Genomic DNA, 72,089 nt, shown 5'->3' on the forward strand with positions numbered 1-72,089 from the left:
TTGAAGAGGAGCTGGCTTCTCCCTAGGTTCTTTCTTATTGGAGGAGCCAAAGACTCAGAGGAAACCTCTTAGTGTGGTGCTCTGCTAAACTGGAGAAGGGACAATGTAGTCGATGTGTGGCCATTTCTCTTACTCTTATTGTAGTCTGTCTTGGTCTCTGTGGTACAGGAGAGTGCTTCAGTCTTACCCCAGTGATCTAAGATTCTCTCATTTTTCTTAAAAAATCATTAGTTATTCTTCTTGTGAAGGGTCACAAAACAGGAACCACTTATGTGACATAACTCCTACTGTAAGTTTCAGCTTTGTGGTTACTATGATGATTTCATGTAACAACTTATGGTTGTAATAGTCTATTTTAAGTTGATAACAACTTATGTTTGAATGCATTTTAAAGTTCTCAATTTTTACTCTCCCTCCACATTTTATGCTTTTGATATCACATCTTAAATCTTGTGTATTCCATAACTAATTATTGCAGTTACAATTATTTGTACTACTTTTGTTTTTTAACCTTCATACTAGGTATATAAACAATCAATCCACTATATTTACCATATTTACCTTTACCAGTGTGATTCATACTTTCATGTGCTTTCTTGTTACTGATTTGTGTCTCATCTCTTCAGCTTAAGGAAATGTGTTTAATATTTTTTGCAAGTCTGGTATAATGGTGAAGAACATCTTTAGTTTTTACTTGTATGAAAAACTGTTTATCTCTCTTTCAATTCTGAATTATGACTTTGCCAGATAAAGTATTTTTGGTTGGGATTTTTTTTTCTCTCAGCATTTTGAATATACCATGCTATACTTTCTGATTTGAAAGATGTCTGCTGAAAAACTTGCTTACATTTTTATCATTTTTTGTATTGTAACAATTTGTTTTTCTTCTGTTGATTTTTTTAGTAAATTTTTGATTTTAAGATTTTTTCTTTATCTTTAATTTTAGACATTTTAAATTATGTGTCTTGGTATGAGTTCATGTTATATCTATTTCCCTCCTCAGGTTAAGGAAGTTTTTGGCCATACTTGAAATAAATTTTCTGTCTCTTTCTCTCTTCTCCTTCTAGGACCCCTACAATGTGAATGTTAGTTTGATGCTTTCCTATAAATTCCTTAAGCTATTCACATTTTTTTTCTTTTTTACTGCTCTGATTGGTTGACCTTCTTTCCTTGACTTTGAGTTCACTGATCCTTTCCTGTTTCAACTAGTCTGCTATTGATCCTCTCTAACCTATTTCTCAGTTCAATCAATATATCCCTTAGCTCTGGGACTTCTGTTTAGTAATTTTTTATACTTACTGTCTCCTTGTTGAAATTCTCACTGTGCTTATTTATTCTTCTCCTGACTTCAGTTAGCATCTTTTTAATTTTTTTAAAATTTAATTTTATTTCTTTATTGTGTTATGTTAGTCACCACAAAATACATTAGTTTTTGATGCAGTGTTCCAAGATTCATTGTTTGCATACAACACCCAGTGCTCTGTGAAATTTGTGCCCTCCTTAATACCCACCACTAGGCTCACCCATCCACCCCCACTCTTCTGTCCTTTAAACAACTCAGTTTGTTTGTTGAAGTCCACTGTCTCTCATGGTTAGTCTTCCCCTCTGATTTCCCCCATTCATTTTTCCTTTCCTTCTCCTAATGTCCTCCATGTTATTCCTTATGTTCCGCAAGTAAGTAAAACCATATCATAATTGACTTTCCCTCCTTGACTTATTTCACTCAGCATAATCTCCTCTAGTCTCATCCATGTTGATTCAAAAGTTGGGTATTCACCTTTCTGATGGCTGAGTAATATATCATTGTATATATGGACCGCATCTTCTTTATCCATTCATCTCTTGAAGGGCATCTTGGCTCTTTCCACAGTTTGGCAATTGTGGACATTGCTGTTTGAACAATAGGGTACCCATGGTCCTTCTTTTCACTATATCTTTATCTTTAGGGTAAATATCCAGCAGTGCAATTGCCAGGTCATAAGGTAACTCTAATTTTATTTTTTTGAGGACTCTCCACACTGTTTTCCAAAGTGGCTATACCAACTTGCATTCCAACCAAGAGTGTAAGAGGGTTCTCCTTTCTCCACATCCTCTCCAACATGTGTTGTTTACTGCCTTGTTAACTCTGCCATTCTAACTGCTGTAAGGTGATATCTCAATGTGGTTTTGATTTGAATTTCCCTGATGGCTAATGATGATGAACATTCTTTGTTGTGTTTGCTAGCCATTTGTATGTCTTAATTAGAGAAAGAAGTGTCTGTTCATGTCTTCTGCCCATTTTTTGACATGATTATCTGTTTTTTGGATGTTGAGTTTGAGAAGTTCTTTATAGATCTTGAATATCAGCCCTTTGTCTGTAGTGTCATTTACAAATACCTTCTCCCATTCTGTGGGTTGCCTCTGTTTTGTTGACAGTTTCTTTTGCTGTACAGAAGCTTTTTATCTTCATGAAGTCCCCAAAAGTTCATTTTCTCTTTTGTTTCCTTTACCTTTGGAGATGTGTCTTGAAAGATGTTGCTTGGACCAATGTTGAAGAGGTTACTGCATATGTTCTCTAGGATTTTGATGGACTCCTGTCTCACATGGAGGTTTTTCATCCATTTTGAGTTTGTCTTTGTGAATGGTATAAGAGAATGGTCAAGGTTCATTCTTCTATACATAGATGTCCAATTTTCCCAGCACCATTTATTGAAGAAACTGTCTTTTTTCGACTAGATATTATTTCCTGCTTTGTCGAAGATTATTTGACCATAGGGTTGAGGGTCCATATATGAGCTCTCTATTCTGACCCATCAGTCTATGTGCCTGTTTTTGTGCCTGTACCATGCTGTCTTGGTGAACACAGCTTTGTAATAAAGTTAAAATCAGGCAACGTGATGCACCCAGCTTTCTTTTTCTTTTTCGACATTTCCTTAGTGGTTTGGGGTCTTTTCTAGTTCCATACAATTTTAGGATTGTTTGTTCCAGCACTTCATGGCTGCTGCTCTTTTGATTGAGATGGCATTGAAAGTACAGATTCACTGGGAAGCATAGATATTTTAACAGTGTTTACTTTTCAGATCCATAAGCATGGAATGCTTTTCCATCATTTGTGTCTTCAATTTCTTTCATGAGTGTTCTATAGTTCCTCAAGAACAGATCATTTATCTCTTTGGTTAGGTTTATTCCAAAGTATCTTATGGTTTTTGGTGCTATCGTAAATGGAATCGATTCTCTAATTGCCTTTTCTACAGTTTAATTGTTAGTATATAAGAAAGCCACTTATTTTTGTGTATTGATTTTGTATGCTGCCACATTTGAATTGTTGTATGACTTCTAGATTTGTGGTGGAGTCTTTTGGGTTTTCCATATAAATTATCATGTCTTCTGTGGAGAGAGAGTTTGACTTCTTCTTTGCCTATTTGAATACATTTTATTTCTTTCTGTTGTCTGATTGCTGTTGCTAGGACTTCTGGTACTATGTTGAACAGTGGAGAGAGTATGTGTCTTTGTCGTGTTCTGGATCTCAATGGGAAGGCTGTCAGCTTTTCCCCATTAAGAATGATATATGCTGTGGGTTTCTCATAGATAGATTTTATGAAGTTGAAGAATGTTCCTTCTATCCCTATACTTTGAAGAGTTTAATCAGAGAAGGATGCTATATTTTGTCAAATGCTTTTTCTCTATCAATTTAGAGGACCATATGGTTCTTCTCTCTTCTTTTATTGATTTGTTCTATGACATTTTGGCTAAGATCAAGTGTAGTATGACATTTGGTTGGTTTGCAGATGTTGATCCACCCTTGCATCCCAGAGAAAACCCCACCTTGTCACAGTGGATGATCTTTTTAATGTACTCTTGGATCCTATTAGCTAGGATCTAGTTGAGAATCCTGGCATCTACATTCATCAAGGATATTGGTCTGAAATTCTCCTTTTCGATGGAATCTTTGGCTGGTTTTGGGATCAATGTAATGCTGGTTTCATAGAAAGAGTCTGGAAGTTTTCTTTCTCTTTCTATTTTTTGAAACAGTTTCAGGAGAATAGGTATTATTTTTTCTTGGAATGTTTGGCAGAATTCCTCAGAGAATCTGTCAGGTCCTGGCCTCTTGTTTTTTGGGAAGTTTTTGATTACTGCTTCAATCTCATTACTAGATATTGGTCTATTCAGGTTGTCAATTTCTTCCTGTTTCAATCTTGGAAGGTTATAGGTTTCCAGGAATGGATCCATTTCCTCTAGGCTGTTTGACTTATTGGCATATAACTGTTGACAATTTCTGATTATTGTTTCTATTTCCTTGGTGTTAGCAGTGATCTCTTCCCTTTCATTCATAATTTTATTAATTTGGGTCCTTTCTTTTCTTCTTAGGATTAGTTTGGTCAATGATTTATTGGTTTTATTAATTCTTTCAAAGAACCACTTTCTAATTCCTTTGATGGGTTCTATTGTACCTCTAGTTTCTAACTCATTGATCTCTGCTCTAATCTTAATTATTTTCCTTCTTGTGCATGGGGTTGGCTTAATTTGTTGTTGATTCACCAAGTTCTTTAAGTTGTAAAGAGAATTTGTATATTTGGGATTTTTCTTTTTCTTTCTTTTTTTTTTTTTTTTTGAGTGAAGCTTGGATGGCTATGTATTTCACCCTTAGGACGAACATTGCATTATCCCCTAGGTTTTGGACTGTTATGTCTTCATTCTCACTGGTTTCCATGAATTGTTTAAGTTGTTTTTTGACTTTCTGGTTGATCCAAATTTCTTGGGCCAGATGGTTTTTAGCTTCCAAGTGTTTGAATTCCTTCTAAACTTTTTCTTGTGTTTGAGTTCCAGTTTCAAAGCATTGTGGTCTGAGATTGTGCAAGCAATAATCTCGGTCTATTGTTATGGGTTGAGTCCTGATTTGTGACCCAGCATGTGGTTTATTCTGTAGAAAAAGTTCCATATGCACTCAAGAAGAATGAGTACTCTGTTGTTTTAGAGTGGAATGTTCTGTATATATCTATGAGATCCATTTGATCCAATGTATCATTCAAAACGCTTGTTTCTTGTTTGATTTTCTGCTTAGATGATCTGTCTATTACTGAGAGTGGCATGTTAAGATCCCCTGCAGTGAACATATTCTTATCAATATGATGCTTTATTTTTGATTAACCGTAGGCTTGTGTAGTTGGCTCCTCCCATGTTGGAAGCATAAATAGTTACACTTGTTAGAACCTCTTGGTGGGTAGACACTTTAAGAATGATGTAGTGCCCTTCTGTATCTCTGGCTACAGTCTTTAGCTTAAAATCTAATTTATCTCACATGAGAATCACTACCCTAGTTTTCTTTTGAGGTTCGTTGGTATGAAAGATGGTTCTCCATCCTTTCACTTTCACTCTGAATGTAGCTTTAGGTTCAAAATTAGTCTCTTGAAGACAGCATGTGGATGGGTCCTATTGTTTTATCCAGTCTGAAACCCTCTGCCATTTTATGGGAGCATTTAGGCCATTCACATTGAACATGATTATTGAAAGAGAAGTTTTTATTGTCATCATGTTGCCTGTGAAGTCCATGTTTCTGTAGATTGTCTCTGTAAATTTCTATTCTCTAGACTCTCGGGGTCTTTATTCTTTTGTAGAACCCCCCCCCCTTTAATAGTTCTTATAGTGCGGGCTTGGTGGTCATATAATGTTTTAGACTTTGTCTGTCTTGGAAGCTCTTATCTCTCTACCCATTCTGAATGTCAGCCTTGCCAGATAAAATATTCTTGGCTGCATATTCTTCTCATTTAATGTCTGAATATGTCTTACAGCCCTTTCTGGCTCTCCAGGTTTCTGTGGACAGGTCTGATGTTATTCTGATGGTCTTCCTTCTGTACATAAGGAAACTCTTCCCCCTAGCTGCCCTTAAGGCATCTTCTATAAATTTATGATTCACTAATTTAACAATTACATGTCTGATTGTCTTTCTACCCTTGTTGATATTGGGGGGTGTCCTCTGCCTCTAGGACACAAACACTTGTCCCATTCCCCAAATTAGGGAAATTCTCACCTAGTATGTGTTCAACTATATCTTCTAGCCCTCTTTCTCTCCACCCCTCTGGGATCCCCATAATCTGACACTGGAAACTTTCAGGGTGTCATTTATTTCTCTAAGTATGTTTTCATGGATCTATGTTTTCATTTTGTTCCAGGCCTCCTCCTGATCCTTCTTTTCTATCCGTTTGTCTTCTAGGTTGATCTTCTGCCTCATTTACACTAGCTGTTAGAGTATTTAGATTAGATTGGATCTCATTGATAGCACTTTTAAGTTCTGCCAGATCAGCTCTCACTTCTGTCCTTAGAGACTCTATGTTGCCACTAATGGTCTTCTCCAATCTAATCATTGTCTGGACAACTGTTACCCTGGATTATATTTCCAACATATTGTTTACATCCATATCCAATAGTTCTGTGGCAGATGTCACAGTCTTTGAACTTTTCCTCTGTTGGGTGTTCCTCCTTCTAGTCATTTTGGTGAGAGGTGGTTGAGGGGATGTATAGCTGAAAATATCAACCACAATCCAGGCAAGGTGCACCCTGGAGAGTTTCAGAGCAATTGGAAGTCACCTCCAAAAAGAAAAGAAAAAGGGAAAAGGAAAAGGAAAAAGGAAAGAAAAAAAAAGGAAAAAGAGAAAAAAGAAAAAGAAAAACCCCACAAAATAAGCCCCAGAAGTAATATTTATAAAGTACAAATACAAAAATGAACAAACAAAAAAACTGACAAAAGAAAAAGAAAAAGAGAGAGAGAGAGAAATCCAGCCAAAATGAACCCTCGGAATAAGATTCATAAAGTATAAGAGCAAAAATAAATACACAGGAACACCAAAAAAAGAATAAGATGGGAAAGTGTTTATAAACCTACAATGTAGGCAATGAAGTTTATTTCAGTTCTTCCTGAGTGTATCTTGTTATCTTTGTTAAAGGTCTCAACTTTGCAGAGATACAGGGAAATTAAAACTGTGTGTGTATATATATAATATTAAAAATTAAATTAAAATATATATTACTTTTATATTATATTTATAAATATATATTATTATTTATATATAAAATATATTATATTATATATTTATATATTTCTTTATATTCATAATATATATTGTATATAAAATATATTTTAATATATTATATTTATATATTATATATTATTTAATTTAATTAAAAATTAAATCAATATATATTATAAATTATATATATATAATATAAACTGGTATATATATATATATATAGTACTGAATAAGAGAAAATGACTACCTTGAAGCCTATATCTATCTATCTCTAAATATCTCTATCTATACATAGATATATATAAAGAAAAAGAAACAAAGGCATATGTATGACAAAAGTTCAAGTTAAACAGTTACTATGAAATACGTTGTATTAAACATCTAGTTGAAATGGTAAGTAGGTAAAAAAAATAAAAGAACAAGAATCATGGGAATGAATTAAAGAGAGAGAGAGAGAAAGAGAGAGAGAGAGAGAGAGAGAAGTTGTATCTGTGAAAATATACAGGTTTGGGGGAAATACCAGGAGCTTAGTATATTATTTTCCCCTGATGCTGGGGTTTTACAGTTTTGTGGGGAACCTGTGATTGTTGTCCTCTTGTTCTTTTGACTTGTATTCTTGGGGCAGGGCCTGAAAAGTTGTTTTTCAGTCAGTCTTCTTTGGCCAAGTTGCCCTGCCTCCTATCAAGGGACTGGTCTCTGTGGAAATCGGTTTTTCAGGCTTTTGTTCTCTGGAGGTTTTTGTTCTTTGGTGGTTTTTTGCACATTTTTGGAGGGTCAGAGCAAAGTAAACTGTGTGCTCCCAGACTTCCACCTATGAGAGAGGTCACAGTCCCTCTTAATGGTCCAGAACACACAGACTCCTCCTCTGCAATCTCTGCCAAATGCTGCAACCTCCCACAGGTGGTGTGCACTCTGAGCCACTGTCTCAGTGGTCACCCAAGGCCCCCACTTTTCTCTGCATCCCCGTGCCAACAAAACCACAAGCAATACTGGTCCAGGCCATCCCAGTACTGGCAGCTGCCATTTTCTGGACCGCTGTCTGGAGCCCACGCCCATGCTGGGTGCACTCAGCCCCTGTCGTGGTGGAGGCAGCAGATGGCCACAGATCCAGTGACCAACTACAACCTGCATCAGGCTCTCTCAGATACAGGCGGGTAGCTGGCTGTGGGCATCCTGGGACTGTGGCTTAGGTTCATGCCTGTGGACACCCAATCCCAGCAATTAATTGCCCCTTAAGTCCCCCCCCCTTTTTTTAGCTATGTTTTTGTTTTTTGTGTTTTTTGGGGGCTTTTTTGAGTGAGTGCTAACCATTCTCCAAACTAATGCCGGTCCCCAAGCACAGGGCACTGTATTAGGGTATTACTTTCCAGTGGGTCACTTCTGGTGGCTCCCTCTCCCTTCTGTTTATCCTCCAATATCAGTCTGTGCACTGTCAACTCCTTTGTACCTCTACACTGATGATCCTCTGCCCCTTTAGAGATCCAGAATGTATAATCTTACATTTCAGGCTGATTTCAGGGGTGTTCAGAGTGCTCTGGTAGATATTTAGCTCAATTCAGGAGACCAGTTGAAATAGGATCCCCTACTCCTCCACCATCTTGTCCCTTCTCAGTGAGCGTATTAAAAAAAAAAAAGATTTTATTTATTTATTTATTTGAGAAAGTGAGAGAGAAAGAGAGCAGGGGGAGGAAGAGAGGGAGAAAGAGAATATCAAGTGGTCTCTGAGTTGAGTATAAAGCCCAATATAGAGCTTGATTTCACAACTCTGAGATTATGACCTGAGCCAAAATCAAGAGTTGGATGCTTAAGCAACTGAGTCACCCAGACACCCTAGTGAGCTTCTTTACAAACGTTTCCTTGAACTTTTTTTTTAAGATTTTATTTATTTATCTGACGGAGAGAGCACAAGTAGGCAGAGCAGCAGGCAGAGGGAGAGGGAGAAGCAGGCTTTCTGCTGAGCTTGGAGCCTGATGCAGTCTCCATCCCAGGATCCTGGATCATGACCAAAGCTGAAGGCAGCTGCTTAACTGACTGAGCCACCCAGAAGCCATACTTTGAGCACTTTATCAAGTAAATTACTTATCTCTGTTGCATTGTTTTTTTTCCCTGAGGCTTTATCTTTTTCTTTCATTTGGAATATGCTCCACTCTTTTTTTTTTTCATTTTCCTTGACTCTATTTTGGTTTATGCATTGGATGAAACAGCTGGCACTCCCTGGCAATGAAGGGTTAGCCTTATATATGAAATGAACCTTATTGTTCAACTCTTCCCTAGCTCTTGGTTGTCTCTAAAAACTTTGTGATTGTCCAGGCAGCATATTTTATTTTTAATAGCTCCTAGTAGTTGAGGGTGTGCCAAGATACCAGTGTCTCAAAGGGGAGGATCTCAATCAGCATCTAGCTTCAGTCTGATTAGAAACCAGACCCTCAGGCAACAGCTTTTAAAGAATGCAAATATATACAGTCCTGTAAAATTGCAAGTGTGAGCCCCACAGGACACCAGAGCCAGGCCAGAGTTGTTCCCTTAGCAGCAGTCACAAAAACTGGGCCTGCACATAATTGTATAGGTTCTAATCTGGGAGATGCTAATGAGCTGTAGTGAGGTAGAAGGATAGCACAATGGTAATATTCCCCAGCCTATGTTTTCTAAGAGCAACTTTATAGCTCCTAGTTGTGTGCCAAACCTTAAACCTGCCCCTAAGACTGAAGTTTCAGGGCAAGAAATTAGGTTTCTTTCATAGAATAGCTGGGTGTGTATTTCAGTCTGCTGCCTGCCTATGCAGGGTCTTGGGGGTTGTAGCCTGCCAAGAATTATCATTCTGATGGTTATAGACCTGTGGGGCCCAGAAACAAGATTCCCTGGACACCAGAGCCAGGTATTCAAGGGTTATTCTCTGGTGGCAGCTGCAAAAACTATGGCACCATACATAAAACCTGGGGCACCAGAAACATATAAACACTCACCTTGAAGATGCTAGCACTCTGAAGTATGACAAAAGAAGAGTATGAAAATGTTGCCACTCTCTAAGTTCTCAAGAAAGTTTTACAGTCAGGCCTTAGATATATGCTTAATTAGAAACCTGATGTTAGCTTATGACAATAAGCTAATTAAACCTCTTTCACTGAAAGACTAAGGTCTCAGGTATGTTGTCCTTGCTGTACCCTCAGGGTAGTAGCTGTTAAAGAACATTTCCTCCATTGGGTACAGTTCTGTGAAACTAGAGAGTGTAAGCCCTGCTAACCACTAGAGCCAGGTAATGTAGAGGTGTCCTCTGGCAGCAGCCACAAAAATCATGGCACCATAAAAGGTATAAACTCCTTTATGTAAGATACCAATGAGCTGGAGCAAGGCAGGGGAGGGTAAAGATCAAACCCAAAGAGTCCTCTTTCTCAGAAAGACTAAGTGTGTATTTCAACCTGACAACCTGTGCAGTACCCTGGTAGTGGTAGTGTACCACAAACTGCCTCTCCAATTGTTACAGTCCCATGGGTCTCCAGAGTCAGGTGATCAAGAGTCATCCCTTAGGCAACAGCCACAAAAGTCAGCTCACCAAATGTAAAGACTTGGGCACAAGGTATGTGTGGAAGTTTTCTTCCAGAAGATATTAGTGCTTTGGAGTGTGACAGAGGGAGAATTAAAAAGTTGTTTCCACTGGCTGCAGTGAGGTAAAGTAATACAAAGGTAGAAACTTCTGTAAAAAGGGGGAAAAAAGGAAAAATGGAAACATAAAAATAAAAAGGAAAGAAAAATAAAGTAAGTATTAAAAAAGTAAGAATTTTAAAAAGTAAGAATTAAAAAAAAATGGTGCCTGCTAACTTTAGCAGTGAGGAAGAGCAGGAAGATGTTGTCTGCTTGCCTCTATCCTAAAGAGTATTAAAAGTATTTCAACAGATACCTGACCCTCACACCAATGTTCTAAAATATAAAAAAGCAATCTCTTTCACATAAAGTCTAAGCACTTTTCAAGGAGCTGCTTTGGACTGAGCCCTAAAATGGGTGACTGCAAAGGAGGGCTTTAAGAGCCGTTTCTCAGTTTGCCACAGCCCCATGGGTTTCATGGTGTTGTGGCTTGCTGGTCTTCAAAGCCAGATGTTTTTGAGGTTTGTCTCTCACATATCAGTCTTAAAAACTGGGCTGCCCAGTATGGGGTATAAACGCTTTGCTCCTCAAGTTGAAGTTCCAGATTTTGAATCTCCCTCTACCCCCCACCCACCAATTGTGGATCACTGAATCAGGGCAAGAGTTTATGGTGACATTGCATCTCAGCTTTCCTTACAGACTTTCATGTGGTTTCCCTTTCATTTTCAAATGTAAAGGGGTCACTCTGTTAGTGTTTAGTTTTTAATTTTTGTCTTTGTTTTCCCCATAGAAAAGTATTCTATATTTAGCTGATATGTCCTTGATCAGGAAACCTGCTAGTCTATAATAATAGCTACTGGAATTTTGCTATTTCCTTTCCCCATAATAGCCAATTTGAAGTTGAGTTTCTGTAAACCAGTTGTTCTCCTTCCACTTTATTAATTTCATACATTGAAAATTCTCAAAATATCTTAAATATTCATGTGTGGTAAATTTTGAACCCTGGGAGATCAATTAACTCTTTCAGAGCCTTAGAGGATAATAGCATACTTTTACTTGTAATTACATTTTGAATTTGTAATGCACCTAAAGCTTTAGTATTTGGTCTAAAGAGTTACTATGTCACCTAAAGTACTTACTATTTAAAAGCAGAATGTAGGGGTGCCTGGGTGGCTCAGTGGGTTAAGCCGCTGCCTTCGGCTCAAGTCATGATCTCAGGGTCATGGGATCCAGCCTCACTTCGGGCTCTCTGCTCAGCAGGGAGCCTGCTTCCCCCTCTTCCTCTGCCTGCCTCTCTGCCTACTTGTGATCTAACTCTCTGTCAAACAAATAAATAAAATCTTTTAAAAAAATAAAAGCAGAATGTAGTTTTAAGTTTGTATTATAAGCACTAGCTTTACTTTTAAGGTGGGTTATAGTCCTGTAAAATGTGCAAAATAATGTAAGGAAAACCAGATTTACTTACAGTAGCAATTTTATAGTAGGGAAGTTAAATTTTCAAATAAGAGTATTATGCTTAACATTTTTATAGAAATGACCACATGCTACATAAGAATAATTCATATAATATGAAAAGTGTTATATCTGTACTCTACACTAGTATATAAAGCCTTATAAAAGTGAACAGTATAACCAAACATGCATAAACTGCACTTAAGATCATATAGATTGTTGTACAAAGTTATTTTATCTCTCAAAACTTCTTTTTTCTTTTTATTAAAGCTATCAGGTTAAGGAGTCTTTTATCAGTATTATAAGATTCTGAATGATATCAAAGGGTATCTAAGTGGATTTTGACAAGTATCTTGCAGAGATATGGAGGTAAATATATAAGAAAGATTTTGGTGACTTCGAAAAGCTGATTCAAGGAGATACATTTTCCTGTCTTATTTGTCTTGCATCATGTCTCTGTAGGAAGCATACAGATAAGTATTAAAATTGTTGTCCATTGTAATAACTTAAAGCAATCTCAGCAATTTACTAAGGTGTTATCTCATAAGATCAAATATTGTCATCTTTCTGCCAGCATTGTATAAGACATCCCAACTTTAATAAAATTCAAGAACCAACCATTACTTGCTTCAATGTTATATTTTTCTCTCTCATTACAATAGCAATTCATATGTCAAAAAACCCAAAGATTCCACTTTAATTGTGGAAGGTACATATATTAATTGGCCCACTAATATACAAATCATGTGTTCAAACCACTATCTCCAGGCAGCAATTTCAAAGTAGGCATGAGTATTTAGAACCAAAATACCTTTCTCTGCAAACAGCAGGATGTATAATTCTAAATAGTTTTCTTTCAAAATTAAATTCTTTGAGTGAGACATCTAGACAGTCATCCTGATAATGCTTCCATTAACTCCAAACATATCTGGAAAACTTCTTTAAGCAGTGCTTTTAGATGCAGGTTAATAAAGCACAAGAAAACCAGTTTCATTAATTAATAATTACAGAATTCTTTTTCTCCCTAGAAAACTTGTACTTCTTTCTTTTAATTTCTCTGTTTTAGTTTTCCCTCCTTCCTTCTCCTCAGCCAGACTATTCGAGAAAACCACTTCCCTTCTCCTTCCTGCATGCAAAGTGTCCACGCTATTTAAATTTCAAACGTAAGTGTTGAAAGTGATGTATTGAGTTTCATAAATACCAAACTGAAAAGCTGAGGAGTGCCTATACTCAAATCCTCTATAATGGCTCTGAAATAATGAATATAACCCCTAGAAAAATGAAGATAAAGAGATTGCCAGAAGGACTCACGTTTTTCTCCCATTCATTTATGATGTGATAATGTTTTCTGTTTCTAATGAAATTCTGTGAGCTCTACTGACAGAACTTTCTTAATAAACACAAATTTGTCAATGTTCAAAAAGAAAGAATCTGGGCAAGCTGCAAAAAAATCCAAATTTCACAAAATGTTCATTTCTCCAATTTTTTTTGAAGCCCTCTCCATAGCAACATTAGATATGTCAACTAAGTCAGGAGAAACAACAACAACAAAAGTAAATTCTTTGAACTACATCAGAATAAAAGATTTTGCACAGTGAAGGAGAGAAACAATAAAACAAAAAAAGTAGCCTACTGAATGGGAGAAAGTATTTGCAATGAAATATCCAATAGAGGGTTAATATCCAAAATATATAAGGAACTTCTACATCTGTCAGCTTTATAGTATTCTTTCTTCATCTATTTATGGGTTCTGTATGACATTAAGCCCTAAAATATATTTGGTAAGACATCATGAACAATGTTGGTCTCCTATACCCCTAATCATTAAACTGTAGATTGGGAAAGTATTACAAAAACAAAACAAAACAAAAAAAACTATTTATCATTTGATAATTTGTAGCCAGAAGTTTGATCCGCCATTCCCATAACCCAGACTTTTCACATAATCTCGAGCAAATTGTGTAGAAATGGCCTAATCTGATGCAGCTTAGCTTTGGTCTGTGTCTTCACCATTTAACTCAAGTTTAAGTTGACTTAGTAAAAGTAACAACACAAATAAAGGGAACAATTTAAGCATATGCAGTGTGTGTATACAGAACTAATTTTACCTCACCACTGTTTATCCTCAGGCAAGTTACTTCCCTTTCTGAGGTTCTACTTACTCATTTGTATTGGAAATTTCCACAAGTTTATTAGAAGGGTCAGATGAGATGCTTGCTATATTGTGACAGTACCTAAGAAATTGATAACCAAGAATATAATAGGCATCCAATATATTTTCAGTGAATGGAAAAATTTCCATGCCCTTTATTCAGTATTAGGTTTATGGCCCTGAAATTTATGCATACACTACTTCAGTTGTCACTCCCCCTTACCTGTGCATTTATTTCTTAGAAAAACTGAAGAATTTTATTCTCATTCACAATTAAAAGTCTTCATATAAAAGAGATTAACAGTTTGGGAAAAGAATTATGTATTTATTGCATCTTATTAACAATATATTTACTAAAATGTTTAAGATAAAATGTCTAATTTTTGGTTGAAAACATCTGTAAAATTTGAGCGAGGTCTCTTAAGAAAGTATCTTGAATTTCAAAAAGGAAATTGGCAAATTCTATTTTCCCTACCTCTCCCACATTTCTTACACACTGTCATCCCCATTACATCCCTGTGACCACAACTATTACACAACAAGACTTCCATTGTTCCTAAATTTCCATTAAACAAATTGTCTGGTTATTCTGGCCTTTGGGAAAAGCTAGGAAACATAGTTAAATTCATAACTGAAGAGTTATTTTATGTTTAGCTAACCATTGATGAACCACTCTCTCTGCTCATAAGGCGGGAACGGATCACAGAGCTTCCATGGCGAGATAGCTGGTCACGGAACTCTGAGGCCATGAAATAATAGAGAATTGGATCCAAAAGACAGCAGAGACTGGCAAGGCACAGACAAAAAGGGTGGAAATAAAGTGTGCTTTGGACAATGGGACAACTACTAATGATGGTTTCCTTCACCATAGTGTAAAAAATAAAGTTAATATGGTAAGGAGTGAAGCAGATGAAAAAGACTGCAGCACACATAAAAACCATCCGCAGTGCTTTCTGCCGTTCACTGATTCCTTGGAAAGCCACTGGTGGCTGTCTCAGGGATATAATAGTTTTCCAAGTACACCATGCGATGATAACCACTGGGACAACAAATCCTGCCAGCTCAGCAACTGTAATCATTCCAACCAAAGCCACTGCATTCATTTTCTTATAACCAAGATCAGCAAAACAGGACTCAGTTTTGTTGCCTAAGTAGGTGCTTCTCAGAAGGGGAAATGGCAAGCAGGCAGTTCCCACGATGATCCAGATGGCAGCACTGATGCCCACATCATACCTACGTTTCCAATTTCTGGCCCTAAAGGGCTTGAGGAGAAAGAAACATCTCTGAAGGCTGATGCACGTCAGGAAACAAATGCTTGCATACATGTTGAGATACTTCAGGTAGAAGCACAGTAGGCAAAGGGCCTTCTGGAAGGGCCAGTGGTGGCTGATGTAATAGTAAATCCGGAGGGGTAAGGACAGTACATGAGCAAGATCAGCCACGGAGAGGTTGATCATGAAAATGATGGCTTTATTTTTTTTGCTGATGAAGCGGCACAGAACCCACAAAGCTGCACTGTTGGCCAGAAGACCAGGGATGAATATGAGGATGTAGGTGCCTGCATAGAGGGAGTTCTGAAATGTCACATTAGTAGCACTGCAGTCATTGCTGGTACTGTTGCTATCCATCTTGAATATTTCAGTATACTCATCAAGGTAAGCAGTGGAGTTATAATTCCTGCTTGATCAAAGAAAAAAAGAGTATAATGACTAAACAGTTCTATAGCCAAATCCAGATTCCTTTTTATACTTGAAGCGGCAGATTATTAGATTTAGAAAAGACCTGTGTTCAGATGAATTGGCAGATGCTTAAAGAATATCTACTGATCAAAAGTCACCTAATGAATCAGGAAACCATGGGGCTGTCTTCAAACTGCCCTCCCAAATTGTCTAAGTTGTGTCATATAGGCAAGGATGCCCTGAAATACTTAGTTTCTTTTTCTTATCACAACAAAAAGGGTATGGCACTTCAGTCTGTTCCTTTTGCACCCAAATTTTTCCTGCCCCAAACCCTGTTCATTAACACTTGCAATGATAGAAATCCAACCTTGCCTTTTACATCCCCTTTCTTCTCTTTTGTGTTTTGACTTCCTACCTTGGTACTACAGCACTTGAAAAATGACCCTGCATCTTTAGCCTACATTGCTAGTATGCTAGTTGAGTTTCAGGACTTGGGAACCCTATCTTCTTAACATTTTATCACAATAGCATAAGTGGATCTCATGCACATTGTCATTCTCTCTTGGCTTAGGTCTTATTCCAATTTACATGAAAAGGATCATTAATACACAAATTCAGAATCTGAACTAGGAATTCCCTTTAGTGATCTGAAAAGGAAGAGACTAATTTTCTTCCTAAGAATTCTGTACTGGTATGACATCATGGACATGGTAGATTATCCAATGGACACAGTAAACATTGATTAGGGAAACAGTAAAATAGGCCACAAAATCATTTTTGGAAACAATTTAAAGCTTAATACATTTTTTTCATTAAAATAGTCATCATAAGAAGAAAAAAATGTGAATGCCCTTAATCTTATTTTATGTTTTAGTGTGTTTTTTATTATGTAATAAATATAGGACATGGGGAATATAAAGTAATCTTTAGGGCTTCTCAAGTTCTGGTCATAGATTTGCGCAGGTTGCCTGCAAGTAAAAGAGAGCAACAACTTTATTATTTTAGTTTAACACTCTTGTAGACTTTTAGACCGGAAAGAACCTTTAAAAGATCATTTAATCCAGCCTTCATATAATACATAAAAGTAAGGCCAAAAGGGAGGCTTATTAAGGCCACAAAGCTACAAAACAGAAGATCTGGGACTTCAAATGGGAGTACAAGATACCTAATCCTTATAAACACCCTTCTCTTCTTTTGTTTTCCTCCCCAAAACAAATTTTTACAAACTTAGCTTCTGTTTATATTGCAAGCATGTTTACTGAATTTAGGGCTAGAAGTGGTATACAGTAGTGAAGTTGTTTCTTAGGTTAAATAACATTTTTGTTGTCTTAATTGTTTCTCTTCTGTTTTATTTTGTTTTAAGTACATTTACAAAACAAAGGAGTGTTTTGCTTTTAGATTCTCCTCATAAGTAACATAATGACTTCCTGTATCACGTTTTAAGTCCTATTCCAGGGAATAGAAATGTGGATTAAAAGCAGAACCCCAAATGATTAGTTCACATATAAAAATGTCAACATTGTGAACTACCATTATTCTAAAGGGTACTTTCACTTTCTCTCCCCTAATAGTTCATCCTTGCTACTTGAGTTGTGCTATATCCTAAAAAGTCATGCAGTCATCTTACTTATGTATATATAACTTTGAATAGAAGGTGAAGGGTTGTTCACAAGTGAAAATAATAAATAATTATCATGGTGTGATTATCAGCAATGTACCCCAGAATCTGCAAAGAAAGTTTTCACTTTCTAATTTGCATTATCTAATTTCATTTTATAGCCATCATCAGAAGCAGGTACTATTATTATTACTCTTATATTGCAGATGAGGTAACTGAGGTTCAGAGAGATGCAGTTAATTTTCTGGGGTAACAAACCTAGAAAATAGTAAAAATGAGATATATTATTATCCCTTATTTTCTCCAAAGTCTATGAGATTTCCACTACACCACTTTCTTCTCTCCGCTTAGGAGGGACTACTTAATAGAATGAGGCTCATGACCTCTGGGGGCACATTATAAAAGAACATTTCTAATCCCATAGTAGGAGCTTATAATCTTATAACACTAGAATTACTCTAGTTAGGTCATTATAATATAACTAAATACCTGTCCCCACGAATATCACCCATCGCTCCTCAACACCCACTTCATTATTGACATTTTTGACATTTTTCTACTATTATCTATTATCCATGCAAAAACTGTGAGAAACCAAGGAAAGATTCATCAAGTGCACTACAATTCCAAGACCTGAGAACATCTCACACACACCCAAATAACACTTCCACTTTTGTACTGTACAGACATGAGTATTTGTTCCTGCTTCACTGGTGTAGAAAGTTTCACTTACTAAAGAGAGATGTTCCATCCACACCCATGTGTTAAATAACAGAAACCAATTAAGCCAGAACAGCAAGCTAGAAATCAAGTTCAGACCTTTTGTGTGGGTGGGGGAGTGGGGAGGTTATGCCTCTGCAATTCACAGTTTATTGTGAGCTTAGAGATTTGCATGGTCCACTTTCCAAAATCTCTTCTCCAGACTGAAAGGAAGATAGGAAGGTTTTGCCAAATCTGGTGCCAAATTTTGTGACAATTAAATGTAAAATTCCCATGGTAGGGTGAAGCTCGGGGAATTTGGTTTGGGTAGGGCAGAAATATAAACTCTCATGGAGCCCTGGGTGTTATACACAAACAATCATGGGACACTACATCAAAAACTAATGATGTAGTCAATTATCATATGGTTTCACTCATTTGTGGAGCATAACCAATAGCATGGAGGACAAGGGGCGTTAGAGAGTAGTAGGGAATTTGGGTAAATTGGAAGGGGAGGTGAACCATGAGAGACTATGGACTCTGAAAAACAGTCTGAGGGGTTTGAAGTGGCGGGGGGGTGGGAGGTTGGGGTACCAGGTGGTGGGTATTATAGAGGGCACAGCTTGCATGGAGCACTGGGTGTGGTGAAAAAATAATGAATACTGTTTTTCTGAAAATAAATAAATTGGGGAAAAAAAAACTAATGATGTACTGTATGGTGATTAACATAACATAATAAAAAAAGAAATATAAGCTCTCTCAGGAAATATTTAGCTTGCTGTGGAAAATCTGTGACATTTCTGAAATTTAAGAAAGGAGAACAACCTAAGAAGCCACTAATAGAAAAATACTGAATAGAAGGGCTAAGGTTGGAGTACGTTCCTTCTCTGTCTTTGCGTCTGCCACTGTCTGTTTCTCTCTCTGTTGTTGACTATTTCTAGTTGGCTTGTGCCACCTATGTTGCCAATTTTTCTCCCCTTCAACCTAGATATATCTTTGGTTCCTGTCTCAAAAAATGTGTAAGATTGGTGACTCACTCCTGAGTCTGATCTCCCTTCTCAGTAAGTGTCATGACTCTCCTCCCAGACACTCAAGCTGAAAGTGGGGATTTAGCTAACCCCATCACTACATTTACTCCATATCCAGTCAGAAACCAGGTTGTTCTTCCTTTGAAATATCTCTCCAATCCAAATATATTTCTACTGCTACCATCCTAACATATGCCACTGTCACCTTTCTTCTTGACTACTGAAACAGATTGATTTACCATACTCCCCACACTCCAGTCATAACCCCTGCAGTCCATTCCCCATACTGTGTCTAGCACTAACATTAATTTTCACTACCATTTATTGAGGGCTACCATTTATTTACAGGCTAAGCACGCTTCATGTATTATCTCATTAATCCTCATAGCGGTGCTATGATTATCTCCATAACACTGGTGAGAAAACTGAGACAAAAAAATTAAATAAGTTGCAGCAAAGTCACAAAACTTGCTTTGTGTAGAGATAGTATGTTAGAATTGGAATCTATGCTTGTTTCCATACTTTCTTACTTTTGTTGTGGCACTTATTAACTCTTTCTAACACTTTCTATACTGTAGCCCAAATAAACTTTCTTTGAAAAGTTTATCATTCTCCTCCCTAAAATCCTTTGCTGGCCCTCTATTATATGAAGGCCAAACTTTTCACCATGTCTCCGGTGTCCTTCAACATCACATCATTCCATTCCATTTTCTTCCTCATTCTCTATGTTTCGACTACACTGAGATGTTTTCAGTTTCTAGACCAAGCTACTATTTTCTCCTGGTGAAGGTATCTGCACATTTTTTCTCTGTCTGGAGTTATCTCCCTCCAGGTCTTCACATGTCTGGTTCCTTTTAATCTCAGTTTGCAGGTCAGAAAGACCTTCACTACCAGTGCTATCTAGGTAAACCTGCACATCATTATATATTCTCATGCTCTGTCCCTTCCTTCATAGCATCAACACTTATAATTTAAGTGTTTGTTTACTTGTCTGTTGGATTTTTCACCCATTGTGCCATTAGATTCATTCGTGTCAAAACAAGATATGTTATGTTAATCACCATATAGCTAGGACAGCCTGCTACTTAAGAAGCACTCATGGAGAATTTGCGTGATGGATTGAACTGTAGACAGTAGTTTAAAGTCCCTGTTTGGAAGCATTAAACAAAAATGCAAACTTGGATGTGTTAACTAATACACTGCTTCTGCTTTCTATTTCCCTATGATGTTGTCTCCTTATTCGCATTATTATCATCAGTATTCCTTACACCTACCCTTTTCAACTTAGAGAATTCATACCTGTAGAGCTTGAGAAAAATGCAAAATAATTAATTTAGAAATAACAAGCAGTCAGATATATCCTATGGGTAGAAACCAGCACCATTCAAAGTCTCAGAGTATCATTAAGACTATTATCTGGACTTCATGAAGAAGCTAGTCCTTGTTGTCTACTTCTAAGAGCACTCAACCCTTTATTTTTCTTGGCTGCCATTCTGCAGAGGGTAAAACTGCTTCATCTCATCAGCAAATAACTTCTTACTTGCCCATGCATAGGAACTGAAAGGAGAGTGAAAATGTTCCATCTCTAGTCACCAAAGCTCTCCATACATTAAAAGTAAGCATAAAGGAAAAGATAACTCTATTTAGGTTTTTATTTCCCCTGGCTTTTTGAGGACTCTGGCTGCCTTAATCAACATATATTTAATAGATGCAATCTTATAAACTCTGTGCTAGGCTAGGCCCTGTAGCAAATACAGAACTATCTGCCATAATCTCTGTCCCTGAGAAGCTTCTGGTCTGGTGGGGGAAATATTTTTAAAATCTCCAACATCATAATCAGTGCATGACAAGGACCATGGTAAATGGCATAAGTGATAAGAAATCCTCATATTATCATAGCATCATCCTTCTAAGGTAAGTGAGACAATACCAGTAACTACCCCACCATAGTGTTTAATTGACAAACAGATGCATTCATGAACAATTAAATACCTTCTTCAAGGTCACCTAGGAATAACATGATTGAAATAAGACCAAGAGTCAGAATTGTGGGCCTCTTAATGCTCTTTTTGCAATGTCAGTCTGCTTCTATTAAATTCTGAAATATAGAGCACCTCAATCCAGAAGAAATGTCACTTGTTCCAAGTCATCTGCATTTTCTTATTGGTCCCTGTAGGGACAGGGTTGGAAAGAAAAAATAGAAATGGTGTCTGAGGAAGAGGTAAAGTTAACTTACTTTGCCTGAAGTATACGCTATTGAATTTAAATCCTAATAACCCTTTTTCTTTAAAGATTTTATTTATTTGACAGACAGAGATCTCAAGTAGGCATACAGGCAGGCGGAGGGAGAGAGGAGGAAGCAGGCTCCCTGCTGAGCAGAGAGCCTGATGTGGGGCTCGATCCCAGGACCCTGGGATCATGACCTGAGCTGAAGGCAGAGGCTTTAAGTTACTGAGCCACACAGGCGCCCCCCTAATAATCCTTTAAAGTTTTGGTTAAGTTTCTTCTTTTCAAGTAAACCTGCACTGAGTATCACCAATGCCATTCATCTGGGATTCAGTGGATTATGATTTCATACAGCAAATTAAAAGTATGCTACATGCACCTAGTATGTTGATTGCTAAGAATGTTGGAGTGAGGTGGGAAATTTCATAGAAGGATAATGCATGATTGTTGTCCTCAAAATGTTTATAGTTTTTTTAAGAGAGATAGACGTAAGAAAAATTACCCATAACAGATTTTTCAAACCTGCTATGAAAGAGATAATGAAGTTTCTATGGGAGTAGAAATGAATACTGCACAAAAGAGGAGGATTAGAAGTTCAACTTAAAGGTAAATCCATTTTCAACAAGCAGTTTGGGTGGGCAGGATACAAGAGAAGAAATAGTAGAAGAATGACAGCAATGAATAGACAGCATTCAAATATCCTGAGGTTAACAAATGATCTATAGAAAGCAACAGTAGGTGTTCTAGTATAGCTGGAAAACAGAGTGAGATGCTGGGGAAGATGGAATGAGAAGTAAGAATGGGAGAAGGTAGCAAAAGAAAAAAGAAACTTAAAAAGTAGATGCAGCCCAGTCATGGAGGGTTTTAGGGGGAATCATTGAAGGATTCCAGGAAGATATGTCATATTACCATACTGATGTTTTAAAACAATCACCCTGGAAGAAGTGTAGAAGATGAATTGGGTAGTGTAGAAGATGGGACACAAGAGATAGGAAGTCCATATCAGCTGGAAGTCTGTAGAGTGACTAACAGTTTCATTTGCCTAAGACTGGGGGTTTCCTGAGATATAGAATTTTTAGTGCTAAAACTATGAAAATCCAAGGAAATAGCACAGTTGGTTACCCTACTGGTGCAACAGTTGAGGTAACAACAAAAACAACAAACTTGGCAAGGCAGGAATAATAGAATTTCAAGTAAAAATCATGTTTGCAAATAGCCAGTTTGGAACACCATTTGACTGAGGAGTCAAAGATACATTCAGTTATAGAATGTGTGAAAATTTATAAAAAGATATCAGTTTTGCACTTTTTCAAAGCCCCTTCAGATTACCCTTAATACAGGATTTTTCAAATTTGTGCTCTTTGCCAAACCTCATCAATTCTTTTTTTTTTTTTTTTAATTTCTTTTCGGTGTAACAGTATTCATTGTTTTTGCACCACACTCAGTGCTCCATGCAATTCGTGCCCTCTCTAATACTCACCACCTGGTTTCCCCAACTTCCCACCCCCCGCCCCTTCAAAACCCTCAGATTGTTTTTCAGAGTCCATAGTCTCTCATGGTTCACCTCCCCTTCCAATTTCCCTCAACTCCCTTCTCCTCTCCATCTCCCTTTGTCCTCCACAAATAAGTGAAACCATTTGATAATTGACTCTCTCTGCTTGACTTATTTCACTCAGCATAATCTCTTCCAGTCCCGTCCATGTTGCTACAGAAGTTGGGTATTCATCCTTTCTGATGGAGGCATAATACTCCATAATGTATATGGACCACATCTTCCTTATCCATTCGTCCGTTGAAGGGCATCTTGGTTCTTTCCACAGTTTGGTGACCGTGGCCATTGCTGCTATAAACATTGGGGTACAGATGGCCCTTCTTTTCACGACATCTGTTTTTCATAGATGGCTTTGATGATATTGAGGTATGCGCCTTCTATCCCTACACTTTGAAGAGTTTTTTTTTCCAATTTATTTATTTTCAGAAAAACAGTATTCATTATTTTTTTCACCACACCCAGTGCTCCATGCAAGCCGTGCCCTCTATAATACCCACCACCTGGTACCCCAACCTCCCAACCCCCCGCCACTTCAAACCCCTCAGACTGTTTTTCAGAGTCCATAGTCTCTCATGGTTCACCTCCCCTTCCAATTTACCCAAATTCCCTACTACTCTCTAACGCCCCTTGTCCTCCATGCTATTGGTTATGCTCCACAAATAAGTGAAACCATATGATAACTGACTCTCTCTGCTTGACTTATTTCACTCAGCATAATCTTCCAGTCCCGTATATGTTGCTACAAAAGTTGGGTATTCATCCTTTCTGATGGAGGCCTAATACTCCATAGTGTATATGGACCACATCTTCCTTACCCATTCGTCTGTTGAAGGGCATCTTGGTTCTTTCCACAGTTTGGCAACCCTGGCCATTGCTGCTATAAACATAGGGGGCCAGATGGCCCTTCTTTTCACTACATCTGTATCTTTGGGGTAAATACCCAGTAGTGCAATTGCAGGGTCAAAGTAGAGCTTCCCTAAACCTCATCAATTCTTGACTCTCTAACATTATAATTAAGTTTCACCATACTAGCTTGCATCATACACTCCTAGAGACTTTGAGTATGTAAATCCCTCCAATTCTGATGGTCCAACTCAGCACCCACCCTTATCCTACTTCCTCCCTTACTCAGCCTATAGTAAATGGTTAAACCAACTACTCTCACACATGAAACCTCAACTTCCTTGTTCATCATTCTTCTGCTGTACCAGACTAGCAATGCCTTAATCCCAGATCAAGTCCACAATTCATTTTCTTTCTTACTATCCAAACTGCTGAATGATCCTATTAAAAATACTAGGCCTTATTTGGAATGACAACACTAGAAATTTATGATCTCCAGCCTATGATTTTTTTTTTTGCTCCATTATGTTTTTCCATTTTCATGGTGGCCATTCAGCACCTTTATAACTCACTGAAACTTTTTCTCTCCTACTCTGTCATCCCCCACCTTTCTTGGCAGAGAGTGTTTTATAAGTTTTTATTTAAATTTAGTTATTTAACATAAAATATAATATTAGTTTCAGGTGTAAAATATAGTAATCAGCACTTCCATATAACACACAGTGCTCATCACACAAAGTGCACTCCTTAATCCCCATTGTCTACTTTATTCATCTCCCCACCCACCTCCATTCTAGTAACCATCACTTTGTCTTCTATAGTTAAGAGTCTGTTTCTTGATTTGTCTCTCTTTTGTTGCCTTTGTTCATTTGTTTTCTTTCTTAAATTCGACATATGAGTGAAATCATACTGTATTTGTCTTTCTCGGACTAATTTATTTTGCTTAGCATTATACTCTCTAGCTCCATCCATGTCATTGAAATGGCAAGATTTCATTCTTTTTTATAGCTACTAATATCCCATAGTGTGTGTTGTATGTGTATGTGTGTGTATCACATCTTTATCCATCCATGAGTTGATGGATGTTTGCACTGTTTCCATAATTTGGCAATGGTAGATAATGCTGCTGTAAATATCTGGATGCATGTATCCTTTTGAATTAGTATTTTTGTATTCTTTGGGTAAATTCCCAGTAATGCAATCGCTGGGTCATACGGTAGTTCAATTTATAACTTTTTGAGAAACCTCCATACTGTTATCGAGAGTGGCTGCCCCAGTTTGCATTCCAACCAACTAACTCTTCAGCAGAAAGTCTTAACTTCTCAAATCACAGAGAAAATTTAGGTTATTGGGTGAGAAGCAACTCAATTTCATCTACTGTCTCCCCCCAACACAAATTATCTTAAGTATAGCTACATCTTTCTTACTTCTCAACACAACTACCTTTCCTGTTGCTCAAAATGAATTCCCATATCTTTTATTAATTGTTCCCTTTTCTCTAGGGATCCTCTTTTATTAATTGTTCCCTTTTCTCTAGATCATCATGCTCTTCTCCTTTCTCAGTTGGATCTTTTTCATTAAGTCTCACCAAACTCCAAAATAATTCTTCTCTTGTGCATTCATCTTATTCTATGTCTTTGCACTTTCTTCTGTTGTTTCTTCTTATTTTTTATTAATTTTCAATTTTATTTCCAATATAGTTAACATACAGTGTTATATTAGTTTCTGGTGTACAATATAGTGAATCAACAATTCTGTACATTATTCAAAATACTTGTTTACACTGAATGTTTCCTTTTCTTCACTCTCTATTCTTTATGCACTTCAAGGTGGTTTATATACCTTTACAACCTCACTGAAACTGTTAGCAAAAGTGACAAGTGGCCATCATGTTGCTAAATCATGCAGGGCTTCTTAGCTGCCCTGGACACAGTCTGACCACTTCCATCTTTTTGCAAAGTTCTCTTCCTTTGGCTTTCAAACAAGAATTTCTTAATTCACCTCTTAGCTATTTGTCCATTTATACTGAGTTTCTCTCATGATTTCTTTTATTTTTTTTCACATCCTTTAAATATTTGTTTTCCCTGGGTCTGCATCTTCTCTTCTTATTCATCATCTTCATGCTGAGTAACATCACCTACTTAATGGCTTATTCCTTGACATTTTACTTATCTGCCACTATCTATCAGACTTCATAGAATAATCTTAGACTCCTACTCTCTCATTCAATTAACCATGTTTTCTTTCCCTCCCTCACTGTCACACTCTCTCTTCCCTCTCTGAGTTATTGAAACACTCACTAACTGATCCATTTCCCTTGAAGACTGCCCTGTTAAAATCTATTATCTACTCTGCTGTCAAAATAATGTATTAAAAATGCAAGTTGGGGCTACCATGTCACGATAGGAATTCCTTTAACAATATACTCACTGCATTATATCGAATGTTTCTGTTTATATCCATGTTTCTGACTAAAATGTGAGCACTTTGAAGGCAAAAAACACATTTAACTCATTTTTAAATCACTAGAATCTAACAGAATGACTGGCACATAGTCATTCAGTAAATATCTTTAACTGAAAAAATACTCTGCTTTATGACAACTCATATTGTTTAATTATATATGGATCTCTCTACATTGGATTGTGAGGTCAGAGGTCATACTCTAAATTTCTTTATTTCTTTCTCTCTAACTCTAGAACAAGGCTAAACATACAACACTCTTAAAAGAATTAATTTTAACTGGCCCATGTAGGAATTAATTATAAGGACTTAATTTCATTGTTGTACGCTCAACTCAGCTAACCAAAACCATACTGACAATAATGTCCAGGAAAAATTATAACCTGTGAAAATACCACATCTTCAGCATATATTTTAGCCCTTAGCTCTGCAGATGTGAGCCACCTAGGTAGAGATAAGAACAGAATTTTTTTTTATTTAAATATTTTTTATTTATTTATTTGACAGAGAGAGATCACAAATAGGCAGAGAGGCAGGCAGAGAGAGAGAGGAGGAAGCAGGCTCCCTGCTGAGCAGGGAGCCCGATGCAGGACTCGATCCCAGGACCCTGAGATCATGACCTGAGCTGAAGGCAGCGGCTTAACCCACTGAGCCACCCAGGCGCCCCAAGAGCAGAATGTTATGTGCCTCTAACACCACCCTTATAGAAGTAAATGCCTCTTGGTCATTCCAGTCCAGGTTACCTATTGCTTACACCAAGGGCCAGGGCCATGGTAGGAGATGCCTCTTCTTTTACAAGAGGGACCTGATGACAGAAGCCAACCCCAAAAGGGAAGATTCTTCCTAGACCCTGTCTCAGAAGCCAATATTTTACTCTTCCTCAGGGTTCTCCCTCAACTTTCATCTTTTCCTTGCCCTGGGAAACTCTCTTATGACATCTCCTTCTTTGTAGACATATAGTACTTTTATATGGACTTATAGCCTCCATATAAAATGTAGTCTCTCTGACAGAGGACTTAGACTTTTATATTCCTCACTTTGCTTAGCAGAAGGTTAGGCATGCGATGTGGTTAGTGTTCAGTTCATTTACATTAATTTGCAAAGACAATAATATGGAGAATAAGCACATATTGGTTGGGCTTTAGGCAGCTTTACTTCTAATACCTTTACCATGAGCTACTCTCACAATCAACAGTCATAGTTTCCTCTGCTACTGAATATATGGTCAAGGCAAGGATAATAAGGCTGGAGTTTAATAAATCTGGATGCCTAAGAATTCCAAAGCATGCCACCCTAGATTTTTATTTAAAATCCAACAGGAACCTCAAAATCTTAAGTAGGAATATGGTCATTAATCTTTAACTTTATGGAAATAACTAAATTTTTTCACAGAAAATAAAAGTATGCCATGTATTTAAATCTAACTCAGTGGAGCTGAGTCCAAAAACTTGGGAGGTACCAATAACATCTAACCCAATGTAGATTTGCTTCCTAATGCCTAAATGCTGTGATTTTACAAAGGTACAACCAATGTGAAATTATATTATCATATCATTGGAATTTGTACCAGACTTCTAAGTTCCAGTGAAGTGTTAAATCCAAGAAGTTTCCACATGCATCCTGTTAGCCACTGTCCAAGTGTTATTCATATATTACTTTTAATCCTTGTAAGAGCTCTGAGGAAATTACTATTATACTATTTTTACAGATCAGAAAATGGAGGCTCAGCAGGATTAACTTTCTCAAAGTCAGCTATTATGATTTCCATTGTAATAAGGTTGTTTATGAGCAGAGAATGCTAAAACTCTTCTGATACAAACAACTTTTTGCACAAATAAAAATTTATTTTAAAGTGGCATTTCTATTGATAAGAGTGTTCATCAAAGATGAAGCTATTCTCAGTTCTAGTTCTAGCCATTTTATATCTTTGCATATATGGCAAATGACTGCCCACCAAGTGTCAGGGTAGTATTGCATCAAAACCAAGGATTTGGGGGGAGTTTTGCCTATGAACCCAAACCATAACAGATCTGTGAACAGAGTACTGGGACAATTTCTTTATAACAGTAGCGAGCTCAATATTTGCTGTAGGTTGGGGAAGACTTAAATGCAGTAGGATATACTGAAAATAGTACTGGATTTGGAGCTAAGACATTTAGATTGTAGTTAACTATTAGATTGTTCTTTGTGTTGTTCTGCTAAACTTCTTCCCTTGTGTGGTTTTCATTTGCCTCATTATTAAAATAAGAAAGTTTGAACTAGATGATTTTTAACTCCTTTCCAGCCCTAACTTGCTATGATTTTATGGTTATGGCCCCTTTCAAACACTGCCTCTAAATAATACTACCAGCACTGACACTGTCATCATTAATGCAGCAACCACCATTTCAACCCATCTACTGATTAATACTTTACAAACAACTACTACACATATAATTACTGTTAATCTTTAGTAAAGGTATGTATTATGAATAATCAGGCCATAGAATACCATCCCTGTCTCACAGATCAGAAAACTGAGGCTCAAAGTGTGACCTTATTTACCCAAAGACATAAGGTTAGCAAGTGGCAGAGTGAGGAGAGTGAAACCTAAGCTACTGGCATCAAGGTGATTGCTCTTTTCCTATACAACTCTACAAATCTTCACTCTCTCGGTCCTCCCCTTCTTTTCACCCCTCAGCATTAAGTCATTAATAACATGAAGTGAACATGTTTACCAAATTTGCTTCTCTTATTTTCTTTGATAATAGGGCAGTATGTGGGGTTGTCATCTTTGGAGGAGAGGAGAAAATCAATATGGAAAGTTTTCTGAGGGGTGCCCTCCCACTCTCCACGGGACAGCTTTTACAAGCCATTTGGAAACCTAACTTGATTTGTTTTACTTGAACTTTTTTTTCTTTAAGCCATGAAATTCTCACATGTATTACCTATGCCAGTCTCACCATGAACATGGTGTCCTTCATTCAATCACTCACAATCACAGCCAAAAAAGAACAACTGGAATTTGGAACTCTGTTATTTCCTGAATTGATTAGAATCAACTCTAAATCACTTACTTGATATTAGAAATGCTAAGATTTGGATATACTCTGTAAATCTAGACAATTTTTCTATAAATTAGAGGAAGTGAAAATTATTTTTCTCCCAAAAATGAGTTAAAGAAATTAGACTGTTCACAAACAAAATCTTAAATGCTTGAATTTAATTTCCATGCATGCATCTTTATTAGATTTTTAATCATTTAGGAAAGAGGCCTAATTAGATACCATTTTTGCAGTTGGGGCAGTATTTTGGAGGTGGAAAGAATCAGGTTCTTTAGGCAGGACTGGGGTCATATCTTAACTCATTTATCAGCTGACTAGCCTGAAGCAACTTTTTCATATCTCTGGGCTTCAGTTTCCTCATTTATAAAAGTAAGATCATAGTCTTTGCAACATAGATTGCTGTAAAGATTAAATGGAAAATGTACAAAATATGACCTATTTTCATGTCTGGTATACAGTGACATTAAATAAATGTTAGCTCATTTCCCCTTTACTTGTACAGAAAGTAATCACCATAGGTTTTTGGTTGGATCCTGTACTTTTCTGGGTTTAGAAAATCCCCCAAAATGTATAGTTGTGAAAGATGGCTAAAATAATTCTTAAAGTGGAAGCCTGGAAAGGATGTGTTATTTGAAAAAAAATATTATTTATTATAGTAAATATATTTGGGAATCAAAATCATTGTTCCTATAATACAAACTATTGAAAGTACAGATCTATAAAATCTTTGTAGTTGTTTCACACATAGTGCTCAGAAAATGTCAATGTAATGGGTAAGTTTTTCAAGGAATTCAGGGTCTGGTTCCTAGGGAAGCAAGTCCACAATAACCTTGTAGTGACATTTTTAGGTTTCTCAAAGGGAACTCTGGTTTTAAAAGATTGAGAAATAGTGATTGAGTGACAATGTCATTGTGGAAATCAGATTTCAGAGCTATTTCCCTTGTTTGTTGTTTGTGTTTTTCATTTTAAAAAAAAGGAAATTACTTACAAAAAAAACTTGTCTGTGATCTAAAAGTTAAGTCATCATGATAACATTATTCTGAAAGAAATATAATGGCCTCAACAAAGTTTACTGGGTTCCACTTATGATCTAGATTATATTTCCAGAAAGTCCCTCTGGTTATATTTTCATGTTATAGCCCTATTACTTACTGCTTAATGATACATAACTCTTCTCAGGTCCTAGGAGCCCACAGTCGAGTCATTGCTTTGTTACAAAGAAAAGTAAAGACTATTCTAACTGTCCCACTTACTACAGTTAAGAATATGGAGATCTACAAAAATAAAACAACTTACCAAAGGCTATACAGTGAGCCACTAGCCAAACTTGAACTAGGACAAAAAAATTTTGTTTCTGTGTTTATTGATCCATGTACTTCATTACTCTGCCTGTGATACATACAAACCAATACTAGGTGAAAAACTTCCTTGTAAAAGGAATCTGGATATAAGCAGATTTCTTGGCCAAAAGTTTTTTTTTTTCCTCAATTTATTTATTTTCAGAAAAACATTATTCATTATTTTTTCACCACACCCAGTGCTCCATGCAAGCCGTGCCCTCTATAATACCCACCACCTGGTACCCCAACCTCCCACCCCCCCCGCCACTTCAAACCCCTCAGATTGTTTTTCGGCCAAAAGTTTTATAATAAATCACACTCTTTACCAGTCATTGCCCTGACTATTGGAACTCTTAGAATGGTTTCACAACAGACAGCTCTGCTCTCTTTGCTTGAACTGTGCCTGAAGGGTAGAAACTGCCCTATTAGGATATCAGTTGACTTACCTTAAACACAACTGGCCATGAAAAGCCACCCCAAATCTCCCAGAAGTAGGCTTACTCATTTTTTAGCCTTGTGCTCCACCACTGCCAGGGGTTGAGCAATCTGTACAACATGAACTCAATGACTTTCCTGTTTAAGTTTCAATAGGAACTGATTTTAACTAAAAAGGACCTATGTTCAACCTTTGTATGCAAAGACAATTACCTGAATGCATTACTTGATTCTTGGTACAGTTCAGTCATTTCCTACCTCCGTATATCAACATACCACCTACTTCAGCAGTGAATAATTTTACTGTGTCACAACCAATAACAGATAAACTCCTTAATTAGTAGAAATCACAGTGGCATCCTGCATCCATTTAAGCAATCAAAATAAAAATTTCCCCACTGGTAGGATCTTTGGGAGCTTATTGTTTTATTCAGAATCATCTTGGTACCAATAGGCACAGCACAGCCCACCTTTAAGGATTCCCCAACAGAAGTTTCCTTTTGACTCGGTCGTCTTGACTCATAACCAGAGAGGTTGCTAGTACTCAGAGTAATAAGAAAAATAATCACTTGAAAGATAGGTGCCTCTCTAGGGCTTTGCTAACCAGTAGGGCTAAACTTGGGTCAACAAAGCAACTTATAAAAGATCAAGAAACACCTCTGAACACACTCTTAAATCACTTGTATTTACTTTCACATTTGTCTGAAATCAAGTGTCTTTACTTCGTTGACTCTCAATTTCCCCATCTGTATTGTGCTGGATTTGAATCTCTAAGAGCTCTTTCAACTCCAAAATCTGTGATCGGATTCCTTTTACCCTGAAAGAACTTACTATTTCTGTATATGTAAAAACTAAACTTACCAAACCAAGAAGCTTATACACAAACTTTTCCTTCATTATGAAACTAGATAAATTATAGAGAGAAAAAAATTCAAATACTCTTTTTCTGGCTGAATATGCCAAGTTGTCCCAATAAATCTCACAAAACTGTATTTGTTTATTATTAACATTTTTGCTCTCTTCCCGGGTTGATGGAGAAACAAAGAGCCCTCATCAAAAAGTGAGCTGCATGGCATACTCTATGCTCCTTGAGTAATTGCAGTGACTAATGGCATTAACTGACTTTGTTGTACTCTAGTTAGACTCAAGGGCAATCAGCATTGATCCTGCTGTAAGAAGTCTGAAAAGAGAAACCAGGGACCATTTTAAATTTGGTCAATGGTCTCACATCTTCCTCCATCCTGGATCTTCATGCCCCCACCAGTCTTCCCACATTGAACAATCAATTCCCAGATACTGGGCTATAACTTACCCTGGAGCCTTGTCAGGATTAGCACTCTTGTTTCTTTGCAGGGAGCTGAGGGTGAAAGAGCTTAACTCCGGGTGGCACAGATCCTGCTGATAACTGACAAATTTGTTGTTGAAAGAGGAAGTTGAGTTCATTTGGTGTCTCACCACAGAAACCTTATTTGCACAAACCAAAGGTAAGTCCCTTGAGCAGATGACAGTACTGAAGTTTTATTCCATTTTTATTTCATTTGTACAGAGAAATTCAAAGGGTATGGAGCCCAAGTTTGTGCAAAATCATATAATAACTGCATACTAGCCTTCTTCACTGTTCTTCACCTTATCTCCTTCCACCAAAACATCCCTGTCTATCAGGCACACTAGAATCTCTATGGAAAGATAGAATTTTGAGGCAAAATATGAAGAGAGTTTACTTTAGAACAAGAAAGTTGCAACTTCTTCAAGCCTAAGGTCACAGTGTGAGGAAACCTCAAAAATCTAAGACAGAATTAACAGCAGTAAAACCACCTTTGCTACATTCTTCCCTCACCATGAAGGTTCTTCCCTTAACCTCTAATCTCATAATTTAATGTGTATGTTAGTTATTTTTGTTGATGGTTTATCCCCTGTGTATACTACAAACTGATTGAGAGCAAAGATCATTTTTGACTCTTATCTGTATTCCCAATTAGTCTAACACAAAGACTTTTTGTGTTTATTGAATGAATAAGTGAAGTAATGAATGAACAAAACTAAACGCATGAATAAATAAATAAATAAATAAATAAATAAATATTGCTGATTACAGAGTCTTTCTCAGTGTACTAAGATTGTGGTCTTCATGTATAATGTTTATGGGGCTTTATAAGTATGCAAATAAAGAAAAAATATACACCTGTGGATTATAATATTCCGAGTCTGAAAGTAGTTATGAGAAAAACAAGACTTGCAAAGCATACAAACCTCTGTTTACATGTAAGGGAACCACATTCAGAACCCAGGGCCAAGAGTTGCAAAGAGCCTTCTGGGTAATAACCATAGCAAAGAGAAAACAAGAAAGTACAGTGGGTTAAGTCGAAAAGTAGTACTTTAATTTATAGATTAAAATAAATTTTAAAAAGTGGATGACAACATTTTTGTAGACTAGACATTTTGTCAAACTAGATCTTCAGCAAACTCTCCTTATAAAACCAGAACCATTAAAGAACTAGATGAAACCATGACTGACACTCAGAGATTTCTAATACAAATTTTAAGGTTATTAAAAGTTAGAAAAGATACACTTTCAGCACTAGAAACTAAGAATTTGAACTGCTTTATGAAAATACCATGACTTGTGAGGACTGTCAAAAGGAAAGGATACCCATCCTGGCTGAGGTATATCAAATGAAATATGCTTGACCTTGCAATTCCCTTGTTAATTCTGACTTCATATATTTACCCAGCTTGAATCTGTTGTTAATTTAGTTTTCTGACTTCTCCAACTAAAAGAATACACTGACAGTCCAACACACATTTCAGTCCACTTGGCAGTTCTGTTTCTCAGTATAAATTATTAAGTTGGCTTCCTCATAAAAAAAAAAAAATTCTTTGTGAATTTGAGCCCACAGTGTGAGCCAGTTTTCCTGAGGTCTGATTATTTTCTGGACAAAGAAAGTTCCAGACTTGTTGAGCTTTAAAGCCAAACCCTGAGACAGTAAGAGAAAAAGATCCCTTTCCTGATAATTAGCTATTGTCACCTCCCACCTTCATTTCACAGAAAAAAAACTTAACATTGCTGAGAAAACCAGCCAGCTTACCTCATTTCTCTTTTGCATGCAAGTATCTCTCTTTTCATTGGTCCTAAAAAGGGAACAGAAAGTTGCTCAGAAGTCAGTGACCCAGTTTAGGCAAAGACAAATACAACTCAGATAAAGCTTTGAGTATTAATTAAAAGGAGTAAATCTGAGGATAAACCAAAAAAGCTGATAATTGAATTATCTCCAATTAACTTTTAGAAGAAAGTTTTTGGTTATTTAATATCAATATCAACTCAAAGTAATAAATATTCAGACAAAAGAGTCTAAAAAATAGTACATATTTCATATTTTGCCATGGTTCTGAGCTCCCCTCTTCTTTGTATATATATCCCCTCAAAGTTTATGTTTAAGTGATACATAATATCTTCCCTAGGCTGGGGTAAATTTATGAGTTAGTGCTTTAAAGGCTTCGGGTATTATTTAATAATATGAGTAGATCAGGATTGATAGCTATCCTTAAGGATATTATTCATGAAAATATACTATGTTTTTTAGGAGGACACAAGACTACTGCCTGATTTTAATATTATGAAGAACTAAATATTTCCCAACCAATTGGTTTGATTTAATTTGATTCTTATGGATACTAATAATTGGGTCATATATGTCTTTTTTTAATATAGTCTGCTGAAAAACTGGAACTAATTTACAGTCTACTGGGAGCAAATTTGGAGATCTTTTTATGGTAATTTTTATTATCGTCTTTCATGGCTTTGTTTTAATGCCCTTGTTCATTTTCTCTTTATTATTTTACACCTACCATTTATTTATATTATCTTGCTATAGTATGCATCATTTTAAATGATTTTCAATCCTTCCTGGAACAATAGTGAAACAAATAATTTTTTAAAAATAGTGGATGTGATTTCAATTCCTTTTGTGTTACAAGTAGTGAATATTAATTGATTTAGATAAGCAGTATTCAACAGTTGCCCATATCTGGAGAGGAAATAAGGGGGGAGATAGCTTAGTAGGTGGATCATAAGCTCACCTCATCCCATGGATACAACTAGATATCACTCACATTTGTGTATATAACCCAGAAAATGATGCAAAGATTGGCAGGAAAAAAAAAAAACTACAAAAGGTAGAGAAGGGGCCACATCAAAAAAGTTAAGAAGAGTGAAGATGTGGTTTGGGAGTGAAATCAATCATGGCAGTCCATGCTCAGTAGGAACCCGGTGACACAGAGAAGGATGAGAAACACACTATCCCACTGGGGAGTGTACATGGGGAAGACAAATACCCAAAATATTTAGTCTTGAAAACAATAGGGTGAGAGGGGCCAAATTTCATGAATTCTGAAGCAGGAATTAAAGTCTAGAACATTAAAAGTTATCAGGATTAGCTATGGATGAACCTGGAGGGCATTAGGAAGCTGAGTCCCAACTCTAAAGAGAGAGCACAAAAAACAGCCAGAGGAGATAGAGCCTTAAAGCAGAGTTTGAAAAACGCCAGAGGCAGACAGACAGGAGTTATTTACTCATCTCAGTATGGTCCAGAAAGGCAGGGATCATGGAAAACCCTTTCAGGAGCCAAGTAGCTGGCAAATGACATTTCCTTCCTCTGCACTTCAGCATAAACCCAGTCACCTGAGAGAACAAGCTCAATGTCAACAAACTCTACCTAATTTGCTTACAGCAAGTTCCATGCCCCCATGCTTCAGCAGATCTGTCCTTGCCAGTCACTTTTGCCTCAGTCCCAGTGCTGCAGGTTCCTTCCCTCAAAAAATTGCATAAACCCCACCAACAATTTGTCTCCCAACCCATGAGTTTTGTGAAGATTCATTTCTGGTGACAGTGGCAGCAGCAGGTCTTATTCTGCAAACAGACTGGGGCACACCTTCTTAAAATGTGCTCCACCCAGACGGGGACAAAACACTCCCACAACAAGCAAAAAAAAAGGCTCTTCAGACAACTTGAGGGAAAAAGTGACCAGGGTTCAGCAGGAAGGCACATGCAACATACACAGGAGATAATCTTTGAAGCACTACATCCCAGGGAACAGATGACACTGCACTGCAGAGAACTGCAGGACACATTCTTCATAAAGCCATTACCTACAAGAACAGGAGATGGGGTTGACTTTCTTAACACACAGAAACAGACATAGAGATTTAGACAATATGAGGATACAGAGGAATATCTCCCAAATGAAACAACAGGACAAAAACCACAACAAGAGACCTAAGTGAATGGACTCTGAAAAACAATCTGAGGGGTTTGAAGTGGCGGGGGTGTGGGAGGTTGGGGTACCAGGTGGTACGGATTGCATGTAGCACTGGGTGTGCTGAAAAAATAATGAATACTGTTTTTCTGAAAATAAATAAATTGAAAAAAATTAAAAAAAAACCCTAAGTGAAACAGATGTAAGTAATAAGTGTGATAGAAAATTTGAAGTAATGATCATTAAGATACCAAGAGTGGAGGACATCAGTGAAACTTTTAATAAAGAGATCAAATGAATCAAACGCAGATGAAGAACACAATGAAGGAAATTAAAAATATACTTGATGGGAAAAATAGCGGGCAAGATGAAGCAAATGAATGAATTAATGACCTGGAAGGCAGAGTAATGGAAAGTAATTGAGCAGAAAAAAAATGAAAGCAAAAAATTGTGCAAAATGAGAGTAAACTAAGGGAATTCAGTTACTCCATCAACCTAACATTCACATTATAGCCATCCCAGAAGAAGAGCTGGAAGAGGGGGCAGAAAATTAATTTGAAGAAATAATAGCTAAAAAAATTCCCTAATCTGGGAAATCCAGGAGGCATAGAGATTCCCCATGACACACAATCAAACCAAGGAGGTCTACATCAAGATACATAGTAAAGAAAAAAATTTTAAAGCAAGAGAGAAGATAGTTACATATATGCAGAACCTCATTAGTGTATGAGCATATTTTTCAGCAGAAACTTTGCAGCCCAGAAAAGAGTGGCATACTATATTCAAAGTGCTGAAAGGAAAAAATCTATAGGCAAGAATACTCTACCAGCAATGCTATAGTTTAGAATAAAAAGGATAAAGAGTTTCCCAAACAAACAAACAAACAAATAAATGAGTTCATGACCACTAAACCAGCCCTATAAGAAATAATAAAACGGGGTGGTGCTTGGGTGGCTCAATTGGTTGTGCATCTGACTCCAGACTTCCACTCAAGTCTTGATCTCACCACTATGAGTTCAAGCTCTACATTGGGCCCCATGCTGGGCAAAATAAATAACAAAAGGGATTCTTTGAGTGGAAAAGAGACAATAAGTGAAGGAAAGACATGTCAAAAAAACACAAAAGCTGTAAAAATAAATATTTCTATAAAAATCAAGGTATGAAAAAAATAAAAAGAAGTAAAATATGACACCAAATACCTAAAACATGAAGAGAAATAGAGAAGTAAAGAGTGGATTCAAACTTAAGTGGCCATCAACTTCATATAGATTGCTATATGCAGAAAATATTATCTATAAACCTAATGGAAACCATAAACCAATACTAGATATGCAAAGAATAAAAAGAAAGAAATCCAAATATACCACTAAAGAAAGAAAAACAACAACAACAATAAGAAAGACCCAAGAGAAGAAAGGATCAGAGGAAAGCTTCAAAAACAACCACAAAACAAGTAAAAAAATGACAATAAATAAATATCCATCAATACTTACTTTGAATGTGGAGTGGGAAGATGATGGCAGAAAGGCAGAACCTGGCTCACCTCATCTCACAAATACAACTATATAACTATCAAATCATCCTAAATACTCCAGAAATTGTCCTGAAGACTGGCAGAACAAGCACCATGACTGAAAGTAGAGAAGCCACATCAAATAAAGTAGGAACTCTTGAAACACAGTTTCAGAGAGTAATAAATCCTGCAGGTTGAAGGGAGCTACAGTAGTGAAGAAGGGGGAAAGACTAACACACAGGGGATGACATAGGATAAATCCCCCAGAGCAATCAGTTTGGAAAGCTAAAGGGGTGAAACTCATGAATTCTGGCAACTAGCCGAGCTTCAACCCTGGAGGTTTAAAGGTCAGCAAACTTGGCTGGGATAAAACCCAGAGGGCATTGTGCTGATATTTGTGAGAAGGCAGTTAAACAACTTTGGGACGTACAGAATGGTATCAGCAATCTGAAATACACCCGGGGAGCATGGTGGGGAAGTATTTGTTCATCTTGGAGTACATCCCAGAGAGAAAGCATTCACGGACACAGCCCTCTCAGAACAAAAGTACTCGCTGGTGCCATTTCTTTCCTTCCATCAGTTAACATAAACACAGGGCAACTTACAAGAACCACCACAGTGCCAACACTGGCTACTACCTTGCTTACACCAAGCACCCCCCCCACTCCAGCAGAACCACCATTACTAGTCATGTTTGCCTCAGTCCAAGCACAATGGGCCACTCTCTGAGAAGACAAGCCCAAATCCTTGCACACATTGCATCTCCAGTGGCAGCGGGGACAGCTCTCATTTCATAGAGAAGAGCACACTTACTTAAAACACCACATTCAGACATGGACAAAACAGTACCATAATAGGCAAAAACAGTCTCTACAGATAACTGGCATGAAAGATAAAGCAGCCAGGACAAAACAGCAGAGCACAAGAAGCACATATTGGAGACACTCCCAGAAGACCCTGGGGAATAGTAAACACTACACATCAGGGAACTACAGGACATCTTCTTCATAAGGTGATAACCCTCAAGAACAGAAAATGTAGCTGACTTTCCTAATACACAGAAACAGGCACAGAGATTTAAAGAAAATGAAAGTACAGAGAAATTTATCCCAAATGACGAGCAGGATAAGTCAGAGATCTAAGCTAAACAGATATAAGTAACATGCACCATAGAAAATTTAAAGTAATGATCACAAGGATATTCACTGGACTTGAAAAAAGAGTAGAAGACATCAGTGAGTCACTTAACACAGAGATAATGAACAGCAGCAGAGAAAAGGGGCCTAACAAACAAAATAAGAAACACACTTGATGGAATGAACAATGGTCTAGAAGAAGCAGAGGAATTAATTAATGACCTAGAAGTCAGTGTAGTGGAAAGTAATCAAGCTGAACAAAAGAGAGAAAGAAAAATTGTGCAACACAAAAATAGACAGGGAATTCAGTGAGTCAATAAATGTAATAACATTTGCAGTAAAGGGATCCCAGATATAGGAGAGAAAAGGGGGCATAAAATACATTTGAGGAAATAATAGCTGAAACCTTCCCTCATGAGGGGAAGGACACAAATATCCAGATCCAGGAGACAGAGACTACCCCCATCAAAATCAACAAAACCACATCAATACCAAAACATATTGTAATTAAATTGGCAAAATATAGTGATAAAGAAAAAATTAAAAGCAACAAGACAAAAGAAGACAAAACTCAGAAAGGAAAACCCAAAAGGCTTACAGGGGATTTTACAGAAGAAATTTGCCAAGCAAGGAAAGAGTGTCATGATACATTCAAAGACCTGAATGGGAAAAATCTGCAGGCAGAAATGTGATATCCAGGAAGACTATCATTCAGAACAGAATGAAAAATAGAGTTTCCCAGATAAACAAAAAACTAAAGGAGTTTGCAACCCCAAACAAGCCCTGCAAGAAATATTAAAGGGGATTCTTTCAATAGAATGGAAAGACCAAAGTGGTAGTATAAAGGAAAGAAACACAATAGCAGTAAAGATGATTTTTCTGTTAAAAAAAAAGTCAAGAAACTCACAAAATAAAAGGATGTAAAATATGACAATATTTACCTAATGTAAATTAGGTGGGAAGGAGAATAGTAAAGAATGGGTTCAAACTTAAGTGACCGTCAACTTCATATAGACTGCTATATGCAGCTGATGTTTTATACAAAGCTAGTAGCAAACCACATATTGAAAACCAGTAACAAGTATGCAAAGAACAAAGGCAAAGAAATCTAAATACATCACTAAATAAAATCAGGAAAGCAAGAAAGAGAGAGAGAAGAAAGCATTGGAGAAAATCATCAGAAGCAACCACAAAACAAATAATAAAATAGCAATAAATACATATCTACCTATAATTACTTCAAATGCAAATGGACTAAATACTCCAATAAAAGACATAGGATGTCAGAATGATTTTAAAAAATTAAGATCTGTATTCTCCCTATAAAAGCCATTGTTTAGACCTGAAATTGAAAGTGAAGGAATGAAGATATGTCTGTCATGCAAGTCATTGCCAAAAGAAAGCCAGGTAACATTACCTACCTACACAGAAAAAATACACATTAAAAAAATTATAACAGGAGACAAAGGACTCTACATAATAATAAAGGGGACAACCAAAAAGAAAATATAACAGTTGTAGATATTTACAGAAGAAACACCTAAATACATAAGACAGTTAATAAGAAACATAAAGGAATTAATCAGTAATAATATAATAAGAGTAGGAGACCTGAATATCCCACTTACCTTAATGGACAATCATCTAAACAGAAAATAAATAAGGAAACAGTGGTTTCGAAGTACATTTTGGACCAGGTAATTTAACACATATATTTAGAACATTCTATCCTAAAACAGCAGGGTACACATTCTTTTCAATAGCACAGGGAACAATCTCCAGAATAGATTACATTCAGCCCACAAAACAAGCTGCAACAAATTCAGGAAGATTGAAATCATACCATGCAACTTTTCTAAAAACACTATGAAACTAGAAGTCAACCAAAAGAAAAAATCTGGAAAGACTATAATCATAAGAAGGTTAAATAACATGCTACTAAACAATAGATGGATCAATGGAAATAAAACTAATAATAAAAAAGCACATTGAAACAAATGAAAATGAAAACACAATGGTCCAAAACTTCTAGGAGGGAGTAAAACAGGTTCTAAGAGGTAAGTTCATACCAATACAGGTCTACCCCCAAAAGAAAACAAATCTTAAATAAACAACCTAACCTTACACCTTAAGGAGATAGAAAAATAACACAAAACTTAAAACCAGCAGAAGGAAAAAATTACTAAAAGTTAAAGCAGAAATAAATGATAAAGAAACTTAAAAAAATGTATCAATGAAATCAGGAGCCGATACTTTAAAAACTTAAATAAAATTAATTAAACTCTAGCCAGACTCATTAAGAAAAAAAAGAGAAAGGACTCTAATAAATAAAATCACAAATAAGAGAAGAGAAATAGCAACCAACACCACAGAAATACAAATAGAAGACAAAGAGAAGACCATATTATGAAAACCTATATACCAACAAATACCAACAAATTGGACAATGCAAAATAAATGGATAAATTCCTAGAAACATATAGACTATCAAAACTGAAACAGGAAGGGGACACCTGGGTGGCTCAGTCAGTTACGCATCTGCCTTCAAGCCAGGACATGATCCAGCATCAAACTCCTTGCTCAGCAGGGAGCCTGCTTCTCCCTCTGCCTGCTGCTCTCCCTGCTTGTGCTTTCTCTCTCTCTGGCAAATAAATTAAATCTTAAAAAAGAATTGAAGCAGGAAGAAACAGAAAATTTGAACAGAACAATAAACGACAAAAATGTTGAATCAGTACTCCAAAAACTCCCAGCAAACAAAAGCCCAGGAACAGATAACTTCACATGTGAATTCTAACAAACATTTAAGGAAGAATTAATACCAATTACTTTCAAACTATTCCAAAAAACAGAAAAGGAAGAGAACTTCCAAATTCATTCTACGAGTCCAGCATTACCTTGATAACAAAACTAGATAAACACACCACTAGAAAAGGGAACTATAACCCAAAATACCTCATGAACATAAAAGCAAAAATCCCCAACAAAATACTTTCAAAACAAATCCACTAATACATTAAAAAACTATTCATCTAGATCAAGTGGTGTTTATTTAGGGTTGCAAGGATGATTCAATATTCATGAATCAATTAATGTGTTTTGTTGTATCAATAAGAAAAAGGATAAGAATCATATTATCATTTCAATAGATGCAGAAAAATATTTTGAGAAAGTACAGCCTCCATTAACGATAAAACCTGTCAGCAAAGTAGGTTTGGAGGGGGACGTCTGGGTGACCCAGTTGGTTAAGTGCCTGCCTTTGGCTCGAGCCATGATCCTAGGGATCAAGTCCTATGTTGAGTTCCTTGCTCAGCTGGGACCTGCTTCTCCTTCGGCCTGCTGTTACACTTCCTTGTTCCCTTTCTCTATCTTCCTCTGACAGGTGAATAAATAAAACATTTTTTGAAAATTTAACAATTAAGCTTTGAGGGAACATACTGCAACATATCAAAGCCCATCTATAGAAGAAACCACAGCTAACGTCATCCTTAATGGGAGAAATTGAGAGATTCTCCCTGAAGGTTGAGAACAAGACAAAGATGTCTATGCCCACCACTACTGTTCAACATAGTAGGGGATGTCCTAGCCACACCAATCAGACAACCAAAAGAAATGAATATCATCCAAGTCAGTAAGAAAGGCCCAAAACTTTCATTCTTTGCACATGGCATGATACTATATGTAAAAAACCAAAATACTTGACCAAAATACTCTTAGAACTTATAAGTAAATTAAGTAAAGTTGCAGGATACTAATCAATGCACAGACCTCAATTTCGTTTCTATACACCAATAATGAAGCAACAGAAAGAAAAATTAAGAAAATAATCCCATTTATAATTGCAGAAAAAGTAATAAGACAACTAGGAATAAACCTAACCAAAGAGGTAAAAGACCTGTATTTATACATTTAATTCAATCCCTATTAAAATACCAATAGCAGTTTTCATAGAATTAGAACAAATACTTCTAAAATTAATATTGAACTGCAAAACACCCAGAATAGCCAGAGAAATCTTAAAGAAAAATAAGCAATGCTGGAGGAATCACAATTCTGGACTTCAAGTTACATTACAAAGCTGTAGTAATCAAACCAGTATGATATTGACATGGAAATAAACACATAGATAAATGGACCAGAATAGAAAATTGATAAATAAACCCACAATTTTATGGTCAAGTAATCATCCAAAAGGAGGAATCTTCCAAAGTGGGAAAAAGTCTCTTCAAAAAATGGTGTTGGGAAAACTGGACACCAACTTGCAGAAGAATGAAACTGTATCACTTTCTTATACAGTAAACAAAAATAAATTCAAGGTTTATGAGAGACCTAAATGTGAGGTAGGAATATACCAAAATCCTAGAGGAGTATATAGGCAGCAGCCTCTTCAACCTCAGCCACAGCAACTTCTTGCTAGACTTGTCTCCAAAGACCAGGGAAACAAAAGCAAAAATGAATTATTGGGACCTCATCAAGATAAAAAGCCTTTGCACAGCCAATGCAATAGTCAACAAAACTAAAAGGCAACCTACGGAATGAGAGAAGATATTTCCAAATGACATATCAGATAAAGGGCTAATATCCAAGATCTATAAAGAACCTATCAAACTCAACACCCAATAAACAAATAATCCAGTCAAGAAATGGACAGAAGACTCAAACAGACATTTCTCCCAAGAAGACCTACAAATGGCCAACAGACACATGAAAACAAATGTTCCACATCATTTGGCATCAGGGAAATACAAATCAAAACAACAATAAGATACCACCTTACACCAGTCAGAATGGCTAAAATTAACAAGACAGGAAACAACAAATATTGGTGAGGATGTGGAGAAAGGGGAACCCTCTTACACTGCTGGTGGGAATGCAAGCTGGTGCAGCCACTCTGGAAAACAGTATGGAGGTTCCTCAAGACATTAAAAATAGAGCTACCTTGGGGTGCCTGGGTGGCTCATTGAGTTAAAGACTCTGCCTTCGGCTTGGGTCATGATCCCGGCTTCCTGGGATTGAGCCCCGCATCGCATCGGGCTCTCTTCTCCATGGGGAGCCTGCTTCCTCCTCTCTCTCTGTCTGCCTCTCTGCCTACTTGTGACCTCTGTCTGTCAAATGGATAAATAAAATCTTTTTAAAAAATAGAGCTACCCTAGGACTGGGCAATTGGACTACCAGGTATTTACCCCAAAGATACAAATGTAGTGATCTGAAGGGGCATCTGCACCCCAATGTTTATAGCAGCAGTGTCCACAATAGCCAAACTATGGAAAGAGCCTATATGTCCACTGACAGAGGAATGGATAAAGAAGATGTGGTCTGTATATATACAATGGGACATTACTCAGCCATCATAGAGGATGAACTCTTACCATTTACATCGATGTGGATGGAACTAGAGGGTTTTATGCTGAGTGAAATAAGTCAATCAGAGAAAGACAATTATCATATGGTTTCACTCCTATGTGGAATTTTAGAGAACAACACAGAGAATCACAGGGGAAAGTTGGGAAAACTGAATGGGAAGAGATCAGAAAGGGAGACAAATGATGAGAGACTCTTAACTATAAGAAAAAAACTGAGGATTACTGGAGAGAAGGTGAGGGCGATGGGGTAACTGGGTGATGGCCATTAAGGAGGGCATGTGATATAGTGAGCTCTGGGTATTATATGCAACTGATATATTATTAAATTCTACATCTGAAACTAATGAAATGTTGACTAACCGAGTTTAAAAACATAATCTATCACCCCTCCACTGCTCACCACACCTACAGCACCCCACAGTTTGTTCACTAATGATATACTATATGTTGACTAACCAAGTTTTAAAACAATCTATCACCCCACCATTTCTCACCACACCTACAGCACCCCACAGTTTGTTCACTATAGTTAAGAGTCTGTTTTCTGGTTTGCTTTTCTGTTTTTTCCCCCTATGTTCAGGTTTTGTGTCTGAAATTCCACATATGAGTAAAATATGTTTTTGTCTTTCTCTGACTCAATTTGCATAACGTAATGCTCTCTAGCTCCATGACATCACTGTAAATGGCAAGATTTTATTCTTTTTACGGCAGAGCAATAGCTCACTCTATATATGTACTCCTTTATCTATTCGTCAGTCTGTGGACATTTGGGATCTTTCTATAACTTGGCTATATTGATAATGCAGCTATAAACATCAGGGTGCATATACCCCTTCAAATAATCATTTTTGTACTCTTGGGGTAAATACCTAGTAGTGCAATTGCTGCATTGTAGGGTATTTCTATTTTTAATTTGTTTTAAAAACCTCCATACTGTTTTCCAGAGTGTCTGAACCTGTTGGCATTTCACCACAGTGTAAGAGGGTTACCTCTTCTCCACATCTTTGCCAACAACTCTTCTTTCCTGTGTTGTTAATTTTCACCATCCTGACAGGCATGATGTGATATCTCATTGTAGTTTTGATTTGTATTTCCCTGATAATGAGTGATGTTGATCATCTTTTCATGTGTCTGTTAACCATTAGGATGCCTTCTTTGGAAAAAAAAAATGTCTATTTATGTCCTCTGCCCATTTCCCAAGAGGATTATTTGTTTTTTGGGTATTGAGTTCAATTAGTTAGTTACATATTTTGCATACTAATGCTTTATCATATATGTCATTCACAAGTATCTTCTCCCATTCTGAAGTTTATCTTTCAGTTTTGGTAATAGTTTCCTTATTTTGTAGAAACCTTTTATCCTGATGAAATCACATTAGCTTATTTTTCCTACTGTTGCCCTTGCCTGGGGAGACATATCTAGTAAGAATTTGCAAAAGTCGATGTCAAAGAGGTTACTGTCTGTGTTCTTCTCTAGGAGTTTGATGGTTTCCCACCTCATATTTAGGTCTTTCATCCGTTTTGAATTTATTTTTCTGTATGGTGTAAGAAAGTGGTCCACTTTCACTCTTTTGCATGTTGCTGTCCACTTTCCACAAAACCATTTGTTGAAGAGACTGTCATTTTTCAATTGGATATTATTTCCTGCTTTGGTGAAGATCAATTGACCATAATGCTGTGGATCCATCTATGGGTTATCTATTTTGTTACATTGATCTATGTGTCTCTTTTGTGCCAGTACCATGCTGTCTTCTTGACCACAGCTTTGTAATATAACTTGAGGTCTGGAATTGTGATACCTCCAGGTCTGCATTTCTTTTCCAAGATAGCTTTGGCTATTTGGGGTCTTTTGTGGCTCCATACAAATTTTAGGATTGTTTATTCTAGCTTTGTGAAAAATGATCATGGTATTTTGATGGGGATTGCATTAAATGTGTAGATTGCTTTGGGTAGTATAGACATTTTAACAATGTTTGTTCTTCCAATCCATGGACATGGAATGTTTTTTCATTTCTTTGTGTCATCTTCAATTTCTTCATCATTGTTTTATACTTTTTAGAGTATAGGTCTTTCAACTCTTTAGTTAGGTTTATTCCTTAATATCTTATGGTTTGGGGTGCAATTGTTATTGGGACTGATTCCTTGATTTCTCTTTCTACTATTTCATTATTGGTATAGAGAAATGAGCATATTTCTATACATTGATTTTGTATCCTATGACTTTATTGAATTCATGTATCAGTTCTAGCAGTTTTTTGGTGGCCTCTTGGTTTCCTACACAGAATATCATATCTTCTGTAAATAGTGAAAATTTGACTTCTTCCTGTCTGGTTTAGATGATTTTTATTTCTTTTTGTTTTCTGATTGCTGAGGTTAGGTCTTCTAATACTATGTCAAATAACAGTGTTAAGAATGGACATCCCTGGGGCACCTGGGTGGCTCAGTGTGTTAAGCCTCTGCCTTTGGCTCAGGTCATGATCTCAGGGTCCTGGGATCAATCCCCACATCAGGCTCTCTGCTCAGCGGGGAGCCTGCTTCCCCCCCCCCTGCCTGCCACTCTGCCTACTTGTCATCTCTCTCTATCTCTCTCTGTCAAATAAATAAATAAAACCTTAAAAAAAAAGAATAGACATCCCTGTCTTATTCCTGACTGTAGAGGGGAAAGTGTTTTTCCCCACTGAGGATATTAGCTGTGGTATTTTTATATATGGCCTTTATGATAACAAAGTATGGTTTCTCTAAACATACCTTGTTCAGTTTTTATCATGAATGGATGTTGTAATTTGTCAAATGCTTTTTCTGCATCTCTTGAAAGGATTATATGGTTATTATTTTTTTTTGTTTTAGTCTTTCTTTAATGACAAACCAATGGATACAGAGGATAATAGGACAGAATGAGAAGAAAACAGAACTGTTTTATCCACAAATTGGTGGCTGAAGTAGAGTGTAGAATATGTGCTCAGATCTCTGCTGTTTCCACCACTTGTCCACAGCACAAGTCTCATCACTATATTTCTCAGCCTACCTGATAAACTTTTTAGGGGTTGCAAATCTCTGTTTGTTGTTTTTGTTTTGTTTTGTTTTGTTTTGTTTTGTTTTGTTTTATGTTAGTCACCATATAGTACCTCATTAGTTTTTGGTGTAGTGTTCCATGATTCATTGTTTGCATGTAACTCCCAGTGCTCCATGCAATCTGTGCCCTCCTTAATACTCATCACCAGGCTTACCCATCTTCCCACCCCCTTCCTTTCTAAAACCCTGTTTGTTTCTCCTTGGAGTTCACAGTCTCTCATGGTTCTTTTTCCCTCCTATTCCCCTCCTCATTTTTTATTCCTTCTCCTAATGTCCTTCATGCTGTTCTTTATGTTCCACAAATAAGTGAAACCATATGGTAATTGACGTTCTCTGCTTGACTTATTTCACTTAGCATAATTTCCTCCAGTCCCACACATGTTGATGCAAAAGCTGGGTATTCATCCTTCCTGATGGCTGAGTAATATTCCATTGCATATATGGAGCACATCTTCTTTATCCATTCATCTGTTGAAGGGCATCTCAGCTCCTGCACAGTAGGGCTATTGTGGACATTGCTGCTGTGAGTGTGCTGAGTTTTAACTAGGTGTGCTGTTGTCTCCTTGTTAAAGGGAACATGATGCTATTTCCACTAGAACTGAAGTTTCACAGAGCTCTATGGTCAACAGACATGGTGTGTGCAGGGATTCCTGCTGGTATTCTGGGGGAGAGACCCGCTGTGTTAATCCTAAGACACATTTCCCCTAGAAAAGCCGTACCAGCAGAGCTCGGGGCAGGGGGGTTAGGGGGAGAGGCAGGACGTGGTATAAGCTGGTAAGGCAGCCAGTGCTGACCCAGTACTGTTTACTGAACTGGGTTTATGCTGCGGAGAAGGAAAGGAAATGGTGCCAGCCCTCTCCTTTGTCTCTGGAGAGGGGTGTCTGTGTTTGCTGTTCTTAGGGAAACACTTTCATAGGAGTGCATAATATCCCCTTATGTGTCACAAGTGTTTTTCAGATTGTTGTTTTCACACTTTTTGTCTCTGGGCCACTTGCCTTCCGGAGCAGCACAGTGTGCTTTTCTTTTTACTCTAGTAAGGCCTGTTGGCTTTTAAAATTCCAAACTTCAGGGACCTCGTGTACTGGGGACCTACACTAATCCTCTGGGAAAGGGTCTTACCACACTGGGACTGATGCAGGTTTGACCCAGAAGGCCAAATGTGTCAGAACACAGGGACATGTGATTTGGAACAAGCAGGTTAAACAGCCAGTGTCCTGGTTACCTGTCCTCAGCAGGTTGAGTAGCAGAAGAGGAAAATGGCACTCACCAGTTTTTTGTTTTTGTCTTTGGTCCCCAGAGTGGCAATGCCACCTCTCACAGATGCACTTCAACAACAAATTAAGCCAACTCCACACACAAGAAGGGAAAAAATCAAGATTAGAGCAGCGATCAATGAGATAGAAACTAGAGATACAGTAGAACACACCAATTTTTTGAAAGAATCAATAAGATCAATAAACCATTGGCCAGACTAATCTGAAAGAAAAGAGAGAAGGTCCAAATTAATAAAATTATGAATGAAAAGGGAGAGATCACAACTAACACCACGGAAATAGAAACAATCATCAGAAGTTATTATCAACACTTATATGCCAAAAAGTTAGGCAACCTAGATGAAATGGATGCATTCCTGGAAAACTATAAACTTCCAAAATTGAACCAGGAAAAAATTGACAACCTGAACAGACTGATATCTAGTAACGAGATTTAAGCAGTGATCAAAAACTTTCCAATAACAAGAGCCCAGGACCTGATGGATTCCCTGGGGAATTCTACCAAACTTTCAAAGAAGAAATAACACCTATTCTCCTGAAGCTGTTTCAAAACATTGAAGCAGAAGGAAAACTTCCAGACTCTTTTTATGAAGCCAGCATTACCCTGATCCCCAAACCAGGCAAAGACCCCACCAAAAAGGAGAATTTCAGATCAATATTACTGTTGAATATGGATGCTAAGATGCTCAACAAGATCCTAGCAAATAGAATCCAATAACACATTAAAAAAATTATCCACTATGGAATGCAAGCTGGTGCAACCACTCTGGAAAACAGCATGGAGGTTCCTCAAAATATTGAAAATAGAACTGCCCTATGACCCAGCAATTGCACTACTGGGTATTTACCCTAAAGATACAAACGTAGTGATCCAAAGGGGCACGTGCACCCGAATGTTTATAGCAGCAATGTCCACAATAGCCAAACTATGGAAAAAACCTAGATGTCCATCAACAGATGAATGGATCAAGAAGATGTGGTATATATACACAATGGAATACTATGCAGCCATCAAAAGAAACGAAATCTTGCCATTTGTGACAACATGGATGGAACTAGAGCGTATCATGCTTAGCGAAATAAGTCAAGCGGAGAAAAACAACTATCATATGATCTCCCTGATATGAGGAAGTAGTGATGCAACATGGGGGCTTAAGTGGGTAGGAGAAGAATCCATGAGACAAGATGGGATAGGGAGGGAGACAAACCATAAGTGACTCTTAATCTCACGAAACAAACTGTGGGTTGCTGGGGGGAGGGGGGTTGGGAGAAGGGGGGTAGGGTTATGGACATTGGGGAGGGTATGTGCTTTTGGGTAAATTGGAAGGGGTGGTGAACCATGAGAGACTATGGACTCTGAAAAACAATCTGAGGGGTTTGAAGTGGTGGAGGGGTGGGAGGTTGGGGTACCAGGTGGTGGGTATCATAGAGGGCACGGCTTGCATGGAGCACTGGGTGTGGTGAAAAAATAATGAATACTGTTTTTCTGAAAATAAATAAATTGAAAAAAAATTATCCACTATGACGAGGTGGGATTCATCCCTGCATTGCAAGGATGGTTCAACATTTGCAAATCAATCAATGTGATAGAACAAATCAATAAAAGAAATCAATTGATGCAGAAAAAGCATTTGACAAAATCCAACATCCGTTCCTGATTAAAACGCTTCAAAGTATAGGATAGAGGGAAAATTCCTGAACTTCATAAAATCTATCTATGAAAAACCCACAGCAAATATCATCCTCAATGGAAAAAAAGCTCACAGCCTTCCCGCTGAGATCAGGAACATGACAAGGATGCCCACTCTCACCACTCTTGTTCAACATAGTATTAGAAGTCCTAGGAACAGCAATCAGACAGGAGAGAAAATAAAAGGTATCCAAATTGGCAATGAAGAAGTCAAACTCTCTCTCTTCACAGATGACATGATACTTTATATGGAAAACCCAAAAGACTCCACCCCAAACTACAGGAACTCATACAGCAATTCAGTAATGTGGCAGGATACAAAGTCAACGTACAGAAATCAGTGGCTTTCTTATACACTAACAATGAAAATATAGAAAGGGAAATTAGAGAATCGATTCCATTTACTATAGCACCAAGAACTATGAAATACCTGGGAATAAACCTAACCAAAGATGTAAAGGACCTGTTCTTAAGAAACTACAGAACACTCATGAAAGAAATCGATGAGGACACAAAAAGATGGAAGACCATTCCATGCTCTTGGATCTGCAGAATAAACATTGTTAAAATGTTTATACTACCTAGAGCAACCTATACTTTTAATGCCATTCTGATCAAAATTCCACCGGTATTTTTCAAAGAGCTGGAGCAAATAATCCTAAAATTTGTATGGAATCAGAAGAGACCCCAAATTGCTAAGGAAATGTTGAAAAAGAAAAACAAACCTGGCAGCATCACATTACTTGATTTCAAGCTTTACTACAAAGCTGTGATCACCAAGACAGCATGGTACTGGCATAAAAACAGACACATAGACCAGAGGAACAGAGTAGAGAGCCCAAATATGAACCCACAGCTCTATGGTCAAATAATCTTTGACAAAGCAGGAAAAAATATACAGTGGGAAAAAGACAGTCTCTTCAATAAATGGTTCTGGGAAAACTGGACAGCTATATGTAGAAGAATGAAACTAGACCATTCTCTTACACCATACATAAAGATAAACTCGAAATGGATAAAAGACCTCAACGTGAAACAGGAATTCATCAGAATCCTAGAGGAGAAGATAGGCAGTAACCTCTTCGATATCAACCGCAGAAACTTCTTTCAAAATATGTCTCCAAAGGCAAAGGAAACAAAAGTGAAAATGAACTTTTGGGACTTCATCAAGATCAAAAGCTTCTGCAAAGCAAAGGAAACAGTCAACAAAACAAAGAGGCAACCCATGGAATGGGAGAAGATATTTGCAAATGACAATACAGACAAAAGGCTGATATCCAGGATCTATAAAGAACTTCTCAAACTCAACACACACAAAACAGATAACCATGTCAAAAAAAGGGCAGAAGACATGAACAGACACTTCTCCAATGAAGACATACAAATGGCCATCAGACACATGAAAAAATGTTCATCATCACTAGCCATCAGGGAGATTCAAATTAAGACCAAATTGAGATACCACATTACTCCAGTTAGAATGGCCAAAATTAGCAAGACAGGAAACAACGTGTGTTGAAGAGGATGTGGAGAAAGGGGAATCCTCTTACACTGTTGGTGGGAATGCAAGTTGGTGCAGCCAATTTGGAGAACAGTGTGGAAATTCCTTAAGAAATTAAAAATAGGGCTTCTCTATGACCCTGCAATTGCACTACTGGGTATTTACCCCAAAGATACAGATGTAGTAAAAAGAAGGGCCATCTGGACCCCAATGTTCATAGAAGCAATGGCCACGGTCGCCAAACTGTGGAAAGAACCAAGATGCCCTTCAACGGACAAATGGATAAGGAAGATGTGGTCCATATACACTATGGAGTATTATGCCTCCATCAGAAAGGATGAACACCCAACTTTTGTGTCAACATGGACGGGACTGGAAGAGATTATGCTGAGTGAAATAAGTCAAGCAGAGAGAGTCAATTATCATATGGTTTCACTTATTTGTGGAGCATAAGAAATAACACGGAGGACATGGGAAGATGGGGAGGAGAAGGGAGTTGAGGAAAATTGGAGGGGGAGATGAACCATCAGAGACTATGGACTCTGAAAAACAATCTGAAGGGGTGGGGAGCCTTGTGGTGGGTATTATGGAGGGCACGTATTGCATGGAACACTTGGTGTGGTGCATAAACAATGAATTCTGATTACACTGAAACAAAATTAAATTTTAAAAATGGATTAAAAAAAAAGATTGAATGGTGTGTCACTGTTCCACTAGGCAATTTTCAGATCACATAGTCTGCCCTGGGGTTGTTTGCCTTCTTCTGCTCCAGGAATAAGGTAGGATCCTCATGTATGTATCCCAGCCAAGCTCAGGGACCTCTGAAACGCCAATCGTTGAGCCCTGCTGGTTGCAAAAGCATATGAAATTCAGCCCATCTCCCTTTCCCAGCGAGAGGTTTTGGATCATTGTTTTCCTGGCACATATGCTTGTGCATTTCACTCCTCACCTTTTTCCATGACCAGGGCTCCCTCCCATCCACAGCACCTATAACCCATTTATTTCCCAATCCATGTCTCCACACTTCTTACCTTTCTTGAAATGGCTTCTTCTCTCCCTTTAGTTATGCACTTTGTTCTGTCAGTCCTCAGATTGATTTCTTGAGTATTAAGAATGATTTGATCATGGGGCACATGGGTGGCTCAGTGGGTTTAAGCCTCTGCCTTCAGCTTGGGTCATGATCCCAGGGACCTGGGATCAATTCCCAAATCAGGAAGTCTGCTCAGCAGGGAGTTTGCTTCCTCCTCTCTCTCTGCCTGCATCTCTGCCTACTTGTGATCTCTGTCTGTCAAATAAATAAATAAAATCCTTTAAAAAAGGAATGATTTGATCATTATCTAGCTGTGTTCAACAGATGAGTCAAGCCTAGGGGCCTCCTACTATGCCACCATCTTAGCTCCCTGAAGGGTTTTAATTCTCGCATTTTTTCACTAAAACTTTTTTGAGCCATACACTGCAGTACCTTTCTTCAAATAGAAAAAAAAATACTTTGTAGAAGAGTTAAGATGGCAGAAGATTAGGGGAACCCTAGGGTTTCCTCTTCCTTCAAACAACTAGATAGTTATCAAATCATTTGGAACACCCAAGAAATAAACTGAAGTTTTGAGAGAACAAAAACTGCTAGTCTGCAAGTAGAAAAGCAACCATCTCTTGGAAGGAAGGAGGTACAGAGACTTGAATTGGGAAGGATTTAGCTATGGAAATGGTGGTGGGGAGGGACCCTGCTTACAGAGGCTATAACAAAGTATTATAAACAGCAAAGAGAGCAACATATGGCCTTGTAAAAGTCTGCTACAGTGGGGCATGTGCCTGGCTTATAGGTTTTTGGGTGATGAAGTGGGATGGATTCCTAGGTGTGACACCATGATTTCAGTATCCCCTGGGTTGCAAGAAGAATGGGTAGCACAGTATTGTTACACTGTTCCCAGGCACAGGAGCTCAGAACGTGGCTGAGAACAGCAAGTCATGGTGCCAGCTTTCTGCTCTGATTTGCCATAAACTGAGAACTGCCGTACAGTTGTGTGACCACTCTCCTGTCATTGACCCAGTAAATAACAAAAGCGTATCTAGACCATCCCATGGAGCAACAATGCAGGTTTGCACATCAGGAATCCTGAAAATTTGGAGGGTTGAAACTCAGCCATGTGCCTGAGATAAAAACAACAGCAATGACAACAGCAATAACAACATGCCTAAGCCACAGGCAGGGATAAATGCAAGGTTCTGACGGAAACCAGAGACACAAGAGTGATTGATTGGTCTTATGGAAGAGCTCACTGAAGAGTGGGGTTGGGGGGGCAGGACTTTCAGCTCTGGGTACAACCAACAGGGAGGGCACTGCCATATTCATCTCACCTATCAGTGCTGAAAGCCCTCAAGGGGCAAAACAGCGCCACCTAGTGGAGTCTAAGAGTTGCTTACATCAAGTCTTGACCAACTGTGACCAGGAAAAGCATTTCCACTAGAGCAAGACAACCTGAGAATAAGTGCAACAGGCTCTTCCCCCAGAAGACCAGCAAAAAAACCTCACTTACACCAAGTTTACTGATCATAGAGAGTTGAAAAGCTTCAACTCTAGGAGAAAACAGGATCCAGCTTCCTTTTTCCTTATATGTTTTAATTTCTTTATTACCATTTGTTTTCTTATGTTTTCAATTCCTTCTTTTCATTTTTAATTATTTCTAATTTTATATTTATATACTTTATACCTTTAATATTTTTACTTTCAATTTATTTTGTTTAATTAATTAATTTATTTTTATTTATTTGGGGGAGAGGGAAAATCTAGGTTCTATTAACAAAGAGAACTAAACACAACCAGAATCTTGGTTGTTTGCTTTTCTGCTTTTTTGTTTTGTTTTGTTATTTTTCTATTCTGGACAAAAAGACAATATAGAGAAAATCACCAGAAAGAAAGAATAGAAAGTAGAACTCATGTCCAAACATTTAATCAATACAGATATAAATAAGATATCTGAACTAGAACTTAAAATAACAATTATAAATATATTAGCTGGGACTTTAAAAAGCCTAGAATATCATAAAGAATCCCTGACAGCACAGATAAAAGAACTAAAAATCTAGTCAGGCTGAAATAAAATATGCTATAACTGAGACACAATCCCAAGTGGAGCACAAAAAAAAATGAGGATGGATGAAGAGGAGGAGCAAATCAGTGATATAGAAGATAAAATAGAATATAATGAAGTACAGAAAGGGGGGAAAGAAAGGTATGGACCATAAAAGTAGACTTAGAGAAGTCACTGACTTATTAGATAGTATGTATGAATGTAATAAGATTCACATCATTGGAGTCCCAGAAGAAGAAGATGTTACAAAGAGGACCAGAGGTTTATTTGGACAAATTATAGCTGGAAACTCCCCTAATCTGGGGAAGGACACAGACATTAAAATTCAAGAAGCACAGAGAACTCTCATTAAATTTAACAAAAGCCAAACATAACCAAGCATATCATAACCAAATTCACTAAATATACAGACACGGAAAGAATCCTGAAAACAGCAAGGGAAAAAAATTCCTTAACACACAACGAAAGACAGATCATATTTGCAGTAGATCTGTCCACAAAAAGGTGGCAGGACAGAAAGGAATGGCAGGAAATATTCAATGTGCTGAATGGGAAAAAAATATGCAGCCAAGAATTTTTCACCAGCAAGGCTGTCATTCAGAATATAAGAAGAGATAAAGAGTTCCTAGACAAACAAATATTAAAGGAGTTACTGACCATTAAACCAGCCCTGCATGAATATATATTTTTTTTTGGTGATGCAACATGGGGGCTTAAGTGGGTAGGAGAAGAATCCATGAAACAAGATGGGATAGGGAGGGAGACAAATCATAAGTGACTCTTAATCCCTGCATGAAATGTTAAGGGGAACTCTTTGAGTGGAGGGAAAAAAAGACCAAAAGCAACAAAGACTAGAAAGGACCTGAGAACACCACTAGAAACACCAAATTTACATGTAACACAATGGCACTAAATTCATACCTTTCAGTAATCACTCTGAATATAAATGGAATAAATGCTCCAGTCAAAAGATGTAAGGTATACAAGAGATTCATTTTAGACCTAGACACCTACAGATTGAAAGTGAAGGGATGGAAAAATATCTATCATGCTAATAACAATAAAAAAAGCCAGAGTAGAAATGCTTATATTATACAAACTAGATTTTAAAAACAAAGAAAGACTGTAAGAAAAGATGAAGAGCATAATTAGGAGTCTATCCATCAAGATGATCTAACAATTATAAATATTTATGCTCCCAGCTAGGGAGCACCCAAATATATTAATAAACTAATAAGTATAAATCAACATTGATATAAGACAATAATAATAAGGACGTTAACACACCACTTACAACAATGGATATATCATCTAAGGAGAAAATCAATCAGGTTACAATGGCTTTGAATGACACTCTGAACCATATGGACTCAACAGCTATATTCAGAACAATCCATCCTAAAGCATCAGAATACACATTCTTTATGAGTGCACATAGAACATTCTCCAGAATAGATCACATACTGGGTTACAAATCAACACTCAACAAGAACAAAAAGATGGATATCATACCAAGCATACTGCAGGCTACAATACTGTGAAACTTGAAGTCAATCACAGAAAAATTTGGAAAGACTACAAATACATAGGGGTTAAAGAATATCCTATATAGAATGAATAGGTTAAATAGTAAATTACAGAAGAAATCTAAAAAAAAAAAAAACACATGGAAGCAAATGAAAATAAAAACATGACAGTCCAAAACCTTTGGGATGCAGAAAAGGCAGTCCCAAGAGGGAAGTATATTGCAATAGGCCTACCTCAAGAAGCAAAAAAAAAAAATCCTCAAATACACAACCCAACCTTATGCTTAAAGGAGCTAGTAAAGAAACAGCAAATGAAGCTTTAAGACAGCAAAAGACAGGAAATAATGAAGATTAGAACAGAAATATACAATACAGAAACGTGCAAACAAACAAACAAACAAAAAAAAAACAGAACAGATTTACAAAACTAAGAGCTGGTTATTTGAAAGAATTAATAAAATTGATGAACCCCTAGCCAGACTTATTAAAAAGAAAAGAGAAAGAACCCAATATATAAAATCATGAATGAAAGAGGAGAGATCACAACCAACCCCAAAGAAATACAGACATTTTAAGAGAACACCATGAAAAATTATACGGGAAAAAATTGGCCAATCTGGAAGAAATGGAAAAATTCCTAGAAACCTACAAACTACCAAAACTGAAACAGGGAGAAAATTTGAACAGACCTATAGCCAGCAAAGAAATTGAGTCAGTAATCAAAAATCACCCAACAAAAGTGCAGGGTCTGATGGATTCCCAGGGGAATTACACCAGCTGTTTAAGAAGAGTTAATACCTCTTTTCCTCAAACTGTTCCAAAAAATAGAAATGGAAGAAAATTACCAAACTCCTTGCATGAAGGCAGCATTATCTTGATTCCAAAACCAGAAAAGACCCCACTAAAAAGAATTACAGGCTAACATCCGTCATGAACATGGATGCAGAAATTTTCAACAAGATATTAGCAAATTCAATCCAACAGTACATTGAAAGAATTATTCACCATAATCAAGTGGGACTTATTCCTGCAGGAGTGGTTCAATATCTGCAAAACCAGGGAATGTGAAACAGCACTTTAATAAAAGAAAGGATATTAACTATATGATCCTCTCAATAGATGCATAAAAATCATTTGACAAAATACAGCAACTATTCTTGACAAAAACCCTCAAAAAGTAGGAATAGAGAGAACATACCTTGACATCATAAAGGCCATATAAGAAAGACCCTCAGCTAATATCATCCTCAACAGGGAAAAACTGAGTCCTTTTTCCTACAGTGAAGACCAAGACAAGGATGTCCACTCTCACCATTACTATTTAATATTGTATTGGAAAACTTAGCCTTGACAATCAGACAACAAAAAGAAATAAAAGGTAATAAAATTGGCAAGGAAGAAGTCAAATTTATGCTATTTTCAGATGACATAATACTCTATGTAGAAAACCTGAAAAACACCAAAAAATTGCTAAAACTAATATATAAATTCAGCAAATTTGCAAGTTATAAAAATCAATGTCAAGAACTCTGTTGCATGTCTGTACACCAATAATGAAGCAGCAGATAGAGAAATCAAGGAATCAATCTTATCTGCAATTGCACCAAGAATAAGATACTTAGGAAAAAACCTAACTAAAGAGGTAAAAGACCTATATTCTAAAAATTATAAAACACTTTTTAAATAAATTGAAGATGACACAAAGGCATGGCAAATTATCCCTTGCTCATGGATCAGAAGAACAAACATCGCTAAAGTGTCTATGCTACCCAAAGCAATCTACACATTTAATGCAATCCCTATCAAAATGCCACCAGCGTTTTTCACAGAGCTGGAACAAAAAATTCTCAAATTTATATGGAACCAAAGAAGACCTCAAAGAGCCAAAGCAATTCTGAAAAAGAAAAACAAAACTAGAGGCACCAGGATTCTGGATTTTAAGCTATATTACAAAGCCATAGTCATCAAAATAGTATGATACTGGCACGAAAACAGACACATAAATCAATGGAACAGAATACAAAAACCCAGAAATGGGCTCACAGCTATATGATCAACTAAACTTTAACAAAGCAGAAAATAAAATCCAATGGGAAAAAAGAGTCTCTTCAAAAAATGGTGTTGGGAAAACTGGACAGCAACATGCAGAAGAATGAAACTGGACTACTTTCTTACACCACACACAAAAATAAATTCAAAATGGAGGAAAACCTAAATATGAGAAAGGAAACCATCAGAATTCTAGAGGAGAACACAAGCAGTTACCTCTTTGACCTGGGCCGTACCAATTTCTTATTAGACATGACACTAGAGGCAAGGCAAACAAAACCAAATATAAACTACTGGGACTTCATCAAGATACAAAACTTCTGCCCAGTGAAGGAAACAATCAATAAAATTAAAAGGCATCCTATAGAATGGGAGAAGATATTTACCAATGACATATCTGGTAAATGATTAGTACCAAAATTGATGAAGAACTTTTCAAACTCAACACCCAAAAAACAGTCCAGTTAAGAAATGGGCAGAAGGCATGAATATACACTTTTCCAGAGACATTCAGATGGCTTACAGACACATGAAAAGATGCTCAACATCACTCATCAGTGAAATACATATCAAAACTATGATGGGATAACATCTCACCCCTGTCAGAATTGTTGAAATTAGCAAAACAAGAAACAACAGATGTTCACGAGAATGTGGACATAGGGTTACACCGTTGCACTGTTGGTGGGAATACAAACTAGTGCAGCCTTCCTGGAGAACAGTTTGGAGGTTCTTCAAATGTTAAAAATAGAACCATCCTATGATCTGGCAATTGCACTGCTAGGTATTTACCCAAAAGGTACCAAAATACAAATTTGAAGGGATATATGCAACCCAATATTAATATTATCAACAATACCCAAACTTTAGAGAGAGCCCAAATGTCCATTGAATGATGAATGGATAAAGAAGAAGTGATTATGTATATATAATAGAATATTACTATGCCATTAAAAATTTGAAATCTTACCATTTGCAATGATGTAGATGGAGCTAGAGTGTATTATGCTAAGTGAAATAAGTCAGACAGAGAAAGACAAATACCATATGATCTCAATTATATGTGGAGTTTAAGGCAGAAAACATAAGGAAATGGGGGAAAAAACAGAGAGGGAAACAAGTGATAAGAGATTCTTAATGAGAGAGAACAACCTGAGGATTGATCAAGGGAGGTCGGTAGGAGATGGGTAGATGGGTATTGGGTGTTAAAGAGGGCACGTTTTGTGATGAGTACTGGATGTTTTATTCAAGAAATGAGTCATTGAATTCTGCTCCAAAAGCCAATATTTCAATATATGTTAACTAAGTAAAATTTAAATAAAGAAAAAATTACTTTGAATCTCCCTGAGGGCTAATGATGATGAACATTTTTTCATGTGTCTGATAGCCATTTGTATGTCTTGATTGGAGAAGTGTCTGTTCATGTCTTTTGCCCTTTTTTTGATATGTTTGCCTGTTTCGTGTGTGTTGAGTTTGAGGAGTTCATTATAGATCCTGGATATCAACCTTTTGTCTGTACTGTCATTTGCAAATATCTTCTCCCATTCCGTGGGTTGCCTCTTTTTTTTTTTTGACTGTTTCCTTTGCTGTGCAGAAACTTTTGATTTTGATGGAGTCCCAAAAGTTTATTTTTGCTTTTGTTTCCTTTGCCTTTGGAGACATATCTTGAAAGAAGTTGCTGTGGCTGATATTGAAGAGATTACTGCCTATGTTCTCCTCTAGGATTCTGATGGATTCCTGTCTCACGTTGAGGTCTTTTATCCATTTTGAGTTTTTTTTTTTTTTTTTTTTTTTTTTTTTTATCTTTGTGTACGGTGTAAGAGAATGGTCGAGTTTCATTCTTCTACATATAGCTGTCCAGTTTTCCCAGCACCATTTATTGAAGAGACTGTCTTTTTTCCACTGTATATTTTTTCCTGTTTTGTCAAAGATTATTTGCCCATAGAGTTGAGGGTCCATATCTGGGTTCTCTACTCTGTTCCACTGGTCTATGTGTCTGTTTTTATGTCAGTACCATGCTGTCTTGGTGATCACAGCTTTGTAATAAAGCTTGAAATCAGGTAACGTGATGCCCCCAGCTTTATTTTTGTTTTTCAACACTTCCTTAGCAATTCAGGGTCTCTTCTGATTCCATACAAATTTTAGGATTATTTGCTCCAGCTCTTTGAAGAATACCGGTGGAATTTTGATTGGAATGGCATTAAAAGTATAGATTGCTCTAGGCAGTATAGACATTTTAACAATGTTTATTCTTCCTATCCAAGAGCATTGAGATATCACCTTACACCAGTTAGAATGGCCAAAATTAACAAAACAGGAAACAACATGTGTTGGAGAGGATGTGGAGAAAGGGGAACCCTCTTCCACTGTTGGTGGGAATGCAAGTTGGTGCAGCCTCTTCGGAGAACAGAAATTAAAAATAGAGCTTCCCTATGACCCTGAAATTGCACTCCTGGGTATTTACCCCAAAGATACAGATGTCGTGAAAAGAAGGGCCATCTGGACCCCAATGTTTATTGCAGCAATGGCCATGGTCGCCAAACTATGGAAAGAACCAAGATGCCCTTCAGCAGACGAATGGATAAGGAAGATGTGGTCCATATACACTACGGAGTATTATGCCTCCATCAGAAAGGATGAATACCCAACTTTTGTAGCAACATGGACGGGACTGGAAGAGATTATGCTGAGTGAAATAAGTCAAGCAGAGAGAGTCAATTATCATATGGTTTCACTTATTTGTGGAACATAACAAATATCATGGAGGACAAGGGGTGTTAGAGAGGAGAAGGGAGTTGGGGTAAATTGGAAGTGGAGGTGAATCACGAGAGACTATGGACTCTGAAAAACAATCCAAGGGTTTTGAAGTGGCGGGGGTGGGGGGTGGGAGGTTGGGGTACCAGGTGGTGGGTATTATAGAGGGCATGGATTGCGTGGAGCACTGGGTGTGGTGCAAAAATAATGAATACTGTTTTTCTTAAAATAAATAAATCTAAAAAATTTTAAAAAATAATAATAAAATTAAAAAAAAGAAAAAATTACTTTGTAACCGGAAGAGTCGTTCATTTTCTTCAACCCCAGGGGCTTGTTTTGGAGACAGGTATTAACACAGGGCAACTTCCTGAGATTCCCTGTGAGGAACTTGTAGTCCTGAAAATGAAAATGGTTAGTCTCACAAAATGTGAATTTAAAGCAATGTATTTCAGAGAATTTCCATAATAAGAGATTTCCTTCAACTAAATAACTGATTGATAGGGTATACATGTTGTGAGCTATCATGAATTATGAAGTTTTTGCAAATTGATGGTGGGTTTTTTTGGTTTCTACAGAGTCAAAGCCATGAACAACTGGGACACAAGCAATACAAGCAAAGGTATATCTTGAATCATTTTGTTATTTCAGGTTCCTTGCTTTGCGACTTAACTCTGTCATTAGGATTGACCATTGGAAAATGTGGAATAGGTAAAGATTGTATTTGTGCCCCACCTTCCTTTGCTGACCTTTTTGTTCATCCTTGTCTCCTAAGATATGGTGTTTTTCCAGAACTTCTGAGTTCCTGTTGTCAAAAAGGAATGTGATCTGAGTGGTAAACCCTTACTACTTATAACAGGTACTTTTTTTTTTTTTTTTTTAATGAGCGTCGCAAACACAAAAGAATAAATTCCAAGCATCTGGAATTTCAAGCTCTGACAACAAGCAAAAGATTTCCCATATCAGTAATTATCAAGTTTTTTGGTCTCAGATCCCTTCACACTCTTAAAAATTATTTAGGATTCCAAAGACCTTTTATTTATATGGATTGTACATATCAATATTCACCATACTAGATATTAAAAACTGTTCTAACATATTAACATATTAATATATTTATAAATAATAAATGCATTATATGTTAATATAATAGCATCTACTTATAAGATATAAGTAATTTAGTGAGAAGAGTGACATTGTTTTACATTTTTTCAAAACTTTTTAGTATCTGGCTTAATAGAAGATAGCTGGATTCTCATATCTTGTTTCCTTATCATTCAATCTGCTGTGACATGTTATTTTAGTTGCAATATGGGAGAAAAAAAATGTGGCATCATATGGGCATATAGTCGAAAAAAGAGGAGCATTTTAATAACACTGTCACATAAGTATACATATTTTTTGTTGATACAACACTAAAACTAGGCAAAGAGTACCTTTCTACAGAATAATTGCAATTTGGATTCTGAAAGCATAACAAGGAACCTCTATTCCATTTCACTAAAATTCAGTGACCTATTGTGCACTTAGAAAGGACCTTTCAGCCATGCAGTATTTGTAAAAATATGTATTTGTATTTTGGAAAATATTAGTTCACAAGTTATACAACCATTAATATGATTCATTATGCAGAATCAAACATGCATCACATTTACTACTACCATCATTGGTTTCATCAGAAAGTCTATAAGTAATAGGAAGTTTTCAAGTATATAGTGACAGAAGCAAGTTGTCCAAAGTTCTAATTTTCACTTGGAAACTCAAATGTTAACATTGGCAACAAATACTTAGTTGTTTTTCTTTGAAGTAACAGGTTCACCTTGTTAATTTCCAAGAAATGTCTATCAAATACCCAAATTTGAATAGCCATAATTTTGTCAGTCATTCTTTCAAGTAAAAGTTGTATTTCATGAAATAAAACTGTCAACACAAAGCTCAAATAGTTTTACAAGTCCTTTTCTTGACAATCATTATACTTCAGTGTGCAGCAGAAGTACTTTATATATACTTTATATACTTTATATATATATATACTTTATATACTTTATATATACTTACTTCCCATTTTTTCAAAAAGAATATTAAATATATGTGTACTATAGTATCAAGATTTATCTGTGGTTTTGCTTCCCATGGTTTCAGATACTTGCTGTTAACTGTCATCTAGAAGCAGATGACCCTCTTTCTCATGTATTGTCAAAAGGTCAGTAAATAGCCTAAAGCTATATCACAATGCCTATGTCATTTACCTCACATCATTTTATCATGCAAGCATTTTACCATCCCATGTCATCATAAGAAGGGTGAGTACAGCACAGTAAGATATTTTGAGAGAGAGAGAGTTCTTATTTACATAGTTTTTATTATGTAATTTTATTATGTAAATTATTTATTATGTAAATTTTATTATAATAATTGTTATAATTGTTTTATTTTTAGTTATATTTAATATAAAATTTTGCCATGCTTAATTTATAAATTAAAGTTTATTACACTTAAATACATATAGTAAAAAACATCAATATATATGGTTTAGTACTATGCATGATTTCGGATGACCACTGGGGATCTTGAAATATATCCTCCATGGATAAGGGATGACTACTGTGCTTTATCAAGGACATTTTTTTTAGATTTATTTATAGTTCAGAGAGAGAGAGAAAAAGGAGGAGCAGAGGGAGAAACTCTTCAAGCAGACTCCCTGCTGAGTGTGGATCTCAACTCTGGGCTGGATCTTATGATGCTAAGATTACACCCAAGCAGAAACCAAGAGTTATATGCTCAACCGACTGAGTGAGACACCCAGGTGCCCCCATCAAGAGCATACTTAAATGAAACTTCTTTTTAGCTCATGAATGTATGATGGTAAAGAATACTAGTATATTTTGATACAATTGCCTCAATTTGTATTAAGGCACCAAAAGTTTTACCCTCCATGGTTTTTGTACTTCAGTGCAAATAGCAATACAGTGTAAATGGTAAATGACATCTTAATATTATTTTTTAAGTAGTTTTGACCTTGAGGGCTTACTAAAAGTGTCTCAGAGTCTCCAGAGATCTGCAGACCATACATTGAGACCCCTTGTCTAAAACCATGTATTATAAGTAAATGTTTAAAAGTTCAATCAAAACATTGCTGAAATACCTAAAGACACAGTTATAAAACATTTCATGCTGAGAATCAACTTAACAACATTCTATGTCATATTATTCTAACATTAACTTCAAAATTATGTTTTCCGTGGAACTATTTGGGCTATTTTCAAATGTACTTTGGTATTTATCACCTTTGCCCTCTGTCATTATTTTCCCCATATTCATTTTAATTCAGATCACTTTCTAATATAGGAATATTATTAAGACAGTATCCAACTAGCATTGGTTCAACTGACAATTTTTCACTTTATGATGGTGCAAAAGGGATATGAAGTTAGTAGAAATGTATTTTGAATTTTGATCTTTTTATGGGTTACCAATATGTGGTATGATACTCTCTTATAATCCTGGGCAGCAGGCGTGGGCTGCATCTTGCAGTCAGCTGCATGATCACAGGATATTCAATCGATACACTTTCAACTTTTCTGTACCCATATAACCATTGTGTTTTTCACTTCCAGTATAGCATTCAATCAATTATATGATATAGTAAATATTTTATTATAAAGTAGTCTTTGTGTTATATGATTTTGCCCACCTGTAGGCTAATTTAAGGGTTCTGAACATGTTTAAAGTAGACTAAGCTAAACTATGATGTTCAGCAGTTAGGTGCATTAAATGCATTTTTGACTTAACAGTATTTTCAACTTACAGTACATTTGTCAGGGATATAGACCCACTGAAAGTCAAAGAAGATCCGTATACACTTAGTTCTAGAAAACATAATGCTGACTGAGATCATAGTTCCTAGTTTCCCTTTTTAGAGGCAACCACTATATTTAGATTCTTATCTATGCTTCTAGGAATATTCTGTGCAAATACAAGCACATATATGTGTAACCTTTCTTTCTTATTTTTAATACAAGAAAACAGTAAAGTATATACACTGATCTGCACCTTCGTCTTCCACTTAGTAAAATATCTTAGATGCAATTGCTTATCAGTAAAAATAGTTATTATTTTTTATACTTATTAACTGTCTAATAATTTATTTAAATTTTCTCTGTTCATGAACATATAGGTGGTTAATAATTTTAGTTTTCTTATTGAAAATGGTGCTATAAAGAATATATCATTTGATCAAGTCCCAAAAGTTTATTTTCGCTTTTGTTTCCTTTGCCTTTGGAGACATATCTTTTTTTTTTTTAAAGATTTTTTTAATTTATTTATTTGAGAGAGTGACAGTGAGAGAGAACATGAGAGGCGAGAAGGTCAGAGGGAGAAGCAGACTCCCCATAGAGCTGGGAGCCCGATGCGGGACTCGATCCCAGGACTCCAGGACCGTGTCCTGAGCCGAAGGCAGTTGCTCAACCAACTGAGCCACCCAGGTGCCCTGGAGACATATCTTGAAAGAAGTTGCTGTGGCTGATATCGAAGAGGTTACTGCCTATGTTCTCCTCTAGGATTCTATGGATTCCTGTCTCACGTTGAGGTCTTTTATCCATTTTGAGTTGATCTTTGTGTACGGTGTAAGAGAATGGTCGAGTTTCATTCTTCTACATATAGCTGTCCAGTTTTCCCAGCACCATTTATTGAAGAGACTGTCGTTTTCAAAATCAAAAGCTTCTGCACAGCAAAGCAAACAACAAAACAAACAGGCAACCACCGGATGGGAGAAGATATTTGCAAATGAGAGTACAAACAAAAGGTTGATATCCAGGATCTATAATGAACTCCTCAAACTCAACACACACAAAACAGGCAATCATATCAAAAAATGGGCAGAAGATATGAACAGGCACTTCTCCAATCAAGACAAACAAATGGCTATCAGACACATGAAAAAATGGTCATCAGCACTAGCCCTCAGGGAGATTCAAATTAAAACCACATTGAGATATCACCTTACACCAGTTAGAATGGCCAAAATTAACAAGACAGGAAACAACATGTGTTGGAGGGGATGTGGAGAAAGGGGAACCCTCTTATACTGTTGGTGGGAATGCAAGTTGGTGCAGCCTCTTTGGAGAAAGGTGTGGATATTCCTCAAGAAATTAAAAATAGAACTTCACTATGACCCTGCGATTGCACTCCTGGGTATTTACCCCAAAGATACAGATATCATGAAAAGAAGAGCCATCTGTACCCCAATGTTTATAGCAGCAATGGCCACAGTCGCCGAACTGTGGAAAGAACCACGATGCCCTTCAACGGATGAATGGATAAGGAAAATGCGGTCCATATACACGATAGAGTATTATGCCTCTATCAGAAAGGATGAATACCCAACTTTTGTAGCAACATGGATGGGACTGGAAGAGATTATGCTGAGTGAAATAAGTCAGGCAGAGAGAGTCAATTATCATATGGTTTCACTTATTTGTGGAGCATAACAAATATCATGGAGGACATGGGGAGATAGAGAGGAGAAGGGAGTTGGGGTAAATTGGAAGGGGAGGTGAATCACGAGAGACTATGGACTCTGAAAAACAATCTGAGGGGTTTGAAGTGGCAGAGGGGTGGGAGGTTGGGGTACCAGGTAGTGGGTATAATAGAGGGCACAGATTGCATGGAGCACTGGGTGTGGTGAAAAAAATAATGAATACTGTTATGCTGAAAATAAATCCATTAATTAAAAAATATATATGCTGGGGGGAGGGGGGTTGGAAGAAGGGGGGTAGGGTTATGGACATTGGGGGAGGGTATGTGCTTTTGGGTAAATTGGAAGGGGAGATGAACCATGAGAGACTATGGACTCTGAAAAACAATCTGAGGGGTTTGAAGTGGCGGGGGGGTGGGAGGTTGGGGTACCAGGTGGTGGGTATTATAGAGGGCACAGCTTGCATGGAGCACTGGGTGTGGTGAAAAAATAATGAATACTGTTTTTCTGAAAATAAATAAATTGAAAAAATAAAAAATAAAAAATAAAAAAGTGGTTAAACCTGAAAAAAAAATATATATATCATTTGCAATGTATGAATTGATAAAATAACATAGTAAAGTGGTCTGGGTTAGAATCTCAGTCTTCTTACTTTCTAGCTGTGTGATCTTAGGCAAGTTACTTAACCTCTTGGGTCTCTTGGGTTTTGTTTTTTTCATCCAAAAATGTTCACAAGTTAAGGTGTATGAAGTGCTTATTATAGTACCTGACATATAGTAAACATTTGACACATTTAAGTTATTATTTTTAAACTTCTTGGGATTGGTAAATCCACTTAAATAATCTTTAAAATGTGTAGATATATGAAACTTTCTAACAGTAGATTCACAACATTCATCAGATTCTAAAAAAGTATGTAATCCCCCTAAAAGTGTAGGTACCACTACTAGGAATAATAAAAATAATAATAATAATAGCTACTGGGTTAAATTTTTCAGATTATGCCTTATTATAATATCAGGCTCTTTTGCATGACAATTCTTATCTCAGTCCCTTCAGTGAATAAATACCTTAAATATATAAAGCGTTTTACATCCATTATCTGTAATCCTCATAACATTCCTTTAAATAAGGGATTTCCATTTTACTCATGAGAAACCTGATGAAAAAGTCAGTTAATAAGTCCAAGGGTAAATGACTAGGGAAGCCAGTATTTAAACTCAGTGTAGTTTGGATCTAAAATTCTCTCAATTATATACTGCTAAATTTTTTTCATCTTAACTTGAATAATCCCATTTTCTCCATGCCAATAACCTTTTCTGTGTTCATTTCCCAAATCAAATTCTTAAACTCTGACTTCTACTTCTCCTTCACTAAAATTGGTTTATGAAAAGTTACCAAATGCATCATAATTACCAGTTCAGATTTCTTTTCTTTACTATTTATTATTCTTGTACTCTGATATTTAAAATGGTTAACCAGTATGAAGACACCATGGAAAGAAACTAGATTTCGTTTCAGAGAGACTCAGGTTCAAATCTATGTTTTGCCACTCATTGGTCAGATTTTTTTTTAGATGAGTTACCTTACTTATCTGAGCTTCAGTGTCTTCATCTATAAAGTGGACATAATGTATTCATTTCTCAGGCTGATTCTGAAATTTTGAGGTAATTGTTCCTTAAAAGTTTTAACACAATAACCTTACAATAAACGCTAGCTGTCTTTCTCCACATTCCATGGAATGCTGTCTTTGGTTGTTAACATCCAGTATTCTGGCTGCCCAACCTCTCTAGTTGCTCTTTTTAAATTATTAAAATTCTTTCTGGCTCCTCTTTCTTCTCCAGGCTTTAAATCTCAGTGTTCCAGAACATACAACCTATAGGCCTCTTTTATTCTCTTTACTCCTCCTTGGTAATCTCACCAAAAATTAAAATCCATACTCTTATAAATAAAAATAAACCCCCCAGAACTGATCTGCCAATTAACTACAATATACTTCCACCATAAATTCAATACATCCCAAATCTCAATGAATATGTTCCTCTCAACCAGTCTACTCTTTGATTGATGTGATATCTTCCAACTTTTCTAGGGTAAAAATCTAAGGAACCCTAGTGATTAAAAAAATACTGTATGTATAAGACTGTACCCTCTGAGGAGAACATTCTACTTCACTTTGTAGTAGAAATAGAATTCACTGAACTAACCTAATCAACTCATTAAAAATTAAGCAGACAAGAAGACCTAAGGGAAAGGTTTCAGTATCTGGAGTTGTTACAACATACTGTCTAAATTGTTCAGTTATAAACCACTACAAAAAAATTACATACATGCAAAGAATCAGAAAACCATGTCACATAGATAGGAAAAAGAGCAAGCCAATACAGAAATTTCCTTTGAAGGTGGCAAGATGTTGGGCTTCTCAGACAAAGGCTTCAAACAGCTATTATAAATATATCCAAAGAACTAAAGGAAGCCATGTTGAGATAATTAAAAGTAAGAGTGATGACAATGACTTATAAGATAGATAATATCAATAAACATTTGAAATTATATTTAAAAATGTAAATTCTGGAGATTAAAAATGCAATAAGCAAAATGAAAAATCAGTAGAGGGATACAAAAGTAAATCTACACTGGCAAAAAAAGTGAAAAGTAAAAATAAAGGTAAACTGATAGAGATTATGCAATTTAAAGAACAAAGAGGAGGGGCGCCTGGGTGGCTCAGTGGGTTAAGCCGCTGCCTTCTGCTCAGGTCATGATCCCAGGGTCCTGGGATTGAGTCCCGCATTGGGCTCTCTGCTCAGCAGAGAGCCTGATTTCCTCTCTATCTCTCTGCCTGCCTCTCTGTCTACTCATGATCTCTGTCAGTCAAATAAACAAGTAAAATCTTAAAAAAAAAGAACAAAGAGGATAAATGAATGAGCCTCAGAAAATTTGGGATATTATTAAGTGCATAGATCATAATGAGAGTACCAGAAACAGAGAAGAAAGAGAAATGAATTTATCTATATATACGTGTGTGTGTGTGTGTGTGTGTGTGTGTGTGTATGTAATGGCTGAAAGTGTCCTGAACTTGATAAGGAACATTAATTTAAACACTTAAGAAGGTCAACAAACTCTAACTGCAATATAAAATGGTATAATAAAGACTCCTGAAAGTTCTTTCCTTGATAAAAGTAATGAGAACACTGGAAAAAATTGTCAAAATCAACTTTTTCAGTACTCTTGAAATTGACTTTAGTCAATTCTTGTGACAATCCAGAGAAAGTTTATTTGAGAAAAATGATTGGATCTTATAAATTACTGAGATTTATGATGTTTTAACTTGTTCTATTTCCATAACCCTCTCCTAAGATCTGCAGTAACCTTCCAAGCCAACAGACTGGAACCAAAGTTAAAAACCAGCACCCTAAAAGAAAAAAAAAAAAAAAAACCAGCACCCTGACAGCCACTGGAGATGTCTGAATTAGGTTCAAAGCCTTCCAAAACCATATTCCCAGATTAATTGTCATTATTGGAGCTCTCTGGATATTTCCTGGAAAATGACACTAACAAGGCTTATTTGACCTGACTCATAGCACCCAGGGCAAATGGAATTTTACCTGTGACATCTTCTCAGAAACACTGGCACTAACTATATAAGATTGCAGATTCCCGGAGTGGTAAAAATAAAAACAATTGGGACAGACAATAGCCAAATCAAAATGTTTAGAAGGATGAACAATAGAATAGTAAGTTCAAAAGGAATTTTGAAAAACTTTATTATATTCCTAGACATCTAGAAGGTCATGCACATATATAGGGCTACATGAATGCCCAGAGTTGTGCACATGTTCAGAAAGAACTGAGAAGACCATCAGCCCTTACCTACTGCTGAACACAAGACTCTGAACACAAGACTCTGATCGAGGAAAAGTAAAGGAAAGCTAAGGCAGATTTGAAACTATCTGGATGAGTGTTCCCACAACATGCACAAAGATGCCCTCAACAAAAACTGAGAGCCTGTTGGTTCCAGGCAATTTCTTTTCAATCATTATATGATCACTAGACTAACTGAACAGAGACTTCAGTGACCACACACAACATATAATTTACAGAATTCACATTTAAATGTACAGAATTAGTTTAGAAAACTAAAACACAAACAATAGCAAAAACAACAAACTCAAGGGAAGGAACTAGTCTAATTTCTACAATAGCCACATATTATTATTGTAAATATTCAGTTTACAACACAAAATATTAGAAGTATAAATAATCAAGAAAATATGGCATATGTACAGAAAACAAATACAACACTTAAAGAAACTTTGCCTGAGGAATCCCAGAGAGTAGACATATTAAAATAAAAGCTTAAATCAGCTATTATAAATATGTTCAAAGACTTAGAAAAAACTATATCCAAAGAACTAAAGAAAAGTGTGAAAATTATCTCACCAAAGATAAAATATCACTAAGTAGAATTTTTTGTATGAAACTACATCAAAATTTTTAAGTTGAAAGTACAACACTGATATAAAATGAGCAGAATAGTGCAGACACAAGGAAAAAAATAAACTTGAAGATTGAACAACTGAGATTTTTCTGTTCTGAGAGGCAAACAAAAAAGACGAATGAAGAAAAAAATAAAGGTTTTTTTTTTTTTAAAGATTTTATTTATTTATTTATTTGACAGAGCACTGGCAGGCAGAATGGCAGACAGAGGAAAAAGGAGAAACAGGCTCCACCTTGACCAGAGAGCCTGATGTGGGGCTTGATCACAGGACCCTGAGATCATGACCTCAGCCAAAGGCAGATATTTAACTGACTGAGCCACTCAAGGACCCCTCCCAAAATAAACAAAGTTTAATGCTGGTAGGACACAATAAAAAATACAAATAAACATATAATGGAAGGGGAGCAAAACGCAAGAAAATAGTCAAAGAAATAATTGCTGAAAATATTAAAATAGTGGAAGTCATTAATCCATATATCCAAGAAGCTCCAAATATAATAAATTCAAAGAGATCCATACCTAGACACAACATTATTAAACTATTCAAAACCAAAAATAATGAGAATATTGAAACCAGCAAGAAAGAGGCAGTTCCTTGTGTATAAATCACCTTGAATAAGATTAAAATTGATAGCTCATCAGAAACCTTGGAGACATAAGTCAGTAAAGATTAGAACAGAAATCAATGAAATAGAAACCAGAAAAAAAGTAGAACAAATCAACAAAACTAGAAGCTGGTTCTTTGAAAGAATTAATAAGATTGATAAACCACTGGCCAAACTTACCGAA

General features: G+C 36.7%; 1 protein-coding gene across 2 annotated transcripts; it reads right to left on the reverse strand.

Annotated features, from left to right (window-relative positions):
• Nucleotides 1-14,345: 14,345 nt before the first annotated feature.
• On the reverse strand, nt 14,346-32,519 carry LOC122896846 (putative P2Y purinoceptor 10). Of its 2 annotated transcripts, none has more exons than XM_044234932.1 (2): nt 32,427-32,519; nt 14,346-15,867 (listed from the first exon to the last, which is right to left on the reverse strand). In XM_044234932.1, exon 2 carries the CDS (start codon nt 15,813-15,815, stop codon nt 14,838-14,840), a length of 978 nt encoding a protein of 325 aa, XP_044090867.1. In that variant the 5' UTR covers nt 15,816-15,867; nt 32,427-32,519; the 3' UTR covers nt 14,346-14,837. The 2 variants fall into 2 exon arrangements, with proteins under 2 accessions (XP_044090867.1, XP_044090866.1); XM_044234931.1 differs by having other exon boundaries at nt 14,346-15,864; nt 32,427-32,505.
• Between the last annotated feature and the right edge of the window lie 39,570 nt (nt 32,520-72,089).

Source organism: Neovison vison, chromosome X (genome assembly GCF_020171115.1).
Source record: "Neovison vison isolate M4711 chromosome X, ASM_NN_V1, whole genome shotgun sequence".
NCBI classification, from domain to species: Eukaryota; Metazoa; Chordata; class Mammalia; order Carnivora; family Mustelidae; genus Neogale; species Neogale vison.

What these genes read in the sequence shown, in the direction of transcription:
- LOC122896846 (XM_044234932.1), bottom strand. Translation starts at nt 15,815, where the DNA reads ATGGATAGCAACAGTACCAGCAATGACTGCAGTGCTACTAATGTGACA.